Source organism: Pleurodeles waltl, chromosome 10 (genome assembly GCF_031143425.1).
Source record: "Pleurodeles waltl isolate 20211129_DDA chromosome 10, aPleWal1.hap1.20221129, whole genome shotgun sequence".
NCBI lineage: Eukaryota > Metazoa > Chordata > Amphibia > Caudata > Salamandridae > Pleurodeles > Pleurodeles waltl.
Window position 1 is genome coordinate 88,144,496 of NC_090449.1, and position 72,089 is coordinate 88,216,584.

Consider the following 72,089-nt stretch of genomic DNA (forward strand, 5'->3'; position numbering starts at 1 on the left):
TCACATTTTGCTTTAATTTTCTTTAAAAAAACATTTTATGTTACTTCAGTGCTCCTGTGGTCCCCACATCAAAACTTCACTTCCATGGTACTGTAGTACCATGTGAGCTTCCCCAGGTAAAGTTTTCCCAGTAACCCGGAAATATTTGTGGTAAAACGCTTGAGAATTAATACAGTAAACAAAACAGCAAAAACTACAATCTATGAGGATGATTCTTTAGCATCAGAATTTTGAATTACATTTTGATCTGGTTTCTAAATGATATTAGCATCCAATATTTTTTATCATATATTTTTGAAAAAGATAAAATATAATGTTTTTCTGTATTAATGAAACACATAATAGGGGCGTGGCCAAGCCACTAAACATGGCGGACGCAAGCCTTTAGAGCTCCGCGCCGCATCCGTCATATTCGCCTCAACCAGAGGGGAATGGGGGGGAACGCCGCTCCCCAGCGGGTCGGATCGGAGCCTAGAGGATTCGGAGGTTCGTAAGAGCCGCGAATGCGCTCCCAGTGGCCTGCGGCGGCTGTGCTGCACTGCGGGCGCGCGGCACGCGCCTGAGGTCTGGCCCGCAGAGCGGCAGGGAAGAAGAAGGCGGCCTACAGAGGAGGAGCAACGCTGCGGCCGCGGGACAGAGTGGCCGGGAAAAGAGAGGCGGCCTGCGGCGGTGGAGCTGCGTCGCGGCCGCGCAGGCCCCGCTTGAGGACTAGGCTGTGAGGCAGGGCGGCCAGGAAGGAGGAGGCGGCTGAAACGACCAGGACCGTGTGCCTGGCTTGGGGCCTTCCGGGTCCCCACCTGATTGCTGGCCGCGCCTGAGGACCGGGCTGCGGGGTGGGGCAGCCGGGAAGAAAGAGGCAGCCTAAGGCGATGGAACCGCGTCGCAGCTGTGCGAGCTGCGCCTGAAGACTGAGCCTCGAGGCAGAGCGGGCGGGAAGGAGGGGGTGGCCGGAGTGGCCTGAACTGAGTGCCTGACCTGAGGCCTACCGGGTCCCCCCGTTGCTGGTGAACACAATCTGGGGGGGCGGCGCCACCAACAGCGAGACAAAGAGGTGAGCGCGTGGCCCACGCGGGTCCCGCACTGGGACTGGGTGTGGGCCCGAGCGGTGCCTGCGAACCTTCTGGGGAACTAGAGGAGCCCGATGGCCTCTTCCTCCGCTTCTTGCCACAGCTGTGGAGTGGAGAGGGTCTCCCCCTCGATATCCAGGGATCTGGATTGGAAAGTGATAGAGGTGCTGTTGAGCGGAGAAGATCTGAGCCCCCGCTGAGCCCACAGGAGTCACTTGGCCCACACCTACGTTGGCACTAAATACTCCTGGTCTGTTGGGAACACGCGGCATCGTAAAGGACCTCAAGGGCGGAGAATTAGGTATCAGAGGACCGAGTGGAGAGAACCGTTTGGCAGGGCTGCTCGTGCTGTCACGGGGGGACTACCATCAACCGCCAGACAAGCGGGCCCGGCCTCCCTCCAGTCATCTTGGGCACCTAGGAAAGCAAAGACTGCACTGAAGATTGCAGAACAAGCTGGTGGCCAGAAACGCTACATAGGAGGCGACAATAGGTGCAGTCCTCTACTGGACTAGCTGCAAGGGGAGATCCACAACGCGGAACCGAGGGTGACTATTAGAGGTGTGACCTGGCACCGAGCTGCACGGATCTGGCAGTGGGCTACCTGCTTGCCCCCTCACTGCCCCAATTTAGACCAGATTGAAGCACGGAGCACGTGCTGCAACTGACAAAACGGTGGTCGACGATCCGGGACTGAACAGAGTCCCCCCAAGAACCGGAACATGGCCGGAACAGGGCGCTTACGCTCTGGAACTGGGGAACCACAGGACTCGTCAATTCAGGACAGCCAAAAACTAGACACAGTACTCGCTGCAATAGAGCGCATTGGAGACTCACTGGAACGTGCCTGCACGTTGTTGGAAGCCAAGATAGACAAGGTGGCGAGTGACCGTATTCTGGCATGGTCCAGACCACTGGGAAGTGCTCCGCGCCCATTCATCATTCGGCTTCTCCACTATAAAGATAGGGACATTATACTACAAACAGTGAGAGCCGGCCCGCCTCCCCGAGTGAACAACGTGCAGATCTTGCTGTTCCCAGACTATACCTTAGCGGTGCAAAGAGATAGAGCCTCCTACCTGCCTCTGAAGCGTAAGCTACGATCCCTAGGCTTAACTTACTCATTGCTATTCTCCGCCAGACAACGGGTTGTGGTGGAAGACAAAACACATTTCTTCCCCACTCCTGAGGCAGCAGGGGAATGGCTTGAATCATCAGGACTGTCCTCTGGAGGTGCACCTGAACGAACAGGACCGACGCCCCGGTCCAGGCACAGTCGAACCAGACGGGACCGAAGAAGAAACACAACTTACACTGGACCAACGAAATGCGCTCCAGACCTGGAACAGCAAATCCAGAAGAGAAGGGAGGCAATCCACACTGCCGCAACGATAAGTGCATCACCCTTACCCTCGGGATCAGACACAGAACTCTCTCAATCGGCCAGTGACCGCCCTCTCACACCGGATCACCTATAGGAGTCGGACCTCACTGGAGGCCCCCCTGTGATGCCGGCCACTGCAGACTTAACTTTTTTAAGGGAACCTCGAGCAATGTCGAGAGACCACACACAGAAGGAACAACCCAGCCAACGATATCTGCATAGATGTGACTTGAGAGATGAGCAGGCAACGGATCTGACTGCAGAATACATGCATCGGCCTATAAGCGACTATGTGCACACCAGATGGCCCGATGCCTTGCCCCGCATGCTGCACTTTCCAGCAACTGGGAGATGTGGGGCTCCCTCTATGTTCCCCTCTATTCTTTCTGTTATCTTCCACAACCGGATAAAATGGCTCGTGGCTGAATTACTCCCTCTTGTGAACTCGGCCTACCCCCAAGCTCCTATCAGCGGAGACATATAATGTATGGATGTGTGACAGCACGTTACTGTTTTTGTTGTTGTGTTTGGGCGGTGATCTGTTGTCTATCTGCTCTGATGGCATTAGTTATGTTTTGTTTCTGCCGGTCGACACTTACTGAATCCTTGGCCGTTAGTGGGGAATGGAAGAATAACGATGCGATGCTGCACAGAGGGGCGGGGCAGGAAGAAATGAAAGAGAACTCATTGCCTATAATATGGCCACATACACAGCAATTACTTGGAATGTAAGAGGCATTCACACCCCCAAGCGGCGATAAGCTATATACTACTACCTCAAACAACACTCAATCCACATGGCGTTCTTACAGGAGACGAGCCCCAAGATTCCCCGATTGTGCCAGCGCTGGAGAGGGCAATTATATGCGACGGGACACTCGGCATATGCCAAATGTGCACTAATTTGGATTAGAGCTGGTACTCCCTTTGCGGCTGAGGAGCAGGCCGTGGACCCACAAGGTAGATTTGTGCTTGTTAAGGGAAGACTGGTGGAACACACGGTTGTACTGGGCTCTATATATGCCCCAAACACAGAACAAACTGCCTTTCTACATAATCTGTACCACCACCTGGCGGGCTGGAATGGCCTTCCGTGGCTACCGGGGGGGGACTTCAACAGTGTGCTTGACGTGGAGTTAGACCGCTCCTTTCCCCCGCTGCCCACATCACCAGTGGTAACTGCCTCGCGGGGTCTGGTAAACTGGACCCAACAATGGCAACTGGTAGACGTGTGGCAGCAGTGACATAGAGTGGATAGGATCTACTCCTTCTACTCTGTCCCGCACTCCCTACACGTGCGTCTAGATGGAATACTTTGCACCGCGAGTTTCGCCCCGGTGGTGGTGAACTCGGAATATCTGGGGCGCACACACTCCGACCACAACCCCCTGATTGCGCGCCTTTGCTGGGGATCCCCCCCGTCCGGCTATCCCCACATGGATACTGAGACCGGAGCTACTTGAAGACGCTGCTTTCAGAGCGTCATTGAGCTCCATAATCCCTGAATTCTTTGAACAAAACGACGGCCCGGCCTCGTCGGGTTTGATAGAGTGGGATGCATTCAAGGTTTTCATCCGGGGCCACTGTCTGGGAGCTCAGTGTAACCTGCGCCGCTCTGTCGAACTCGAACTGACCCGAGTGGAGCAGGTCCTGTTACAGCCAGAGGGGGAAGCAATTAATAATCAAGCTGATGACTCAAGACTACCGGCAATACGCGCCGAACACCTGTCACTACTAGAGCGTCTGCGATGTCTAAATTACACTGCACACTCCACGAGAACCCATGCATCGGCCAACAAGGCAGGCAAGCTCCTAGCCTGGCTAATCCGACGGGACGGTGAGAGGAAACCAACAGTGGAAATTCGCTCACAGACGGGGGAACTGATTTACACGCCCAGGGAGATACAAGCCGAATTCACAAGACATTACGAAGCACTCTACGCCTCGAGGGTGCCTCCTGAAGGCGACTCCAGTGCAGAATTTCTTGCCAGAGTGGAGCTCCCACACTTAGAAGACGATCAGTCTGTGGCACTTGAAACACCTCTCAACCTCAAAGAGATTAGATCTAGTATCCGCGAACTCGCATCTGGCAAAACGCCAGGCCCAGACAGGCTCCCGGTTGACTTTTATAAGGCCTTTGCAATGCAACTGGCACCCAAGCTGCTCCGTGTATATGAGGCAGCTGAACAGGAGGGCCACTTATCGGCCACTCAAAGGGAGGCACTGCTGGTCTCCCTTCCTAAGCCTGGGAAGGATCCGGTGGACATGGGTTCGTATAGACCCTTGGCAATGCTGAACACCGATTATAAAATATTAGCCAAACTACTGGCGACGCGCCTTGCGCCGACCGTGCCGGGTCTAATACATCCGGACCAAAACGGGTTTGTTCCAGCTAGAGACACCTCCCACAATATCAGAAGGTTATTCCGGGTCATGCAATATGCGAGGCGTGACTGGCCGCGAGCGGGCTGCCTTGTTCTGGATCTGGAAAAGGCCTTTGACTCCTTGGAGTGGCCCTACTTGTTCAAAGTGTTACGGCAGTGCGGTATAGGACCATCCTTTACTCATCTTATTAAACTACTATACACCAGACCACTAGTCCGGGTGAGGCTGGGATCCAAGATATCGGAACCGATCCGGGTGCGTAGGGGTACGAGACAGGGTTGCCCTCTCTCACCGTTGTTATTCTCACTTGCTATGGAACCTTTAGCGGCGGCCTTGCGTAAAGAAGGGAGTAACTGGGGAATCCCACTATGGGATGGTCTCCACATAGTGTCGTTATACGCCGACGACCTTCTCCTATACTTTCGAGATGTCACGCAGATCCCTCCCGAGGCCGGCTCGCTTCTACAACAATTTGCGTCAATATCTGGCCTCAGGGTCAATTGGTCTAAGTCTTGCCTCTTTCCCTTTGACCCGGGACTCTCAGATCCGGGACTTATTCTGGCCAAGAACCCTGTTCCATGGCAACCACACACGTTTAGATACCTGGGTATCCGAGTCTACCACTGCGAGGAAGATATATTTGAGGGCAACCTTGCAAAAGCAGTGTCCTCGGTCAGGTCCCAAATGATGTTTTGGAGGACACTACCGCTGTCAGTAGCAGGCAGGATAGCACTCCTAAAAATGGTGGTTCAGCCTCGACTCTTGTACTTTTTCTATAACCTCCTGCACTATGTTCCTCCCGGTTTCTTCAGGGCACTGGAGACGGGACTGAGGGAATTCATTTGGAATGGCGGCCGTTGTAGAGTTGCTCTAAAAAAGCTGTACCTACCACCAGACAAGGGCGGACTAGCAGTCCCTAACCTGGAACACTACTACCTAGCGGCCCAGCTTCAGTGGATATCCAGATGGTTGGCAGACGCTCAGCTCGCAGACACAGCATCAGAGAGTGGACCATGGTTACTCCAACAGATACAACACTTATTCCACCGACTCACGCAGGCGCAGACCCCACGGCAACTCTTTCTTAGAGTAGCCCACAGATGTTTCCGCCGATCACTCCGCCTCACAGATATGGTAATCCCCTTTGCACCGGCCCTGGCAGTATTGGGCACACCAAGAGGCCCCAGAGTCACGTCAGAATTCGAATTACGCACATGGCACGAAATAGAATTGTACACATTGGGAGATCTCTATGAAGAAACCCAGCTGCTCCCTTTTGTCAGGCTTCAGGAGATGGGATTGCCACCTGGCCAGTTTCTATTACACTGCTCCTTGGTGAGGGCACTGAGATCAGGGTGGGGAGACATCTCAGTGGCTCCTCCTCCTCACTTACTGATTCAGTATCTACAAGTGGTGGGTCGGGGGCACCACTTGATTAGCTGGCTGGCAGATGCCCTAAGAGTCCAAACCGCCCTTGAGAACGAAACATTACGCGCGGCATGGGAAACAGACACTGGCGATTCGATTGCGATAGCACGAAGGAGGTCTGCTCTTTCATGCCACCTTAACGTGCCTTGCAATTCTCGATTTCGCTTAATCCAATACTACATAGTGCACAGAGTCTACCTTACACCAGCCTGCGTGAACAGATACTTCGCGCGCAGAGATGCAGCTTGTCCCCGATGTTGCGAGATCGGAGCAGACTTGTTGCACATGCTGTGGTCCTGTCCTGGCTTGAACTCCTACTGGAGGGTGGTAACTGACAATTTGTCTGACTGTATATCACAATGAATACTCTTCACATGGGAGGCACGCATTCTAGGACTATTCCCCAGAAGCAAGCAGCGCAGAGCGAGGTACGCTTCACAGACTTAGGACTCATTGTGGCAAAGCGATTAGTGACCCGCAGGTGGAAATCACCAGATCCGCCACCGGTACAGGCCTGGAGGCGCTCTCTCGAGGTGTGGGCGGGGCTGAGGGCACGGCGCTGGCGCGAGAGGAGGTCTTGGGGTTGAGACAGTTTCCGCTGTCCGCCAACTGGGAGGGAATGCTGCTGTGACTGCGTAACATGGGAGAATGCCCAGTAGAGGAGGGATTGGAATAACACAGGCGAATGTCTGCCGACGAGAAAATGCACTGCACGGGGAACTGAACGTGAAAGTTAGCGAGATACACTCTGACACTGGGAAGCAGAAGGACAGCATCCACTTGACTTGACACCCGGCCCAGCCCCTCCGTCAGCAAACCGATTCGTAGCGATGTGATCCCCACCCCGACAGGGAAATATTTACATGTGTAAAACTTGTACAAGTGTCCGTTACCGGCAAATGTTACTGTTAATTTCTTTTTTTTCTTTTATTTAAAAGTTAGTATATATAAAATTCATAATCTCCGCCTTCTTAACAAAACCGCCCCAGTTGAACATTTGTGTTGGAAATAACATTAAGCCGGCGAACACTGTTAAACAACGCGCTGGCTGATGGACACTAGATACACTACCGACTTCTCAAACTGTAACCATGCAACGAGCTGACAACGATAAAACTTACCAAACAATAAAAACAACATTGTAAGACAACCGCAGGTAACATAATGAACGAGATGAATAGTTGAATAACTACAAGTATATGCTGTACAATATGCTGTAGCAATGTGTTTCTTATATATCAACCAATATTTAACGGTATAAACAACGCACACCATACTATGTCAAAAGGAAACAAGTGTCAAAACATGAATCAATGTAATGATAAAATACCAATAAACAGATTTATGAAAAAAATTAATGAAACACATAATAATTTGTTTCGAATTAACCATCGTATTTTCAATGTTTACCTGTACCAGCAAATTTGGCTGAAAATTAGGCAGAAAATGGGCAAACAGGAAAGCCAGATACTCCAATGCTGGAAACCTTTGCAAGGGGCTTCTGAAAATCGTTCTCCATAATTTAAAGTTACAAGGGGTAAAACGGCATAGCAAAGAACTCACAAACCAACACAAACACCCAAACAACAGTAACACAAGCACAACAAAAGCAACAACATGCCAATAATAAGAAATGAAATAATTTCAAGACTACCAGGACATTTCGAAATTAATCTACGGACAACCAATGAATCTCTCTTTAAAATTGCCCAAATAATTTATATTTTGTCGAAGGTAATTGTTTTGTGCATTGGTAAATGTTTGATGTGAGTGGTATGTTTTAGAATGCTGGGTAGTTGTAATACTTCATAGAATTATTAATAGTTATAAGGAAAGGTTTGTGAGAGTATATTTTAGTCTATAGTTAATTTTAAGGCGGGTTCTTAAAATTACTTGTTATAAAGAATGTATTGTTGAAAATAGGTTTGTATGTGTATGTATTCCCATTTTTTGTTTGGTGATTTTGTATTACATGTTTTTGCAAAGTGTAATCTACAATTAATATTTAGATATAGTTAAATGTACACTATTGTTTCAAATGTATTTAATAATTAATATTAGTGTACACAAATAATTGAAAAGTTAATTCACTGGAAAATACATCATCCGTCATAAAAATACAAGCAATAATAATTTACCCAAATAAATATTTGAACTAACACTTAAAATAATTATTTAATTTACAGCTAAAGAACGTTTAACAAGTTGTACAAAAGTAAATATATATTCATGTATAATTTGTTGCACATTTTCTGCTGTTCGCCTTTTCACCCTCCTGCGTCAGAGTCAAAACATGGTAAATGTTATTTATTATCTTCTTCAGTCATAATTTAGCATTCTTCTTCAAGGTGCAATGAACCTCGAACAGCAGAACTGCACAGAGCATAAAGATACCTTTCACCAGATTGGCCCAAACAACTAAATCTAGACTTCCAAATTCCAAAGGGAATTTCAATGATACAGCTGCTTCTATTATATGATTAATTTTATTTTATTTCTGCAAAATTATCTGGCTTTTCAAATTGGAGTCATTAGCTATAAACAATCGGCATAGCCTGGATCACCCATGGTTTAAAAATAACCAAACAATATTCCAAATTTCTACTTTACTGGAAGAATTATTTTAGATAAAGTATAAGCATTCATTTTTTTAAATAATGCACTTGTCTTATGGACATATTTATACTGGTTAACAATCTTTAATTATGATATATAATACAATTTTTTCATTTGGTTTAAAAACAACTTATTCCCTCACATACTATTTAATAGTAATAATGTCTAAATGTTTACTTATATCTTTTGAAAAAAAAATCCTACTCTCAAACTGGTGATTGATCATGGAGTGCCATAAAATGCAGGAGTCATGTACACTGTTTATTAAGTATGTGTTTGCATTTGCAATACATGTGAGCATTGGCTGCTGGTGAAATTAAATTGATATGTATGCAGTGCATTGCACCAAGAACATTTGAAAAGGTTGCTGTTTGGTAGAATCTATGATTCACTTGTATCCGCTCTGAGTTCTGCTGAGGTATAATTTTTAAAATGCCACCCAGGACAGATGGTAAAAATAAATGAGAGGACACCTTGAAATAGCAGCCACTTTTGCAGATATACTCTGAAATGATCCTGAGCCAAGTAGATGTGGTACCGCCAACTGAGACAGTATGCCATGTGAGTGGGCAGTGTTGGCTCTAAAGTTGGTCCAATTTTCCCCAAAAGACCTCGAGGCTCTCTTAACACCAAACAGTTTTATGAAACCTTTATGTTGCTGGTCAAGGAAGGTGACCCTCTGCAGGAATATTATTTCCTTTATTAGTATTCCACTGGCAAGTTAATGTAGTTGCAGACTCTGTTGCTGAACATCTACCTTCATGGTTGCTGTGTTATGTGTAGTGGTAGAAGAACTTGCAAAGTTTCACTCTGACGAATTCCATATAGTTACATGAAAAATCAGTGGAGTTCCACCAGAGGGTCGAAATATGCAGCTCGCACTGCAATTTAGCACAGGTAGCACAAGCACCAGCAGCACTGAAAATTCAGCTCAAATTGCACCATGCTTTGCACAAGAGCGCACGGCCATTCAAGATGATTTTGCTGTCGTTTGAGTAGAAAATCTACTCAAGCAGAAGCAAATCTACTCGAGCGGCAGCCCTCTGACCCTGATCACTCGCGACTGCCCGCATTAGAAAATTGCACTGAGGGATGCCAAATCTTGTTCATGCTCACCTTTTCTGGAGCTGTGCGGGAGAATGATTCCACCACGTGGCGCCTGGCAGAATTTAGCCGGGACTCAGCGTTAAATAGTAACACAGGGTGACCAAAATTCCGATAATTCAGCAGGCGGAATGAAACATTCGACCCACCCCTAGTTATGTGTAGATCATTGTCTCATGCTGCTCTTTGATATACTGGTGATATTAGCACTTATTTCAGTGACCTCTCTGTCCTTGCATCATTTTTCTGAATAACTTATAACTCGTCTTGCCTTGCATGACTCTGTATTAAAGCAGTAGATCACTTTGTGTAGTTTATGAACTAGTATTGCAACGATTCCTTTTTTACACACTCATCTTTCAAACCTTAAAATATATACTCATGCAGCACTCCACAGCATAGGTTTTGAGTCACACAAGCATTACAAAAAAATCACAGTTCCTATAGTAAGATGACATAATGTCTTGGTAAATCAACTCTTCTGTTTTATGGACAGCGTATACTATCATTACGAATGTTTTTCTCATCCCAATCCAACCAGACGCCTCTTGCTCCACCTCTCAGTTCTTATTTACACTCCTGTTTTAACTGTTCCTGAAAAGGTGGTCTAGCTCACAAACTGCACAGGCCTTAACTTAGGAATAGTCTTTAAACACACAGAAAGAACACATAACCTCATTTTAATTAGATTTCAGAAAAGTCATTTTCTTCTAAGTGCTGCTTACTTGTAGTCTCAAATCTGTAGCGTCAAGATGTCTTTGTTGGTGTACGAACACTATAAAAAATATCAAACACAAGTTGGACAGCCAAAAACAAATAAAGCTAGCAAACAGAAAACAAGCAAATGTGAGTGACAAAAGGCAAAGGCAATGGTAAGCTGTGCGGGAGAATGATTCCACCACGTGGCGCCTGGCAGAATTTAGCCGGGACTCAGTGTTAAATAGTAACACAGGGTGACCAAAATTCCGATAATTCAGCAGGCGGAATGAAACATTCGACTCACCCCTAGTTATGTGTAGATCATTGTCTCATGCTGCTCTTTGATATACTGGTGATATTAGCACTTATTTCAGCGACCTCTCTGTCCTTGCATCATTTTTCTGAATAACTTATAACTCGTCTTGCCTTGCATGACTCTGTATTAAAGCAGTAGATCACTTTGTGTAGTTTATGAACTAGTATTGCAACGATTCCTTTTTTACACACTCATCTTTCAAACCTTAAAATATATACTCATGCAGCACTCCACAGCATAGGTTTTGAGTCACACAAGCATTACAAAAAAATCACAGTTCCTATAGTAAGATGACATAATGTCTTGGTAAATCAACTCTTCTGTTTTATGGACAGCGTATACTATCATTACGAATGTTTTTCTCATCCCAATCCAACCAGACGCCTCTTGCTCCACCTCTCAGTTCTTATTTACACTCCTGTTTTAACTGTTCCTGAAAAGGTGGTCTAGCTCACAAACTGCACAGGCCTTAACTTAGGAATAGTCTTTAAACACACAGAAAGAACACATAACCTCATTTTAATTAGATTTCAGAAAAGTCATTTTCTTCTAAGTGCTGCTTACTTGTAGTCTCAAATCTGTAGCGCCAAGATGTCTTTGTTGGTGTACGAACACAATAAAAAATATCAAACACAAGTTGGACAGCCAAAAACAAATAAAGCTAGCAAACAGAAAACAAGCAAATGTGAGTGACAAAAGGCAAAGGCAATGGTAAGCAATGGGGTTAATGTATTTTTAGGTAAGCTTTCATCACAACCCTAATATGTCTTGTCTAGCAGGCTGTGACCTAAAAGAAACAAAACGGACCCCTTCTAGTTTGTGTTTTCACTACCAAAGTTGGACATGCAGTGTTATAGGAGTCTGAATGTCTCTGCTGCACAATGCCTTTGTAGTGGCAAAATATATATACTATCAGCACAGAATGTTAGGGTAATCATTTGTGGTAAATACTACCTACATGTTTGACATATTAATTTCTATAGTATCATCCAATGGCTCTGGGCTTTACAGCCAGTTTGCAGCTTCTGCTACAAAACACGTGATCCCGGTTTTGGAAAAGAAGATCACTTACGCAGTACAAATGTAAGCAATATCTAGGTAATAAGCTAGTGAACAGAAAGTTGATATTTTCCTAACTGCACATGTTCATCATCAGGACAGTAGGATAAACGGAAGTTGTACTCAAACATTCATAAATGGATACCTCACTGAGTTACTAGCAATGAGCGCTGGAAAAATTAGTTGGCACAAAGAACTGGCTCAGTTTTACGGATTTAAATGCACAAATGTAATTTCAGCAATAACTTGATGTAATCATCGTGGGCACCTGGGGCTGTGTTCTCAAAAGTTCCCCCCTTTTGCATCCACGAGGCACTTTATTATTACAGATGAGGCCATAGAGGCTCGCAAGGCCCCTTCTGTAATACCGATTTTGTCAGCGCATGAAGTGCTGGTGTGATCCCTTTGTATGCGGACATGGTCCCTAGCACATGAGGAAACATTTTGTGCCCATCATGTATTGCAGGGGCAAAGGAGCTGTCAGGAGATGCTTCATCACAAAGAGGTGGCAGTCAGTGTGCCTGCATGGAGGTACCCAATAGGGTACTATGAATTATATTAAAATTCACCTGCAAGCAGGTGAAGTCACTTAGTGAACCTGGCTGCAGGGAAATGTTTGCTCCCTTTCAAATGCAGGCTGGATGTCACATGCACAGAGAAAGGTGGATCATTGTGGCTTCAAAGAGTCATATCACCTTTCACTCTGATGGCAGGGCAGGCGCAAGTTTGTGGCCACACTGCGTCAGCATATTCATTGTGATAGGGTGCACTGGCCCAGTCTACGTCTGACACAGTTAAAGATGTGCTGCGACACAAACAAGAGCAGTGTGTACTGTGTGTGGTATAGTCCCTGGTTCGAATTCTCTGTCAGACCATTTTTGTCGCCGCATTGGCTTACCAATGAAATTCAGTGACTACCTCTCAGTGCTTGATGTACAAGGCCATCATACTGTCACAATTCACCAAATCATACATTTTGAAACTACAAAACGTTTTTTCGATATAATAAGTGCAATATTTTTGTGAATCAGAAACATATTTCAAGTATTTACCAACCAATATTGAAATGTAAATAGAAAGAGGGTTGAATGAGACTTCACCCAAATTGTGATTAGCATTTGTATGTATCAATGGTTTGCACTCACCAACACTAAAAAGTTACTCACTCCTCAACGGTAGCGATAATCTATTAGTAACGATGAAACTTTCCCCGTCCCAGAGTTTCCCCTTTAAGAATCGTGTTTGGCAACATAGTGGGATGTGGTGGAGTGAGACCAGCCAGCAGTGCAGAGGACAATTGTCTGCTCCTCCAGAAGTGTTCCCAAAATGAATTTCATTTTAAAAAGTCCTACCATTTCCTTTAGGGATAAATGGTTGCTTTTAAAAATAAGGTTTTCTACTTGGGAATGCAAACGCAAGGATGGTGGTCTGCTGCTCCTTGCAGGCCACAATCCCTGTGTTTCTAGCCACAAATTGCAGCCTGCCTATGTAGTATTCATTAGGCTGGACATCGTGTGAAATTCTGTAACTGGACATTTTGGCCCATATTTATACTTTTTTAGCGCCGCATTTGCGTAATTTTTGGATGCAAAAGCGGCGCAAACTTGCAAAATAGTTTAGTTTAGTTTTAGTTTATACATTTTTATAAAGCGCATAGCTACCCTAGGGCATCCCAGCGCTAAAGGTACAGAGAAATCCAAGACACATGAAAAGACACAACTAATGACTTAAAAGAATGGTTTTCAGTTTCTTCCGAAATAAGGATTCAGAAGGTTCATGGCGAAGCTCAGAAGGTAAGGCATTCCAAAGATGGGCAGCCTGGATAGTAAAGGAGTTTCCACCCCATGCTCTATAGACACGGGGTATATGAATCTGCCGAGCTAAAGAAGATCTAAGGCGTCTTCGCGGGGCGTGAATATAAATGTGTTTTCTAAAAAAGGAAGGTCCTTTGTTATGTAAGGCTCTGTGAGTGATGCACATGGATTTAAAATGTATGCGATGTTTGACCGGCAGCCAGTGGAGAGCCACAAGAGCCGGCTTGGCAGATAAATGTCTCGGGCAGTCCATAAGGAGCCTAGCTGCAGCGTTCTGAACAATCTGCAGCTTCCTTAATACGTATTCCGGGGAGCTGAAGTAGAGGGAATTCCCATAGTCCAGGCGGGAAAGAATTAATGCCTGGACCAGGATCCTTCTGGACAGAGGAGGGAGAAGATTGAGAATCTTCCTAAGTGATCTGATAAGGCCAAAACAAACCGAGGAGATTTTCTTAGCTTGTGATTCCATCGTAAGACAGGAATCCAGTATAAAACCTAGGCTTTTTACCTGTCTTTTAGGGGACGGAAGACTGGCAAAGGTCTCTGAGTAACAAGATAAAGGGGAGGCAGGAGAGCCATTGCCTAAAATGAGTACTTCAGATTTGCCGTCGTTGAATTTAAGCTTGGATTGAATCATCCAGTCACTTATGTCCTTCATACAGCCGGATAGATTTGCAGAGGGAGACTTTGCAGTACTGGAGAGAGAGACGACTAATTGAGTATCGTCGGCGTAGGTGATCACTGAAAGATTGTAGGGGGCAACCACTTTGGCCAAGGAGGATAGATAGATATTAAAGAGGCTTGGACTTAAGGAGGATCCCTGAGGGACTCCACATACTGAAGAAGTGACATTAGACAGGAAAGAGCGGTCTAAAACTTGAAAGGATCCTCCAGTAAGAAAGGAGAACAGCCAAGAAAGCGCAAGGCCTCCCACGCCTATCTTACGGAGTCTATCACAAAGAAGAGAGTGGTCAACCGTAACAAAAGCTGAGCTGAGGTCCAGGAGAATATTTGCTACATGTCCTCCCTTATCTAAAAGATGATGGGTAGATTCGGTCACCGTCAGAAGCGCAGACTCAGTGCTGTGTTGTGCTCTAAAACCCATTTGGGAGGGGTGAAGGAGCATATTACTTTCAAGATAGTTCATAAGCTGTAGATTTATATGCTTCTCTAGTATCTCAGCTACAATGGGGAGAAGAGTAATGGGTCTGTAATTATCCAGAACCAAGGGGTCAAGTTTGGGCTTTATAAGGAGAGGTTTTACAATGGCGTGTTTGAGCGATTGGGGGAAGAGGCCCGCGGTGAGAGAAGCATTGAGAATTTTCGTCAAAGAAGGAAAACAACATCTGCGGCTTTTATAAGAATAGACCGGGAGCAGGATCCAAAGGGGGGCCAGATTCAATAGCACTGAGTAATTTAAAAGCTTGCCCATCTGTGAGCGGTAAGAAGGCAGTTAGTGAGGGTCCGGTCCGTAGGGAATTCCCTGCCAGCTCATCAGAAGACATCTGGTGGGAGGAGAATGAGAAATCCGTGTAGATCCTCTCAATCTTGTCCTGGAAATGGGCTGCTAGAGAGTTAAAATGAATAACAGAAGCTTCAATCGGGGAGGTCGGTGTAGGAATAATAGTAAGCTCTTTAAAGATCTGGAATATTTCTTTCTGAGAGTTAGCGGAGTCCTCTATTCTCCTGCTATAGTAGCTGGCTTGGGCTGTCTTAATGTTCTGATGATAATTTCTAATAGCTTGTTTGTACTTTTCTTTAGCTAAAGAGCCATAGTCCTTTCTCCAGATTCTTTCTAATTTTTTACAGCTTGTTCGAAGTTCTAATTGTAAGGGGGAGTACCATGGTCTAGATTTAAGGTGGGGTTTTTGTGATCTGAGTTTGATGGGCAGTGCTAGATCCAGGGTGGTGGAGATCCAGCTATCAAAGTGTTCAGGGGTAGTCAAAGGAGAGTCACCGCTGAACCTAGTGGAGGCACGAAGTGCAGCACACCAAAGATTATGCGATAATTTAGACCAAGTGCGGCTCGAGGTGGTTAGCTTAGGTTGAGGGTCTCTAGGGAGATCATAGGGAAATTTAAATGAAAGGAGAAAATGATCAGTCCACGGTAGAGGTACTGACAGAGAGATGGCAAAATCTGGAATATTGCTGAAAAGCAGATCCAGAGTATGGCCTTTCACGTGAGTACGACCCACGACCAATTGAGCCCTGTCTAGCGCATTAAAAGAGGCCAGCAGGGATTTTGCCGAAGGGCAATCCTGATTATCCACATGAATATTAAAATCCCCGAGTACCGTTAGATTGGGGGACTTACCTATGAGGCCGGCCACAGCATCGGGGAGCGCTTCTAAATAAGAGGTACACAGGCCAGGTGGACGGTAAAGAAGAATACCCGAAAAAGTAAAAGTAGCAGATAGTTGTAGGGAAAAGGTCATACCTTCACAGTCAGGGAGCTTAAGAGGCGATGTCCGACACTTAATGGTCGTTTTGTGAATAATTGCTATCCCACCACCTCTATTTTGAGACCTATCTATATGGGTAATGGAATAGGAAGGGGGCAGAGATTCACATATATCAGCTGATGAATCCTCATTGAGCCACGTTTCCATTAGGAACAAGGCATCAGGTGTAGATTGCTCCAAGAGTGTATATATGTGTAAGGCATGCGCTGGTAGAGAACGGCAGTTGAGAAGTAACATGTTACCCAACTGAGGCTGAGGGGGAATAAAAGGAGCAGTGGGGGGAGTCCAGAAACAATCAGGACATGAAAAGCCAGTGAGGGAGTGAGACATGTTTATCCTAGCGGGGCATGGCGGATGACTTCTAAAGGCAAGCAGTTGAGAGGAGGAATAGCACAGCCTATTAATAGGGATAGGGGCAGCATCCCCGGGCCCTGGGCGCGTCAGGGCGTGGATGGGCGCAGACGGGCTTGCCTTTCGCGCGCCTTTGGTGTGCCAGCGGTGCGCCCGCTGCGTGCGGCCGCTGCGCGGCCGGCGGCCACCCAAGCTTAAATGAATCATATGGGCGTGCCAACCAAGCTCCACACAAACAACCAGAGCGGAGACCAAGATGGCCGCCGCAAAACGTCCAGATAATGGCCGCCGGTTAGGGAAATGAAAATGCCTAAAAGCCTCAAATTGAAATAGTCCCAGTAAAAAAATCAATGGATTAAATAGATAAAAATGCTTTAAAATGAATTACAACCCCCCCCCTGCTTCCCCTATTGTAAAACTGCCCAAGGTAAAAGATAAAAACGGTATCACAGAAAAACGAGGCACAGCAACAAGTGCTGATTTAACAAAATAATATGCACCCCCGATATGATGTCAACCAAATTCTAAAAATTCTTAAGTAAATACGATAACATGCAGCAATAGGAGAGATAGATAGTGCAAGGAAGTTCGATACTTAGACCAAATACAATTGTATTTTGTAAGTTTGCGCCATTTTTGTGTCAAAATGCGGCGCTAAAAAAGTAGAAATACGGGCCTTTGAGTTGTCACTTGTGCAAAATGCAACCACTTTTTGCTGCCAGTCTTTCCATACGCAAGACCCTTGTTTCTGTCTGGAGAGGGTTGCGAGGTTTGCCAGGCTAACTGAGAACCATGTTTGAAGGGGGTGAATGAGGCACAATCTAGGCCACTGAAGTAGGAGGACATCCCAACAAAAAGTACTATTGAATGTGATAAGGCCAAGCATTGTATGAATTGTGGGAGCTCTGGATTTTGTTATGGCATCAGAGATTTGTATGCCCAGTTGATCACGTATTCCTTGAATGTATTTATGTGTTACATGTGTGTTACAGGCCATATGGACCTGAATTGTTTTAGGGCATAGATGCAACATTAGTAAGGTAACAACTCGACTGCCCCAATAGAATGACTTAAACTCGCAGAGTTAGGCTAGGAGCAAAAGGGTGCTGACTTTCTGAGTTTTTGCAATAGAAGAAGGCACCAAACGTGGCAAATCGCATAGCCAAATAGATATTAGAAAGGTCATCCATGGTTGAGCAGAGCTACAAACGTTGACTGCGGTCTAAGTTTAGAAAATGGAGTGTGACTTATGTAGAATGGGGTATTGTTTTGTAGCTTTTGATCCAGAACTGAGAATTCGTTGGAGTCGTTTTTTGGATTTAAATTGTGTGCTTTAATAATGATGATTAATATGCCTTTTTGCACTTGGTTTTGATACACAAACTTAATTAACATGACTGCAATTGAAACAAAATTCCTACGATGTGAAGACGTGTGTTTGTTAATGTCTTTTAGTTATGTCACATTTCCTTGTTAGAACACATTTTAGACAAAATGGTTTGGATCTGTGTCACTCATTCCTGCTCTCCCAACCCCCCCCCCCATGCATCCTCTACCCCACAAGATCCACAGCATGCAATTAAAATGAGGTCATATTTGTTTAGTTGTATTGCTGTATTGTTTTGCTAGTGATGTACTTTCTGTGATGTGGATGTAAGAATGCAGCAAGTATCTATCTCGTTTCTTCAGTGAGTTCATTCACTCAGAGAAAGTCTTATTCTTCAATGTTTCATATTTGTTTAAATATCTATGGATGACATTAGCATAGAGGATGTTGAATTTGTATAAGCACTTGAATGATGTTTGTGTGTTAATGTATTAATCTTGTGTTTTGATTTACTAAATAAATTATACTTTTGCTCACACCATGACGACTTTGCAAATTGCTAATGTTCTATGCAATAATTTTCTGCAAGAACCCTATTATTTTGGGGGTGAGTTAGAGATTTCCTGATCTTTTCTATGCTGCTAGGGTTGCTGCCTGATGTTCTTGTGCTTATGCTGTTCATTTGGGACTTAGAATATTTCTTGATTTTCACATACTCTGTATAACTTAAAATTTGAGAGTCTTCTTGTCATTAACTCTGTACCTCTAATTTTGAATGTTTGTTATAAACTTTTTTAACTTTTCAGTGATCTCAACCTCAATTATTGAGTTGCCCTCTTTACTTATTAAACTGTTGTATACTGCTAATTTGATGTTCTAGAAGGTGTGTTAATGTGGGACACATTGCCTCATGAAATTGAGGTTTAACACCTTCTCCGATTCAGTAAATTGTAGTAGAACCAAATGAGGTAAATTTTGGGGTGTCTAAATTTTGGGGTATGATTTTGGTCCTACAACTTCCCCCTATGCCCAGGTACATGGAGTGAGATGGACACTGCAGTAGGTAACACGGAGGTCTGATAAGGTATACGTTTCTGTAGATGTGGCAGGGGTATGAGTCAACCAGGCATTAATGTGTGAAAAAGAGTATTATGTGAACCACCTTGTTCTTAACAAATATCTGTCCATTATTTTTTATGTTGAATCAAATCCATGAACTTTGTTGTTAATCTGTTTATCACAATATAGTTCGAGGAACATCGCTTCTGGGAAACGATGAAGTGAATAATGGTGAACACTGAAGGTGTTTCTCTTTCACACAATCAAGACAATATCCTTGGTAAAAGTGAGCACTGAGGTGATTGTGGTCTGAATTCTAGGAACATGATTTGGATTTTGCACTGTTGAATTTTAGTTAATATTCTACAGATCAGATATTGTCTGGGCTTTCGCAGAAAGCTTGTCAATGCATTGTCAAAACATGTTTAATTGACGCATTGCTCAGAAATGGATGTATGACAAACCATTCAAATTACATTAAAGTTTCAAAGAAATCAGAAGAGTATTGTTTTTGACCGGTACTGTGCCAAAACCACCAGACTACTGCACTCCTTCTCCACTGCCATCTGCATAGATTTCACCTTAAGGAAAATCAAAACTGTAGCACTGGGCAGGAAAGTCAACAAGGGGACGGCTGGCACTTTAACGGTAATAAGATCTTGAAAGAACTGTCATACAAATATCTGAGGGTCACCATTGATGCAAGGTACACTTTTGCCCGACATATGGATGCAGCTGAAATTAAAGCTTTGGCCCTCCAGCTGTCTTTATCAAACGTATCATGAATGTTGTGGGGAGCAAGCCTTCTCCCACTCTTGAAGGTAGTGAGGCCAAAAATCATTCCATCAGTGACTTATGGTAGTGAAATTCTGTTGGGGAGCAATGGCAAGCTTCTGAGCAAGCTTGCCACCAGGATATATAAGTTTGCCCTTCCTCTGCTGAGATCTTCCTCAGCTGCCCAGATCAGACTCGAATTCGGCATTCTCAACCAGCGAGTGGTAAGGGCAGACGTTCCTAAACTTTTGCCACAAACTTCAGCTTGCCAGGAGAGGTAGCCCCAAGGCCATACTGGGGGAAGAAATTCAGTTGGTGGCCCCAGACATTCTCACCTTTTGTACCTTAATGGCATCAGTAGCATTTTAAATGTGGGGGAGCTCTGGGCCTCCCACACAAGTCAAAATGCTTTTAAGCAATGCATAAAAAATTGTGTGCACTCATTTTCATGTCAGACGACATGGATGTTCTAGCAAAGTGCAAGCACATGTAAGCTGTTATCAATTCATACAAAGGCAATTTTTACCAAACCTGGTCTGCACATACTCAAAACACAAAAAAGCAAGATTCATGGCCATTAGCCTTGGCGAATGGCCATTCCTAAAACATCTAGCCAGGTGGTGCCAGACCTCAGAATTAACAACATGCAGGAGGTGTGGAATGTTTGACTAATCTTTCTACCATGTCATCAGCAGTTGCCCAGCCTTCCTTGAGGAATGGAAATCTCTCCTTATTTTGGAATTGAACAAATAGGGCATATGGTCATGTCGGCAGGTAATCAACAACTCTCTTAACCCTGATAACATCACTCTGAACATCTCGCTGGTCAAGTTTGTGGTGCTAGCGGTCAAGAAGCTATGCTGCATAGGGGTACCATTGAGTTGTGTTAGCCTGAGCACCGTACAGTATTGTTTGCTGGTGTCTCCTCCATAAATGCAGTTCTTTTGTCTGAACTATCCAATGACTACCAAAGTGCTACACATGTCCTTGGTTACAGTGATGTTTGCTTTTTTACTTGTTCACATTCATGTTTCTCAGTGAAATTGTATTGTAATTTTGCTTTTATTTTAATAATTTGATTGTGCACTCAGACATTGCTGAATGCAAACTGCTATACAGGAGCTAGTGTTAGATGCGAGCATTAATGCTCTCCACCCATTCTTCGTGGAGTAAGTCTACTGTTGCTCTTAATACTGCACTTTGTGCTGTGCGACTCCAGCCACTGGTCAAGCACTTCAGAAGCTCCTCTGTTGCCATCCTTTATATGGCACTTTGCACTTTGTTTTATTACCTACGGGACCTCTTCTATTGGCTAAACGTGTAAGACCAATCCTAAAGACGGTTTTGATTGAGACGAGAAGTCTGAAGTTCATACCCAAGATTGCTGTGGGAGGAACTGCACGTCCCCTTCCCTAAAAGATCCTGCCTTAAAAGCTCACTTAAGGTGTTTTTCTGGGGAAAAGACCAACTGGTTAACCCATTTAGGCCCATATTTATACTTTTTGGTGCAAAACTGTGCTAACGCAGTTTTGCGTCAAAAAGTTTACCACTGGCTTGCGTCTTTCCCAAGCGCCAGACAGGTGCCAAATTTATGGAATGCCGCAAGCTGGCACTAAGCTTGGGCTAGCATAAAAAAAAAAGATGCTAGCCGGGTGGGAGTGGCGGTATGGGTGAAGGGTGTTTTGTGTCAAACAATGACGCTAGGCTGGTTAGAGGCAAACAAAAATGCCGCTAACCAGCCTTCCGTCATTTCCAGATGCACAACCATCAAAAACATGACTCCTATCTTAGCAAAGACAGGAGTCATGCCCACCACCCCAATGGCCAGCACAAGAGACCAGTGTCCCCTAGGCATGACCAATGCACCCAGTGCCATGCAGGGGGCCCCGTGTTAGAGCCCCCAATGGCACTGTAAAAACAATTTCTATTTACTTACCCATACTTACCCTACTTACCCAGGATGGGGTCCCACATCCTCTGGTGTCCCTCTGGTGTGGGTGGGGGTGTTCCTGTGGCTTGAGGTGGGCACCTGTGGGCCCATTCCATGGTGTTTGGCCACGGAAATGGGTCCACAGGTCCCCTAATGCCTGGTCTGACCCAGGTGTTAAATAGTGGCTCTAAGCAAGCTTAGCACCATTATTTGGGTCTGCATCCTACCCGTGCGTCATTTTAGCATGGGGAATAAATATGGTGCTAAGGGGATAGCGTCATTTTTTGGATTGGAACGCCTACCGTGCATTTCATTGACACAAGGTGGGATGCAACATCCAAAAAATGGCACTAACTCCAATATTTCTACGTTAGACGTGTCCAGCGTCAAAATATAAAGATGGAGTTAAGTTTGTGCCGCATTTGTGTAGAAAAAATGACACAAATATGGCGCAAACAAAGTATAAATATGCCCCTAATGCCAGTGCAAAGGCATTAGCTAATCCCATCTCTATACTGAAGGCATGTCTTTGAATAGAAGACTGCACCCTTTTCTTCTGATTTAAAGGACTAATTTGTTGCCCTGTTGGTTTGCCACTGTTACCTGACAGGGTGTGTAAGAAAAACCTGGGAGGGTAGTATAAATCTGCCACTACATAACAAGGCTCCCTCAAATGTCCTCAGCAACTATAGACAAACATCAATTTAAGATTCAGCAGGAAAGATTTTAGCCAAAAGATTCCTTGAGAGTCTTCAATATTGGGCAACTAAACACACCATTATCCTGCGAGAACAAGCAATCTTTAGCGCCATCTGCTGATTGTCGGATCATATAGCAGTGGTAAAGTATATCTTGGAAAGATATGCGGGAGTTCTAGAAACAACATGCATCTGCCTGATTCCTCCCTTGAGTGGCCCAACATCTAGACCATCTCTACCTCCTAGTGCCATTTACCATAGCCAGACTCTCAGAATAGTTTACAAACTCCCTTCGGTTGAACCTATTAATCTCTGACTAAGGCTATATTCTTCATCTTGAGGAGGCTGCAAATCCTTTTAAGCCATATATAATATACATTTAGTTGCTAAATTGTATTTATAATGCTATGTATGCCCTTCAAAACCGTGTAATACATCAATGTAACTTGATAATAATTTATACAAATATTTTCTTTTCTTATAGTTCAGTAAATCTTTACATGTTTTTTTACTACTACCTACCATGCGCAGTCAGTTACACTAAGGATGCAGCACAGGTGTTGCCATGTGACAACTCAAGGACTGGTGCGTTAGATGACTTGTGCTCTTTCTGATGTGAGCATCAAAATCGTGTTGATTTCCATTGATGAAGCAGAAAATGAAGGTTTTGATTTATTAACGCTTAAACGTAGTGCTGAAATAATCATGTGTGATATTAACCGAATTAATTAAGATTGTACGGGGACAAAATGTGCCCTCAGAGTAGTTTGCCATCATTTATACGCGTGCTTATATAACGTGGTGAATTAGAATTGCACTAATCCGACATAATCATAAACGTGTGCTACGATTTGCTTGTTTGAAATGTTTTAGCTTAGCATTACTTTAGCAGAGGCTTTGGCCTAGTTGCCTGGTCTCACGGTTTAGATGCTCGTATTTTTCCACTGTGCTATTAAACGTGTATTTTTGCTTGAAGCTGTACTTTTCCACAGAACCTGTTCACATGCTTATCTTAAAGTTGGTGCCAGCCTGGCATATTTTCCTTTAATTCAAGGTCGACTTGCAGGTGCGGACAATGGAGGCTCTGAGAGTAAGCTAATTGGGAAACAATGTTGCAAATTACGTACCCATCTCCAAGGATAATGTATGCTTAAGTAAAAGCTTGAGAACTGTCGTGTTTGATTGGTCAATTTGAAGCTAACCTATGAACCCACCAATGGAGACCTTACAGGACTTGAACTGTTGTCTATAAAACCCAGGTGCACGAGAAGAAGGTAGCCATTACCAGCTCGATACCCGCCATTTTGTAGTCTTCGTAGCTAGTATGGCCCACTTTGCTGCGATACCATTTTGAGAGACTTTGACGCTTTCTCTAATCGAGAGAAAGAGACTTTTAATGATTCTTGCCCTAGAGACTGTAACTTTGATTTGATCCCTTTGCATGAAGTATTAGTTTTACCTTGCCGCCGTGAGGCAATTGCCCCGTCCACCCCTGCCCCTTTGTCCCGTCCCATGCTGGTCGAGAAACGGTACCCATGATGACCGAAGAACGGTACCTGTGAGACGAAGACTTCCTTGTATGCTGATCGTAATTGGTAAATATGAAAGGAAATTGTAAAATTGCATTGTGTCTCTTTTAGGTAACCAACTGCTGATTTTGGTAAGAGCCCTAGCTAGGAGTTTTCTAAATTAATGTTGCTAAATTGTTTTTGCATGAAGTCCCACATGCCGATGCTAATTTGAGGTTAGACGAGGATTCCATATGTTGCACGATGCAATTGAGATCTTGTTATGCTGACTAAATGTACGCAATTAGTTCATTACAGATTATCGTATTAGTGCTTTGCATAGCCATTATCGAATGCCTTGTGATTCAAATGCTTCATAGACTACACTTGTTTCGACGTTATGGACAGCTATTAATGTTCATATATGTTTATCATTTGGTGTTGAGACACATTTATATTGTGCTAGCTTTGTTAATATAGGGAAATAAATCCACTAACTTTGCAATAAACTGGTGTGGTTATTCCTGACTGAAAGGTCAGGGTTCGCCGAAATGTATTCTGGATGAATTGTAAAGTGTTATGTTGTTCAAGGTGTTGCTTATGTTCGTTATTGATTATTGATTTGATGCGACTGATCGATATAATAGTGCAGAGAGTTCCCACTAAGTCAAAAGATTCATCGGCCTAAAGAGCGTCCAAACGTAGGTAAATTTGTTACCACGTTCCGCTCTATCAGTAGATGGTAGCAGAGGACGGTTTCGTCTTTTGGGACCCTGTACTATTAAAGTACATGGTGTCGAACTAACGGTTACGCATTTTGAGACCCCATTCGAAAGGTTGAATTAGATTTTCTGGGATAAAACGATTGACAAAATGATGATGGGCTAGGTCCACCGCGACTTTCCCGGGATCTCGGAGCTTGCGAATGGAGAGAACGGAGGTGTGGAAACAGCGTTGGCGGTACTAGTGATGGTATGAGTGAAGTTAGGGTTTTGCGCTTGCACAGCTTATTGCCGCAGGGTGTATGAAAAGGTTGCGAGGATTTTCTTTTAAGGATAGCGGAGGTGCGACTCCGAGTGTAGAAATAGAGAAGTCGTCGAACTTCATGGAGATAGCGGAGGTGCGGCTCCGAGTACGAGAGTAGGGAAGTCGTCGAACTTCAAGTGCGTCTGGCGCTTTGTGCATAAAAAGGTCCACGTGGTTGTTGTTGTTGAGACGGGCCCTGCGAGGTCAAGAGACTCCGGAGTATGTTGATCCATGTTGTGGTCTGGGCGGTTTAGTAGGTTGATCGGGCGTGGTCAACAAGTCGGGTACGTGTGTTAAGGAGTGAAAGAAACTTCGACTTCGGGCTTTGACAAGATTCTAAGTGCACTAGAACAGATCATTGACAAGTTGAGAGTAGGTCTGCGGGTCAGATTTGCTTGCGAATGTGGGGACTGAGAAAGACCGAATAGCGGCCGAGGCTGGTGAAAGAGATCGAATAGTGGCCACGGTTGGTTAAAAGTCCCTAAGGTCCTAAAGCGACTGTGTTACCTTTCCTGTAGTAAACCGACAGATCTGTTTTATTTTTTTGGTAGCTCGCAATCTATGCAAGAAGTTGTTACGAAGAGAGGTGAGTGAAGGAGGACTAGCCGCGAGGCTTTGTCAGCCGCAGTGTGTGTGAGTGTGACGTCACTAAGAGACGCGCTGGGATAGGTTGTTTGCAGAGAAGGGTCGCGCACGGATTGGACGCAGTCCGTGGGACTCGATTGGGAGGGGAAAGGCAGGTGAAGAGTATTCCGGGAATAAAAGTCACCTATTGATTACAAATTTTGTGCAATTAAAGTTACCTATTGATTAAAGTTTTGTGGAATTGAAGTCAAATATTGGTTATAAACTTGTGAAAATAGAAGACGAGAAAATGAAATTCCTTAAAGCATTTAGGAGCGCAATGAAGGGGGAGTCTTACATTAAAGCGAACGTAGGAGAGGAGACTCCGCCTGAGGGTACACCAGCTTACATTGTAATGGAAAAAAAGGGGGTAGCTCCGTGCCTTTGGCTAAAGCAATGGCATAAGTTGACAGAAAAACATGGGAGCGTAGCGTTCCCGATATACGGGACATTCAATATAAAGATTTTAGAAAATTTGAGATTCACGATGTACGACATGAAGGTGCCTCCAAGGCCAGCACAGTTTGAGGCTCTAGCAATTTGGGAACTAATGGCCAGACAGCAACAGCAAAAGAAGTTTGAGACCAGAATGAGGAAGGTAGAAAAGACACTAGCGGATGCTAGGTGGGATAATGCACAGAAGGTGTGGAGATCAGATGTGTTGCAGGGGATAAAATTGTTCCCAGCAATTACTAAGGAAGGAGAAGAGACAGGTAAGAAAGCTACCTGTAAGACAGACAGAAAGTGTTCTAAGGATAAAGAGGATGAGGAAAAGTTGAGAAGAGAAGAGGAGTTAGAAGATGAGGAGTTGATAATGCAATTGCTGAACGACCGTCCACCGCCTTATGCAGAGAATGGACAAGGTCCAAGTACCAGTTCTGCCCCTCCAGCACCGATACAGAGCAATGAAACCCAGAGTTCAGGAGCATCATCGGGATCTAAGGACCCGAGTCTGCTGCTCACCCCGCAGATACCGCAAGTTAGGAGAATATATCCAGATGTGCCCGAGTTGAAACCAGCGGAAAATTATCAGCCGCAGATGCCAGGGTACTACAGTAGTGACAACAGTGCAGGAATGATTCTAGATCCAACCGTAAGGGGAGTACAGAATGGTTGCAACCCAACAATGGCACAAGCTGAATTAACTCAGTTTATGATGCCTCAAAAGCAGATGCAGGGATGAAACGCTCATGCTCAAATGACGGGGAGTCAGATGGGCATGCCGGCAATGATGGCCCATAATATGGGGATGAACATGCCTCAGAATATGGGAAATGGACAAAATCCAGATGCGATATCACTGCCCATTACCGTAGGTCCAGTGGTACCTCTGTATAGTCAGCCTAATTCGGGTCTGAACAGTCAGGGATCAATGCTGCAAAATGGGACAGAGAGAAGGTGCATAGAAAACACTCTAGGGATAACTCCGATACCGGCTCAGCCAACTGGATCTGGATCCTTGATGGAGTTTAGTCCTATATGTGCGCAGTCAACACTGGTGAGGTCGAGCCCCCCACTGATAATACCTCTCACATCGAACACTGAAAAGCTGCCACAGCCATCGATGGCAGTTGATGTAAACGCTACCCTGCTGGGGGTGAATGCGCAACAGCTGACACAGTGGTTCAACAGTCTGAATTCCACACAAAGTCCAGCTAGTGGGAAAGGAGAAGATTACATGAAAAGGGTCAGGTTGAACATGGAAGCACAAGAATTGGTGGAAGGGACTATGGGTGTGAACAGGTTAGAGTCCTACACAGAAGAAGACCTGAGGTATCTATGTCCCAGGATCACGAAGGAAGTGAACAAGGTACATAAGAGCCTGCAGGAAGCAGCTGACAGAAACGGGGTTGACATAGACAAGACGAAACACTTGAGCAGGAGCTACAGGTTAGATTTTGGGACCACAGATTTTGAGCACATGAGGTCAGCAGGCATGAAGACACACCTTAGAGAATTGTTGCAGAGTGCACAAGTGTGGAGGTGCCTAGACAAATGGGAAAGCAGATGGGTAAAGAGAAAGGACAAGAGGAGGGACAGTGCTACAGAGCACAATGAGAAAAGACCACAGAGTAGTGATACAGTAACAATGCTACCAATGAGGGAGACAGCAGGAGGAAAATTAGTACATGTACCATGGCACAGAAGCGACATTCAGTCCTTTACGGACGATTTTCCCAAACTAAGAGAGAAGCCGATTGAATGGTATCAGCAGACTGATAGGTTTGTGAAGCTTGCAAAGTGCCTCTGGGAAGACCTGAATACTCTCTTTGAGATTGTGGTTCCGGCAGATTTGTGCGAGGATTGCAAAAGAGCTGTAGGTTGGCCGGCAAGTGAACCGGAGAGACACAGGGAAACGGGCGCACCATCACCTATGGTGATGAGCTTGTACTATAAGGTGATTGAGCATTTGAAAACGAAGGTACCCGCGAAGAATGTGGATTGGCAGAAGATCGACCGAACTGCCCAAGAGACTAAAGAGTCGATTCATAGTTACTATGAGAGGTTGTTGAAGGCGTTCAAGAATTACAGTGGCACGGAAACAATAGAGGCGAAGGACATGCTCCACTTTGTGTTCAGATTTGTGGAAGGGCTGAGGCCAGAAATAAGCCAAATGATAAAGTCGCATTGGATTTGTTGGCAGTCTAAACCGATCGATGAGGTCTTGACTTATGCGAAATACTGTAGCGACGAAATTGAAGTGAAACAGAAAAGGCTGAAAGAGAAGGTGATGATGATGCAGCTTAAGGCAGCTCAGACAGGTTTCCAAGGTTTGCAAGGTCTGCAAGGTTTGCAAGGGATGCAAGGGTTCCAACAGCAGATACCGCAACAGCAGTTGCAGTTGCAGGGAAACATGGCGTTTCAGCCACAGGCCAGAGGCAGAGGCAGAGGAGGTTTTGTGAATAATGGTCCGGATTTGAACACTGTTGTGACGGGTGTGCAGGCAATGAAGAAGGTGATGCCGTGTCACGTGTGCGGGATCGTCGGACATTGGAAACGCGAGTGCCCGATGGTGGTGCAGGAAGGTGTAGGTGTAGGTGCAGGTGCAGGTGCAGGTGTTGGTCAGCAAAACAATGATGTCAATGCATTTCAGACAATGAGAGGACCGAAAATGAGGGGTCCAAACGCAAATTTTCAGACTGTAAATCAATTGCAGGGATTACAACCTATGCAGCCACAGCAGATGCAGATGCCTCGTGTGCAGATGACGCAAATGCAGCCAATGCAACAGCAGTTACCTATGGTACCTAATCAGCAAATGCAAATACCATTGGCACCAATGAGTCAGCAGCAAGTGATGGTTCCTCCACAGGTAACGGGTCAGGTAATGAGTACAAATGGCACAGTACAACAGTTCCCCTTACACAGTGAGAGTGGAATAAACAACGTATGGGAAAGTGAGAGTTCGGGAGAAGAAGGAGATTGTGTGCTTGCGGCATCCTTGGAAGTTGATCAAAGGGGTCCGTACGTAGAGGGAAGAGTAATGGGTCATCGTGTCTCATTCTTGGTTGACACGGGAGCCACACGTTCAACCGTTAAGAGCAGTGAAGTTCCAAATTTGCCTCTCTCAGGGAGGACAGTTCAAGTGGTGGGAGTAGCAAACAGACATCTGACGAACCCGATAACAGATCCGGTTCCAGTCAGCATCGGTAATTATCAAGGGGTACATCAGTTTGTGGTGTGTGACTCAAGCCCGATAGCACTGTTAGGGAGAGACCTATTGTGTAAATTGGGTTGTTCGATAATGTGTTCAAACTAAGGAATAACAATTGAAACGAGCAATGATGGGGAAGAAGAGGACAGTGTAGAGGGGGATGAAATGGAGACAGTCGACGAAGAGTATCCTCTGATTTGTCTCTTCCCGATGATAACTGAAGAAGATATCCCAGCAGAATTACGGGAAACAGTCGGAAAGGAAGTGTGGGACATGACAGGGAAAGAGGTGGGATTGATGAAAGGAGTGGAACCAGTAAAAGTGATGGTAAAGCCCAATGCGATCTTTCCCCAGACCCCACAATACCACATGCCACAAGACACCCTCATGAAAGTTGCCCAACTCATTGACGAATTTGTAAAGCAGGGGGTACTGAAAGAAGTGCTAAGCAGTCCATGTAATTCACCAATAATGGGACTAATAAAGCCAAGTGGAAAGGTCCGACTCGTGCAGGATTTGAGGAAAATAAATGACATCATAATAAAGTGCTGCCCTGTTGTACCGAATCCAGCTGTGATAATGTTTCAAGTCCCTTGCGATGCTGAATGGTTCTCAGTCATCGATTTGTCACAAGCATTCTTTTCGGTGCCTCTTCATGAGGACAGCCAATTCCTCTTTTGTTTCAAATTCCTAGACAGGGTGTACAGTTGGTGTCGAATCCCTCCAGGGTTTTCTGAGTCACCGTCAATATTCAATCAGGTTCTAAAGAAAGATTTGGAAGAGTTAGAGTTGCCATTCGAGTCAACTCTAGTACAGTATATTGATGATCTACTGGTTGCATCAAAGACAGAAAATGGATGCACAGCCGATACCATTGCCTTGTTGAACCATTTGGGAAGGAATGGACATAAGGTGTCTCCTTCCAAATTACAGTTCTGTCAGAAGAAAGTGAAATATTTGGGTCACCAAATAGAGAAAGGGTCACGGAGAATAATGAAGGAAAGAGTCACAAGTATACTCCAGATGAGTCCACCAAAGACAAGGAAGGAGGTGAGGAAGTTTTTGGGAATGGTGGGATATTGTCGCCAGTGGATCCCCAACTTTTCGTCTCTAGCGAAGCCCCTACTGAAATTGACCCAGAAAGATGCCTTGGATGAAATTGAGCTGAAAGGAGACGAGATGGATGCTTTTGTTGAACTGAAGGAATGCATGTGCAGGGCTCCAGCTTTAGGTATGCCTGACTACACGAAGCCTTTCACATTGTTTTGCCATGAACGTGATGCATGTTCTTTGTCTGTCTTGACCCAAGCCCATGGTGGCGTAAACAGACCAGTAGCGTATTTTTCAGCTACTTTGGATCCGGTTGCAGCAGCACTCCCAGGGTGTTTGCGCGCCGTAGCAGCAGTTGGTATCAGCCTCACTCGGAGTGAAGGAATAGTGATGGGACACCCAGTAACAGTCATGGTCCCTCACTCAGTCGAGATACTTTTGACCCGCTCCCGAACGCAACACATGACTGGAGCAAGACTCACGAGGTATGAAACGATAATTCTGGGCTCACCGAATGTGCAGCTGAAAAGGTGCACTACGTTGAATCCAGCTACCTTGCTTCCTGGAGAAAATGCTGAAATTGAGAACGCTGAAGACGTCGAGCATGACTGCCTTCAGGTGACTGAATTTTGCACAAAACCCCGACCGGACATCAAGGATACCAAGCTTGATGTAAATGACCAAATTCTTTTTGTTGATGGTTCATGTCTAAGAGATGGGATGGGGATTTTGAAAGCAGGATATGCTGTATGTACTGTGACAGGTGTCTTGGAAGCGGGATGGCTTCAAGGAGTCTATTCTGCACAAGTAGCAGAACTTGTAGCCCTTACCAGAGCATGTCAACTATCTGCATTGATGAAGGTCACCATTTACACTGATAGTCAATACGGATTTGGGATTGTGCATGACTTTGGACAACTATGGTCACAGAGAGGTTTCCTGACTTCTTCAGGATCCCCAGTGAAGAACGGGGAGAGGATAAGGGAATTGTTACATGCCATTCAAGTGCCAGCTGAAGTTGCAGTGGTAAAGTGCAGTGCTCACACGAAAGGACAGGACTATGTGTCTCTGGGAAATGCATATGCAGATCAAGTCGCAAGATTTTGTGCCTTGAACTGTATATTACTAAGGGATGATTGGAATACGATAAATGAGCCAGAACTCGAACCAGCTGAAGCATTTGCCTTGAAGGTTGTAGATACAATAGAGGAACTGAAAGCACTACAGAACAATGTCAGGGATGATGAAAGAGATTCCTGGATTAAATCACAATGTATAAAGAGACAGGACGAGTTATGGGTTTCACATGAGGGGAAATGTGTTTTGCCAAATAGTCTCTTATCACAGCTTGCGCGGTTCTATCATGGGCAAGCTCACCTAGGGAGAGATGCCATGATAAGATTGTTCAAAACTGATTGGTTTAACCCCAGATTTCGCCAAGCTGCAGAAGCAGTTTGCCATCGATGTGTCACTTGCCAGCAGATGAACCCAGGAAAGGGAACAGTTGTGAGCGCGAGTCACATTGGTAGGGCAAGCGGTCCTTTTAGCCGCATGCAGATGGACTTCATTGAGATGCGTGTGCATGGGGGTCTGAAATATGTGTTGGTGATTGTGTGCATTTTTAGTCACTGGATTGAGGCATATCCTACACGTAGAAATGACAGCCTTACAGTTGCCAAACTATTGTTGAGGGAGTTGATACCACGTTTCGGATTCCCGATCTCTTTAGAATCAGATAGGGGAAGTCACTTCAATAACGAGGTGATGAAGTTACTTTGCGAAGCACTGAACATTGAGCAAAAGCTGCACTGTAGCTATCGCCCTGAAGCATCAGGACTGGTGGAGCAGATGAATGGTACGCTGAAATCGAGAATGGCAAAAATATGTGCATCGACAAATTTGAAATGGCCTGACGCATTGCCCTTAGTGTTAATGTCAATGAGAAACACTCCTGATAGAAAGACTGGATTGTCTACACACGAAATACTCATGGGCAGGGCTATGAGACTTCCTGCAGTTCCCGCAAACATGCTTTTGAATATTACAGATGATATGGTGTTAGACTACTGCAAAGGACTGGCTGACGTGGTTCGCTCTTTCTCTCACCAGGTGGAAGCGACCACCTTGCCACCGATCCAAGGTCCAGGACACGCACTGAAAGCAGGTGACTGGGTCGTGGTAAAGAAGCATGTGAGAAAATCGTGTCTGGAACCCCGTTGGAAAGGCCCTTTCCAAGTGATCCTGACGACAACTACCGCTGTGAAGTGTGCGGGGGTTCCCAACTGGATTCACGCCAGTCACACAAAGAAGGTGTTGTGTCCCACAGATGAGGAAGTTGAAGTGCTGAAAGTACCAGTGCCTGATAAAGCAGTGCCGAGTGCTGAGACAGAACAAAAGCGAACTGAAAGCGAACAGGCAGAAGCAGGGGAAAAGGAGATATTCTCCGACAACGAAGACACCAACTCACTTGGGGAAGACCAAGGAGAAAGTTCAGACAGCGACGAAGAAGCTGCAGGTGACAAAGAACCTGAAGCAGCTGAGGGTAGCAAAAAGCCTGAAGCAGCTGAAGGTGACAAGGAGCCTGAAGCAGCTGAAAGTGATACAGAGCCTGAAGAAAATAACGGTGACGAAGGGCTCGAGAAAAGTGAAAAGGCAGGAGAGCCTGATCAGAGGAGGGCTTTCCCAGAAGCAGACGATACAGAAAAAGGAAAAGAGAACGTGATTGATTCCCCAGAGGGAAAGAACGAGGTAGAACAGAACGAAAGAGTTCAAGCCTCTACAGAAAAGACTGCAGGTCCATCAAATGGACACGGTGCAAAAAGGAGATTAAGTATCTCACCAATAAAAGAAAAGGGTAAAGAAAGTTTGAACGAAGGAGGAAGGCCGAAAGTGAAAGAGAAAAGAAAAGAAGTGACTGTTGTGGATCAATCGTCAAGTGAGGAAAAAGACTTGACAAAAGAGGAAAGTACCAGCGAAGCAGAATCGAAAAGAGAAGCAAAATTGAAAAGGAAAAGAATACCAAACAGGAGGTATTCCGGTCCTGAATGGGCATATGCAGTCAATGATGATTGGACTGACGAGTTTGTATCTCTAAGCATCGAGAACGAAGAAGAAGAAGAGATACCAATAGAAAAGAAAAGTTTCATAGACTCTGTCGATTGAAAGAGTAAATGATATTGCTTGCTACAATATAACGTGAAAGAAACAACCAGCTGAGACATTGCAAAACCGGATGAGACTCGCTAAACTGATAAAGACTGAGTTATTGCCGAATTGAGACAAATGCTGCTAACCGATAAGTGACTGGCCTTTTGAAGAAGACAGTGTGAACATTGTGCTCGTTCAGCTTTGCAACTGATTTACTAAATAGTTTCATTTATAAGTGCTTCTAGCTCTCTGATTCTATACAGATCATGGCGCCAAACAATAGAAAGAGATTTTGTAAATATGCGTGTATAGGCTTGGTAATTACATGTGTAATAATAATAATGGCAATTGTGTTTGGAATGCATGGAAAGGGTGAGAATGAGACTATTACTGCTTCTACTATTGCTCCTGTTACTGTCACTGAACTAACCCCATTGAAAAGACTAGCAATGGATGAGAGACTCTTGCATGATAAGAAAGAGCTTTCGTATAACGTTTTCTATCGCTTGCTAACAGAGTATGTTGAGACTATGGATGCGAAGGATTGTTATGTGTGTACTCAGATACCGACATCAGTAAAGGAAGGGGTGACTTATCATCACATGCCCCTTACATATGGGATTACATGTAGTATAGTAATGTCTAGGTTTTATGGTCAAACTAACATACAGTATTTTTACTCGAATTATGATGTTACCTTTGCTTATGTTCCTATAATAGCGCAGCTAAGCGAAACTGCAAGATATTGGGATTACAAAATTATGAGGGACTTTTTCGAGCCAATGCAACCTTTTGAAACGGCTCATGCTCATAGGGAAAACCTTACCTGCTCAGTCTCTGCTGTAGAAATAAGCTTTTTAGATCGCACAGATGATAGAAGGGCTCAAATGAAAGCGAAATTAGAAAAAGAGTTACATAAGAGGACTTCAGTAGATAATTATGATTTTGCTGCTATAAAGACACAAGGGAAAATAGCTTTAGATGCTTGGCATGTAGGGAAGTTTTGTATATATCGAGGTGAATCATATTACGACAATATTTTTGTAGGAGCGAGTGAGTGCAAACATACGTTTATTTTTAAGGCCAAATGGACATTCATGATGGACGGACTTGACCCTGTCATTCCAGGTGTATATTACATTTGTGGGCATAATGCTTATTATCGTCTTCCCAAGGGATGGTGGGGGAGATGTTATTTGGGTATAGTGTTCCCAAAGGTTTATCAGCTGGATGACGTATCGATGATTCAAAAGACATCTGGATCTCATAATATCCAGAAAAGAGAGACCGCAGCTGCTGTGGTAGGTGATATATTTGGAGCCATGATTCCTTCATTGGGAGTTGTGCTGAATTCCATCAAGATACGAAAGTTGTCTACTATAGTGGATAACATGCTGACAAAGTTTTCAGGTGCTATAATCCTGATAGATGCTGAGCTTGCAGCGGAAAGAGCTATGACTCTTCAAAATAGGCTTGCTTTAGACATTCTTTTAGCAAAAGATGGAGGCGTTTGCAAAATGATTGGTGCACATCACTGCTGTACCTATATACCGGATACTAGTGTGAAGATTAAAACTATGCTTGCTAATTTAACAAAAGAATGTGCAGATTTGAAGGAATTGAAAGAACCAGGAGCGTGGGAGAAGGTTGGAAAGGGACTTGCTTCAGTGGGACATTGGCTTGGGGAAATTTGGAATGGAATATTATTGAAAATAATAGAAGGAATATTAATAGTAATAATTTGCGTATTTGGAATTTGGGGAATAAAAAGGGGAATAATAATGATTATGGAGAGAATTAAAAGAAGAAAAGAAGAGAAAATTATGAAAAGAATGGCAGAAGAATACAAAGCGCAAACTAGGGGAATTAAAAGGAAGAGGGAACTGACAGAATTTTAATGGAATAAAATTTGTGGGCGTGGTTTGGTGTGATGACTAGTAGTCATCAGAGGAGGGATTGATGAAGCAGAAAATGAAGGTTTTGATTTATTAACGCTTAAACGTAGTGCTGAAATAATCATGTGTGATATTAACCGAATTAATTAAGATTGTACGGGGACAAAATGTGCCCTCAGAGTAGTTTGCCATCATTTATACGCGTGCTTATATAACGTGGTGAATTAGAATTGCACTAATCCGACATAATCATAAACGTGTGCTACGATTTGCTTGTTTGAAATGTTTTAGCTTAGCATTACTTTAGCAGAGGCTTTGGCCTAGTTGCCTGGTCTCACGGTTTAGATGCTCGTATTTTTCCACTGTGCTATTAAACGTGTATTTTTGCTTGAAGCTGTACTTTTCCACAGAACCTGTTCACATGCTTATCTTAAAGTTGGTGCCAGCCTGGCATATTTTCCTTTAATTCAAGGTCGACTTGCAGGTGCGGACAATGGAGGCTCTGAGAGTAAGCTAATTGGGAAACAATGTTGCAAATTACGTACCCATCTCCAAGGATAATGTATGCTTAAGTAAAAGCTTGAGAACTGTCGTGTTTGATTGGTCAATTTGAAGCTAACCTATGAACCCACCAATGGAGACCTTACAGGACTTGAACTGTTGTCTATAAAACCCAGGTGCACGAGAAGAAGGTAGCCATTACCAGCTCGATACCCGCCATTTTGTAGTCTTCGTAGCTAGTATGGCCCACTTTGCTGCGATACCATTTTGAGAGACTTTGACGCTTTCTCTAATCGAGAGAAAGAGACTTTTAATGATTCTTGCCCTAGAGACTGTAACTTTGATTTGATCCCTTTGCATGAAGTATTAGTTTTACCTTGCCGCCGTGAGGCAATTGCCCCGTCCACCCCTGCCCCTTTGTCCCGTCCCATGCTGGTCGAGAAACGGTACCCATGATGACCGAAGAACGGTACCTGTGAGACGAAGACTTCCTTTTATGCTGATCGTAATTGGTAAATATGAAAGGAAATTGTAAAATTGCATTGTGTCTCTTTTAGGTAACCAACTGCTGATTTTGGTAAGAGCCCTAGCTAGGAGTTTTCTAAATTAATGTTGCTAAATTGTTTTTGCATGAAGTCCCACATGCCGATGCTAATTTGAGGTTAGACGAGGATTCCATATGTTGCACGATGCAATTGAGATCTTGTTATGCTGACTAAATGTACGCAATTAGTTCATTACAGATTATCGTATTAGTGCTTTGCATAGCCATTATCGAATGCCTTGTGATTCAAATGCTTCATAGACTACACTTGTTTCGACGTTATGGACAGCTATTAATGTTCATATATGTTTATCATTTGGTGTTGAGACACATTTATATTGTGCTAGCTTTGTTAATATAGGGAAATAAATTCACTAACTTTGCAATAAACTGGTGTGGTTATTCCTGACTGAAAGGTCAGGGTTCGCCGAAATGTATTCTGGATTAATTGTAAAGTGTTATGTTGTTCAAGGTGTTGCTTATGTTCGTTATTGATTATTGATTTGATGCGACTGATCGATATAATAGTGCAGAGAGTTCCCACTAAGTCAAAAGATTCATCGGCCTAAAGAGCGTCCAAACGTAGGTAAATTTGTTACCACGTTCCGCTCTATCACCATCCCTTGTAAAATGCTGACCTTAACAAATCCAAAAACAAATTGCTCTGTTAAACTAACCTTCACCGATCATTAGAATATAAAATAATTGAAAAGGAGTGAACAACGTGTTTTGTTTTAATTTCTCTGTGTATGCAATAATAAAAATATAGGGGCATATTTATGATGCCCTAGCGCCACCTTCCAGCACATTAACGTCATTATTTTTGTCAGAAATGTGGCCCACCAAGGCCGAAATCCCAGTGCCGTATTTACAGGGTGGCGCAATGCATGCTTTGAGCGACTCTGTAACCCTTTGTGCTACATTATGCCTGCGCCAGGCATAATGTATGCAGAGGGTACGTTCCCCCTTTAGGGGAGCTGTAAAAATGGCATAAGGAAATCTGTGATATTTCCTTGCACCATTTTGTACAGCACTTTTAATGCCTGCTCAAGAGCAGGCGTTAAATGGGGGCTTCCATTCTTTAGAATGGGGCCCTATGTACTCTGTAGGAGTAGCACCAATATTTTGGAGCTACTCCTGCAGAGAATTTCATGAGAAATGACGCTATTACCCCTACCCTGTGCCATGTGGAACCTTATTTTAAATACTGGCACACATGGTGGTGGTAGGGGGTGCTAAGGGGCGTAAGGAAAGTGGCATTGCACTCGGCAAACTCAAGCTCTCAAAGTCTTTTCTACATTGCTTAGGACCCAAATGTTAGCAGGGCATCGAGTCATTTGTCAGCTGCCCCGCCCCTCTTTCTCTTGCATCCTTTTGAGCTTGGAGTACTGCGAAAGCTGACTGCAGACCCTCTTTTCCATTCATAGTTGGTCAAGCTGCCCTGTTCCTCCACCTCCTGCATCCTTCTCTGGGAGATGGAATATAGTGTAGCTGATAGCTTGCTCAGTGTTATGTTTACAACTGAAATTGGGGAAAAGGATCAGCTACTAGTATGCCAGAGGCCGCGTAGCGGGCTGTATGTGAGAGACAGGCGGGTGCATGAGCAAACACAAACTTCAAAGAGCAAAGCCTGGGCAATGCAATTTAGTGAGTAGGAGCCAACATAAGACTTCATAGCCTTTGGGCAAGGCCAGCGGGCTGGGGAGGGAGTGAGGGGAATGTGGTCAACACAACCCTCTTTGGACATTGGATAGGCTGGGGCAGGGAATGGAATTTGATGGTTGAAGAGTGAGACAATCAAATACCCCCTTATCTTAAGCATATCTGAGGGTGATGCAAATAGGTTGCACAACTATCTCCAGCACTTTGCCAAGGCTGGAAGGTAAATAAAATGGGGTGTCAGGGATCAACATAACTCCCCGCAGACATGGGTCAAGGCTTGGTTAAACTGAGAAAAAGAACTCCCCAGTCACTGATCATTGCTGTGGTATATATTTGAATTTGGGTGGTGATGGGCCAGCAAACCTCCTCAGCTCTTGGTCAAGGCTAGGGATGGACCAACAAAACCCTCCCCTGCATGGACAATGGGAGGTGGGAATCAAAATCTCCCTTGGCTCTCCAACAATCATTGAGGGGATTGAGTCTGGGTGGGAGCATGTGCACTATTTTTTAAAGAATTGCACTGTCGGACCATGTATGCTACTGTAGGATCCCTGCAGCTATCGCAATAATTTACTGTAAGGAAATGCCTCTTTGTGCATGTTCACCCCCTCATTTGTGAACTCATGCTGCTGGTTTTTCGACTCTGCGAATAAACTGAGGACTGCTAACCAGACCTCAGGGCCAGTGATCTAACCCCATACAAACTGCATGTCAAATTGGATATCCCCAATTGGCAAGGTCTGACTTATAAGCCATGATTATATGGTACCCAGGGCATGTAAGACAGAGTGTCCACTCAGGGCTGCAGTACTGTTTATGCCACCCTTCATGCTGCCAGGTACAAAATAGCTTCCAGCCTGCCACTGCAGACAGTGTTTTCATTGCCAGCTCAACTTTGCCATTTAAAACAATGGCAAAGAAGCCCCATCTCCTAACATTATATGTAAGTCTCCCCTAAAGACCTAGAGAGTCCTATGGAAGAGAGCTATCTTTTTTGTTACATAAGACATATGTTTTACGATTTGTCTTAGCAGCAACAGTTCCGTGTTGTCGCTTTGCTGTGGGTAAAACTGGTAGCCCCATTGGCTAATGCAGGGTTTCCGGGGAGCATCCCAGCCTGGCTAGATTTTGACTCGGTCTACCAAACTATATTTAAGGTGGCAAATCAATTGTGGCAATGTATGCTACCAGATGCCAAGGTCGAAATTTATGTCACTATTAAAAATAGGCAACATTTCGAAATTCCTGGCTCCAGTCTGAAGCAGAGACTCCAAGGATTGGCTGACCTCCCAGAACAGGACAGCAGACATTAAAGCTGAAAGAGCCCAAATCATATCTCTGGTAGCCACCGCAGACGTTTTGCCACTATCAAAAGCCAAGCAACATAAGGAAAATTTCAGAGATAGCCAAAAGGCGCACCAAGTCTGCTGAACCCGTGGGTGTTGGTTATGACTGGATTCGTCGAACAAGAGGGACACTAGCCTCCAGCAAGAGATTGTAGCATGACCACAGTGTTGCAATGGAAAATGTCTCCATTGGCAGCCCTTTAATCCCTGCATAGAGGACTTTGTGGGACTCTGACATCAATGGACAGAGTAGCCTCAGTTACATGTGGACCGAGGACTCAACCTGTCCTCACTCCGGTCAACTGCACAGCCTCAGGAGCGTCCTTGAGCATCTTTAGCCTGCATCCCTCATCATCTGGACAACTTCATTGCCCTGTAAAGTCTGGATTTTGGCAGGCAGGTTACTCAGCAGATATCCCAGATTTAGGTTTTGGCTGACTATATACACACCAAAATCTAAATCAGGCCCTTAGTTGCCCAACCCAGTCCGGAGTTGCCGAATTAACTTTTACAAACTTTTCAAAAGTTTCCAAACTTTTTGTTGGCCAATGCTTGTTTGCGGTTGATTTAAAAGTTATTTGTTATTCTAAAATCTGTATCTCCAGTGGATTTTATGATTAAGCTCTCTAACAGTTTACAAAAATATGCTCTATTTTCATGGTTTGGTGTCTTGTTTCTTTACACATTGATCCTTTACTAACCCCTACTGCTCACAGCCACAGCTACCCAGGATTGGGTTTAAGATTAAGTAAATGTACCTGACTGGACCCAAAACAGCATTGACGACTATACACTGACTGGACCCAAAACAGCATTTACGATTTTACTGCATGGTAGGACGTCTCAGCTATACCATATAGTACACCCAAATCATCAGACTTACTTTGAAAACAATTGTGACATCTGCACATTTACACCTTACACACAAATGTCTGCAGCGGACATATTAATCTCTAAGATTTATGATGAGTCAAACCTGTGATAAGAGATTGTGCAAATATGTTTCTAGTACTTGTATTAACCACTTGAGGAAGCTTGCAAATTTATCATCTGAGACATGCTGGAGACACATACATCTGGTAGCTGGTACCTTAAACCCTAAGCTATCATGAAAAGCCATATCTCTCGAACAAATGAAGTAAGACAGAACAACTTTCTTATTACCTTTCCCTCCTTCTAAGTTTTAAGATGGGCAATGCTTCTGCACTGGAAGGCACTGGCTGACTTTCATTTATGCTGTTCCCGATAATGCTGCCTCTCATGCCACTGCTATTCATGACAACTAGGGGTGGCTTGAACTCATGGAGTTTCACTCCACGGAATTCTGCAGAGTAACATAAAACTCCATGAGATTCTCTAGAGTCCCACCAGTGGGTGAATATATGCACGTCGAGCTGCTAGTGCTGCAATTTATTGCTGGCAGCACAAGCAGCACTAATATATCAGCGTTAATGGGACCATGCAGTGCACAAGAGCATGCAGCTATTTGAGTTGATTTTTCTGCCACTGGAGTAGCACATCTACTCTAACGACTGATAGAGCGTTCCGTACTAATAATTTACCTGGGTTTTGGACGCTCTTGGGCCGATGAATCTTTTGACCAAGTGGGACTCTCTTCACCCGAGATCAGTCAATTTAATCCAATCAATAATCAATAACGAACATAAGCAATACCCTGATCAACATAACATTTCACAATTAATCCAGAATACATTTCGGCGAACCATGACCTTTCGGTCATGAATAACCACACCAATTTATTCAAAGTTATTGAATTTATTTCCCTATATTAACAAAGCTAGCACAATGTAGATGTGTCTCAACACCAAATGATATATGTAAATGAACATTAATAGCTGTCCATAACGGCGGAAAAGATGCAATCTATGCAGCATTTGAATAACAATGCCTTCGATAATGGCAACGCAAACTACTAAAACTATAATCTGTAATGAGCTAATTGCATACATTAGTCAGCATAACAAGGTCTCAAATTGCATCGTGCAACAAAAGGAATCCTCATCTAACCTCTAATTAGCATCGGCATGTGGGACTTCATGCAAAAACAATTTAGCAACATTAATTTGGAAAACTCCTAGCTAGGGCTCTTATCAAAAATCAGCAGTTGGTTACCTAAAAGAAACACAATGCAATTGTACAATTTCCTTTCATATTTACCAATTTCAATCAGCATTCAAGGAAGTCTTCGTCTCACAGGTATCGTTTTCGATCAGCATGGGACGGGGGCGAGGGGGCAGGGTGAACGGGGCAATTGCCTCACGGCGACAAGATGAACTACTACTTCATGCAAAAGGGACAGATCAAAGTTAAAGTCTCTAGGGCGAGAATTTCTTAAAGTCTCTTTCTCTCGATTAGAGAAAGCATCAGAGTCTCTTTCAAAATGGCGTCGCAGCAAGGTGGGCCATAATAGCTGCAAAGTCCTGCAATGGCGGGCAACGGCTGGTAATGGCAGGTAATGGCAATGATGTCCGGGTAATGGCTATGGTGTCCGGGTAATGGCTACTTTCTTCTCGTGCACCAGGTTTAAATAGACAACAGTTCAAATCCAGTAGGGTCTTCCATTGGAGGGTTCATAGGTTGGCTTCAAATTGTCCAATCAAAAACAACAGTTCTCAAGCTTCTACCTAGGCATACATTATCCTTGGAGACGGTTACGTAAGTTGCAACATTTTATACCAATTAACTCACTTTCAGAGCTTCCATTGTCCGCACCTGCAGATTGACCTTGGAGCAAAGAAGAAGATGCCAGGCTGGCACGAAACCTTAAAGATAAGCATGTGAACCGATCTCACTGGAAAAGTACAGCTTCAAGCAAGAATACACGTTTTATTAGCACATTAGAAAAACACGAGCATCTAAATTGTGAGACAAGGCAACGAGGCCGAAGCCTGCACTAAAGTTATGCTAAGCTAAAACGTTTCAAACAAGCAAATCGTAGCACACGTTTACGATTATGTCAGATTCGTACAATTCTAATACATCACGTTATATAAAGCACGCTTATAAATGTTGGCAAACTACTCTGAGGGCACACTTGTCCCCGTACAATCTTTATTTGTTCGATTAAAGTCACACTTGATTATTGCGGCACTACGTTTAAGCGCTAATAAATGTAAAACCTTCATTTCTGCGTCATCAATACCTCCTCTGATGACTACTTGTCATCACACAAAACTATTCCCACAAATTTTATTCCATTAAAATTCTGTCAGTTCTCTTTTCCTTTTAGTTCCCCTAGTTCTTGCTTTGTATTCTTCTGCCATTCTTTTCATCATTTTCTCTTCCTTCCTTCTCTTTATTCTTGCCATAATCATTATTATTCCCCTTTTTATTCCCCAAATCCCAAAGATGCAAATCAGTACTATTAATATTCCCTGTATTATTTTTAGTAATATTCCATTCCAAATGCCACCAAGCCAATTTCCTACTGAAGCAAGTCCCTTTCCAACCTTCTCCCACACTCCTGGTTCTTTCAATTCCTTCAAATCTGCACTCTCTTTTGTTAGATTAGCAAGCATTGTTTTAATCTTTGCACTGTTGTCTGGAATATACGTGCAACAGTGGCGCGCACCAAGCATTTTGCAAACGCCGCCATCCTTTGCTAAAAGAATGTCTAAGGCAAGCCTGTTTTGAAGAGTCATAGCTCTTTCTGCTGCAAGTTCAGCATCCATCAGGATCATAGCACCTGAAAACTTTGTCAACATGTTATCCACTATAGTAGACAACTTTCTTATTTTGATGGAATTCAACACAACTCCCAATGAAGGAATCATGGCTCCAAATATATCTCCTACCACAGCAGCTGCGGTCTCTCTTTTCTGGATACGATGGGATCCAGACGTCTTTGGAATCATCGATAGGTCATCCATTTGATAAACCTTTGGGAACACTATACCCAAATAACATCTCCCCCACCACCCTTTTGGAAGACGATAATAGGCATTATGCCCACAAATGTAATATACACCAGGTATGACAGGGTCAAGTCGTTCATCATGAATGTCCATTTGGATTTAAAGATAAACGTATGTTTACATTCACTCGCTCCTACGAAAATGTTGTCATAATAAGATTCACCTCGATATATACAAAATTTCCCTACATGCCAAGCATCTAAAGCTATTCTCCCTTGTGTTTGTATTGCGGCAAAAGCATAATTATCTACTGAAGTCCTCTTATGTAGCTCCTTTTCTAATTTCGCATTCATTTGTGCCCTTCTATCATCTGTGCGATCTAAAAAGCTTATTTCTACTGCAGATAGCGAGCAGGTAAGATTTTCCCTGTGAGCGTGAGCTGTTTCAAAAGGTTGCATTGGCTCGAAAAATTCCCTCATTATTTTTGCATCCCAATCTTTAGCGATCTGGCTTAGCTGCGTGATTATAGGAACATATGCAAAGGTAACATCATAATTTGAGTAAAAATACTGTATGTTGGTTTGACCATAAAATCTAGAAGTTACTATACTACATGTAATCCCATATGTAAGAGGCATGTGGTGATAAGTCACCCCTTCGGTTACCGATGTCGGTATCTGTGTACACACATAACAATCTTTCGCATCCATAGTCTCAACATATTCTGTTAGCAAGCGATAGAAAACATTATACGAAAGTTCTTTCTTATCATGCAAGTGTCTCTCATCTAATTCTAGTCTTTTCAATGCGGTTAGTTCAGTGACAGTAACAGGAGCAAAAGTAGAAGCATCAATTTTCTCGTTCTCACCCTTTCCACGTGTAGCAAGCACTATTGCCATTATTATTAGTACACATGCAGTTATCAAGCCTATACACGCATATTTACAATATTTCACTCTACTGTTTTGTGTAGCCATGATCTGTATAGAATCAGAGAGCTAGAAGCACTTATAAAGAAACTATTTAGCAATTTAGTTACAAAGCTGAACGAGCGCAATGTTCACACAGTTTTCTTCAGGAGCCCAGTCACTTATCGGTTAGCAGCATTTGTCTCAATTCGGCAATAACTCAGTCCTTTATCAGTTCAGCAAATGTCTCATCCAGTTTAGCAATGTCTCAGCTGGTTGTATCACGTTAGATTGTAGCAAGCAATGTCATTTATCACCCTTTCAATCAACATTGTCCATAAAACTTTTCTTTTCTATTGGTATCTCTTCTTCTTCGTTCTCGAGGCTTAGAGATACAAATTCATCAGTCCAATCGTCATTGACTGCATATGCCCATTCTGGACCAGAATATCTCCTGTTTGGTATTCTTTTCCTTTTCAATTTTGCTTCTCTTTTCGATTCTGCCTCACTGGTACTTTCCTCTTTTGCCAAGTCTTTTCCTTCACTTGAGGTTGGTACCACGACAGACACTTCCTTTCTTTTCTCTTTCACTTTTGGCCTTTCTCTGTCGTTCAATTTTTCTCTAGTTCTTAGTTTTATTGGTGATATACTTAGTCTCCTCTTTGCACCGTGTCCACTTGATGGACCTGCGATCTCTTCTGTGGAAGCTTGAACAGTTTCGTTCTGTTCCGCCTTGTCCCCTCCTTCTGGGGAATCAATCAGGTTCTCTTTTCCCTTTTCTGTATCGTCTGCTTCTGGGAAAGCCCTCCTCTGATCAGGCTCTCCTGCTTCTTCACCTCTTTCGAGCCCTTCGTCACCGTTACTTTCGTCAGGCTCTTTATCACTTTCAGCTGCTTCAGGCTCTTTGTCACCTTCAGCTGCTTCAGGCTCTTTGCTACCCTCAGCTGCTTCAGGCTCTTTGCCACCTTCAGCTGCTTCGTCGCTGTCTGATGTTTCTCCTTGGTCTTCCCCAAGTGAGTCAGTTGTTTCGTCCTCAGAGAATATTTCTCTCTCTCCTGTTCCTGCCTGTTCGCTTTCAGTTCGGTTTTGCTCTGTCTCAGCACTCAGCACTGTTTTATCAGGCACTGGCAGTTTCAGTGCTTCAACTTCCTCATCTGTGGGACACAACACTTTCTTTGTGTGACTGGCGTGAATCCAGTTGGGAACTCCCGCACACTTCACGGCAGTAGTGGTCGTCAGAATCACTTGGAAAGGGCCTTTCCAACGGGGTTCCAGACACGACTTCCTCACGTGCTTCTTTATCACGACCCAGTCACCTGCTTTCAGTGTGTGTCCTGGACCTTGGATCGGTGGCAAGGTGGTTGCTTCCACCTGGTGAGAGAAAGAGCGAACCACGTCAGCCAGACCTTTGCAGTAGTCTAACACCATATCATCTGTAATATTCAAAAGTGCATTTGCAGGAACTGCAGGAAGTCTCATGGCCCTGCCCATGAGAATTTCGTGCGGGGACAATCCAGTCTTTCTGTCAGGGGTGTTTCTCATTGACATTAACACGAAAGGCAATGCGTCAGGCCATTTCAAATTTGTCGATGCACATATTTTCGCCATTCTTGATTTCAGTGTACCATTCATTTGCTCCACCAGTCCTGAGGCTTCTGGGCGATAGCTACAATGCAGTTTTTGCTCAATGTTCAGCGCTGCGCAAAGTAACTTTATCACCTCGTTATTGAAGTGACTTCCTCTATCTGATTCTAAAGAGATCGGGAATCCGAAACGTGGTATCAACTCCCTCAACAATAGTTTTGCAACTGTAAGGCTGTCATTTCTACGTGTGGGGTATGCTTCAATCCAGTGACTAAAAATGCACACAATCACCAACACATACTTCAGACCTCCATGCACAGGCATCTCAATAAAGTCCATCTGCATTCTGCTGAACGGGCCACTCGCCCTACCAATGTGGCTCGCGTTCACAACCGTTCCCTTCCCTGGGTTCATCTGCTGACAAATGACACATCGATGGCAAACTGCTTCTGCAGCTTGACGGAATCTGGGGTTAAACCAATCAGTTTTGAACAATCTTATCATGGCATCTCTCCCTAGGTGAGCCTGCCCATGATAGAACCGCGCTAGCTGCGATAAGAGACTATTTGTCAAAACAAATTTTCCCTCATTTGAAACCCATAACTCATCTGGTCTCTTTGTGCATTGTGACTTAATCCAGGAATCTCTTTCATCCTCCCTGACGCTATTCTGTAATGCTTTTAGTTCATCCATTGTATCCACGACCTTCAAGGCAAATGCTTCAGCTGGTTCGAGTTCTGGTTCACTTATCGAATTCATTCGTCCCTGAGTAATATACAGTTCAAGGCACAAAATCTTGCGACTTGATCCGCATATGCATTTCCCAGAGAAACATAGTCCTGTCCTTTTGTATGAGCACTACACTTTACCACTGCAACTTCGGCTGGCATCTGAATGGCGTGTAACAATTCCCTTATTCTCTCCCCGTTTTTCACTGGGGACCCTGAAGAAGTCAGGAAACCTCTCTGTGACCATAGTTGCCCAAAGTCGTGCACAATTCCAAACCCGTACTGACTATCAGTGTAAATGGTAACTTTCATCAATGTAGACAATTGGCATGCTCTTGTAAGGGCTACAAGCTCTGCTACTTGTGCGGAATAGACTCCTTGGAGCCAGGATGCTTCCAAGACACCTGTTACAGTACATACAGCATAGCCTGCTTTCAAAATTCCCATCCCATCTCTTAGACATGAACCATCAACAAAAACAATTTGGTCATTTTCATCAAGCTTAGTATCCTTAATGTCAGGTCGAGGTTTTGTGCAAAATTCAGTCACCTGAAGGCAGTCATGCTCGACGTCTTCAGCGTTCTCAATTTCAGCATTTTCGCCAGGAAGCAAGGTTGCTGGATTCAACGTAGTGCACCTTTTCAGCTGCACATTCGGTGAGCCCAGAATTATCGTCTCATATCTTGTGAGTCTTGCTCCAGTCATGTGTTGCGTTCGGGAGCGGGTCAAAAGTATCTCAACTGAGTGAGGGACCATGACTGTTACTGGGTGTCCCATCACTATTCCTTCCCTCTGAGTGAGGCTGATACCAACTGCTGCTACGGCGCGCAAACACCCTGGAAGTGCTGCTGCGACCGGATCCAAAGTAGCTGAAAAATACGCTACTGGTCTGTTTATGCCACCATGGGCTTGGGTCAAGACAGACAAAGAACATGCATCACGTTCATGACAAAACAATGTGAAAGGCTTTGTGTAGTCAGGCATACCTAAAGCTGGAGCCCTGCACATGCATTCTTTCAATTCAATAAAAGCATCCATCTCATCTCCTTTCAGCTCAATTTGATCCAAGGCATCCTTCTGGGTCAGTTTCAGTAAAGGCTTGGCTAGAGTTGAGAAGTTGGGAATCCACTGGCGACAGTAGCTCACCATTCCCAAAAACTTTCTCACCTCCCTCCTTGTCTTTGGTGGACTCATTTGAAGTACACTTGTTATTCTTTCCTTCATTATTCTCCGTGACCCTTTCTCTATTTGATGACCCAAGTATTTTACTTTCTTCTGACAGAACTGCAACTTTGAAGGAGACACCTTGTGTCCATTCCTTCCCAAATGGTTCAGTAGAACAATGGTATCGGCTGTGCAGCCACTTTCGGTCTTAGATGCAATCAGTAAGTCATCAATGTACTGTACTAGGGTTGACTCGAATGACAATTCTAATGCTTCCAAGTCTTTCTTTAGAATCTGATTGAATATTGACGGTGACTCAGAAAACCCTTGAGGAATTCGACACCAACTGTAAACTCTGTCTAAGAATTTGAAACAGAAGAGAAATTGGCTGTCCTCATGAAGAGGCACCGAAAAGAATGCTTGTGACAAGTCGATGACTGAGAACCACTCGGCATCACAAGGGACTTGAAACATTATCACAGCTGGATTCGGTACGACAGGGCAACATTTAACTATAATGTCATTTATTTATCTCAAGTCCTGCACTATTCGGACCTTTCCACTTGGCTTTATTAGTCCCATGATTGGTGAATTACATGGACTGCTTAACACTTCTTTCAGTACTCCCTGTTTTACAAACTCGTCAATGAGTTGGGCTACTTTCATGAGGGTGTCTTGTGCCATGTGGTATTGTGGGGTCTGAGGAAAGGTTACATTTGGTTTTACAGTCACTTTCACTGGTTCCACTCCTTTCATCAATCCCACCTCTTTTCCTGTCATATCCCACACTTCCTTTCCGACTGTTTCCTGTAATTCAGCTGGAATATCTTCTTCAGTTATCATCGGGAAAAGGTTAATCAGAGGATACTCTTCATCGACAGTTTCCATCTCATCCCCTTCTACACTGTCCTCTTCTTCCCCATCACTGCTCGTCTGAATTCTAATTCCATCGTTCGAACACATAATCGAACATCCCAATTTGCACAATAGGTCTCTCCCTAACAGTGCTATCGGGCTTGAGTCACATACCACAAATTTATGTAACCCTTGATAGTTACCAATGCTGACTGGTACTGGATCTGTTATTGGGTTCGTCAGGTGCCTGTTTGCTACTCCCACCACTTGAACTGTCCTCCCTGAGAGTGGCAATTTTGGTACTTCAATGCTCCTAACAGTTGAACATGTGGCTCCTGTGTCAACCAAGAATGAAACACTATGACCCATAACTCTTCCCTCCACATATGGACCCTTTTGATCAACTTCCAAGGATGCTGCAAGCACACAATTTCCCTCCTCATCTGAACTTTCACTCTCCCATACATTGTTTATTCCATTCTCACTATGTAATGGGAACTGTTGTACTGTGCCATTTGTACTCATCACCTGACCCGAGACCTGTGGAGGAACCATCACTTGCTGCTGACTCATTGGTGCCAAAGGTATTTGCATTTGCTGATTAGGTACCATGGGAAACTGCTGTTGCATTGGCTGCATTTGCGTCATCTGCATACGGGGCATCTGCATCTGCTGCGGCTGCATGGGCTGTAATCCCTGCAGCTGATTTATGGTCTGAAAATTTGGGTTTGGACCTCTCATTTTGGGTCCCCTCATTGTCTGAAATGCATTGACATCATTGTTTTGCTGACCAACACCTGCACCTTCCTGCACCACCATCGGGCACTCGCGTTTCCAATGTCCGACAATTCCGCACACGTGACACGGCATCACCTTTTTCAATGCCTGCACACCATTCTGAGTCACAACAGCGTTCAAATCCGGACCATTATTCCCAAAACCTCCTCTGCCTCTGCCTCTCGCCTGTGGCTGAAACATCATATTTCCCTGCAGCTGCGGCTGCGGTACCTGCTGTTGGAACCCTTGCAACCCTTGCAAACCTTGCAGACCTGTCTGAGCTGCTTTAAGTTGCATCATCATCACTTTCTCTTTCAACCTTTTCTGTTTCACTTCAATTTCGTCGCTACAGTATTTCGCATAATTCAACACCTCATCAATCGGTTTCGACTGCCAACAAATCAAATGCGTCTTTATCATCTGACTTACCTCTGGTCTCAGCCCTTCCACAAATCTAAACACGAAATGAAGCATGTCCTTCACCTCTATTGTTTCCGTGCCACTGTAGTTCTTGAACGCCTTCAACAACCTCTCATAGTAACCATGAATCGACTCTTTAGCCTCTTGGGCAGTTCGATCAATCTTCTGCCAATCCACATTTTTCGCGGCAACCTTCGTCTTCAAATGCTCAATCACCTTATAGTACAAGCTCATTACCATAGGTGATGGTGCACCCGTATCCCTGTCTCTCTCTGGTTCACTTGTCGGCCAACCTACAGCTCTTTTGCAATCCTCCCACAAATCTGCCGGAACCACAATCTCAAAGAGGGTGTTCAGGTCTTCCCAAAGACATTTCGCAAGCTTCACAAACCTATCAGTCTGTTGATACCATTCAATCGGTTTCTCTCTCAGTTTGGGAAAATCATCCGTAAAAGACTGAATGTCGCTTCTCTGCCACGGTACATGTATTAATTTTCCCCCTGCTGTCTCCCTCATTGGTAACATGGCTATTGCATCACTACTCTGTGGTCTTTTCTCCTTATGCTCTGGGACACTGTCTTTCTTCTTTTCCTTTTTCTTCGCCCATCTGCTCTCCCATTTGTCTAAGCACCCCCACACTTGTGCACTCTGCAGCAATTCTCTAAGGTGCGTTTTCATGCCTGCTGACCTCATGTGTTCAAAGTCTGTGGTCCCGAAATCCAATCTATAGCTCCTGCTCAAGTGTTTTGTCTTATCTATCTCAATCCCGTTTTTGTCAGCTATTTCTTGCAACCTTCTGTGTACCTTGTTCACTTCTCTCGTAATCCTGGGACATAGATACCTCAGCTCTTCTTCCGAGTAGGACTCTAACCTATTCAAACCCATAGTCCCTTCCACCAATTCTTGTGCTTCCATGTTCAACCTGACCCTATTCAGATAGTCTTCTCCCTTCCCACTGGTTGAGCTTTGTGTGGAGTTCAGACTGTTGAACCACTGTGTCAGTTGTTGCGCATTCAACCCCATCAGTGTAGCATTCGCATCGACTGCCATTGATGGTTGCGGCAACTTTTCAGTGTTCGACGATAGCGGTATCATCAGTGGGGGACTCGACCTCACCACTGTTGACTGAGCACATATGGGACTAAACTCCATCAAGGACCCAGATCCAGTTGGCAGAGCCGCTATCGGAGTTGTCTCTGGAGTGTTTTGAATGCACCTCCTTTCCATCCCACTCTGCACCATTGATCCTTGACTGCTCATACCTGAGTTAGGCTGAATGTACAAAGGTACCGGTGGACCTACAGTAATGGGTAGGGATATCGCATCTGCGTTTTGTCCATTCCCCATGTTCTGAGACATGTTCATTCCCACACTATGGGTCATCATTGCCGGCATGCCCATCTGACTCCCCGTCATCTGAGCATGTGCGGTTCCCCCCTGCATCTGCTTTTGAGGCATCAAAAACTGGGTTGATTCAGCTTGTGCCAATGTTGGGTTGCGACCATTCTGTACTCCCATTACGGTTGGATCTAGGGTCATTCCCGTACTGTTGTCACTGCTGTAGTACCTTGGGACCTGCGGCTGATACTTTTCTGCTGTTTTCAATATCGGCACATCTGGATATATTCTCCTAACCTGCGGTATCTGCGGGGTGAACAGTAAACTCGGGTCCTTAGATCCCGATGGCGTTTCTGAATTCGGAGTTTCATTATTCTGTACCGGTGCCGGAGGGGCAGAACTGGTACTTGGACCTTGTCCATTCTCTGCATAAGGTGGTGGACGGTCGTTCAGCAATTGCATGATTAACTCCTCATCCTCTAACTCCTCTTCTCTTCTCAACTTTTCCTCGTCCTCTCTATCTTTGGAACACCTCCTGCTTGTCTTACAGGTAACTTTCTTGCCTGTCGCCTCTTCTTCCTTAGCAATTGCGGGAAACAATTTTATCCCCTGCAATACATCTGACCTCCACACCTTCTGTGCATTATCCCACCTAGCGTCCGCTAGTGTCTTCTCTACCTTTCTTATCCTGGTCTCGAACTTATTTTGCTGTTGCTGTCTAGCCATCAGTTCCCAAATCGCTAGAGCCTCAAACTGTGCTGGCCTTGGAGGTACCTTCATGTCGTACATCGCAAATCTCAAATTCTCTAGGATCCTTATATTGAATGTCCCATGGATCGGGAACGCTACGCTCCCATGTTTCTCTGTCAGCTTGTGCCATTGCTTTAGCCAAAGGCACGGAGCTACCCCTTTTTCCTCCATTACAATGTAAGCTGGTGTACCTTCGGGTGGCGTCTCCTCTCCTACGCTCGCTTTAATGTAAGACTCCCCCTTCATCGCACTCTTTAATGCTTTAAAAAATTTCATTTTCTCGTCTTTTATTTCACAAAGTTTGTAATCAATAAGTGACTTTAATTCCCGGAATACTCTTCGCTTGCCTTTCCCCTTCCAATCGAGCCCCACGGACTGCGTCCAATCCGTGCGCGACCCTTCTCTGCTACCAACCTATCCCAGCGCGGCTCCTAGTGACGTCACACTCACACACTGCGGCTGACAAAGCCTCGCGGCTTGTCCTCCTTCACTCAGCTCCTCTCGTAACAACTTCTAGCATATATCGCGAGCAACCAAAAATATAAAACAGATCTGTCGGTTTACTACAGGAAGGGTAACACAATCGCTTCAGGACCTTAGGGATTTTTCACTAGCCTCAGCAGTTATTCCATCTTTCTCGGTCCCCACTTTCGCAAGCAAATCTGACCCGCAGACTCTGCTCTCAACTTGTCAATGATCTATTCTAATGCACTTAGAATTTTGTCAAAGCCCGAAGTCGAAGTTTTCTTTCACTCCCTCAACACACGTACCGACTCGTTGACCACGCCCGGTCAACCTATTAAACCGACCAGACCACAACATAAAACAAGTGTCTCATACACTTTTCAACTTACTCCGGAGTCTCTTGACCTCGCAGGGCCCGTCTCAACAACAACAACCACGTGGACCTTTTTCTGCACAAAGCGCCACATACACGTGAAGTTCGACGACTTCCCTACTCTCACACTCGGAGTCGCACCTCCGCTATTTTCTATGAAGTTCGACGACTTCCCTACTCCTACACTCGGAGTCGCACCTCCGCTATTCTCTAAAATCCTCGCAACCTTTTCAAACAACCTGCGGCAATAAGCTGTGCAAGCGCAAAATCCTAACTTCACTCATACCGTCACTAGTACCGCCAACGCCTATTTCACACCTCCATTCTCTCCATTCGCAAGCTCCGAGATCCCGGGAAAGTCGCGGGGGACCTAGCCCATCATCATTTTCTCAATCTGTTTTACCCAAGAAAAATCTAATTCAACACCATATACCTCTCGAGCGGGGTCCCAAAAGTCTAAACCGTTAATTCAACACCATGTATGTCTCGAGTGGGGTCCCAAAAGTCGAAACCGTCCTCTGCTACCATCTACTGATAGAGCGTTCCGTACTAATAATTTACCTGGGTTTTGGACGCTCTTGGGCCGATGAATCTTTTGACCAAGTGGGACTCTCTTCACCCGAGATCAGTCAATTTAATCCAATCAATAATCAATAACGAACATAAGCAATACCCTGATCAACATAACATTTCACAATTAATCCAGAATACATTTCGGCGAACCATGACCTTTCGGTCATGAATAACCACACCAATTTATTCAAAGTTAATGAATTTATTTCCCTATATTAACAAAGCTAGCACAATGTAGATGTGTCTCAACACCAAATGATATATGTAAATGAACATTAATAGCTGTCCATAACGGCGGAAAAGATGCAATCTATGCAGCATTTGATTAACAATGCCTTCGATAATGGCAACGCAAACTACTAAAACTATAATCTGTAATGAGCTAATTGCATACATTAGTCAGCATAACAAGGTCTCAAATTGCATCGTGCAACAAAAGGAATCCTCATCTAACCTCTAATTAGCATCGGCATGTGGGACTTCATGCAAAAACAATTTAGCAACATTAATTTGGAAAACTCCTAGCTAGGGCTCTTATCAAAAATCAGCAGTTGGTTACCTAAAAGAAACACAATGCAATTGTACAATTTCCTTTCATATTTACCAATTTCAATCAGCATTCAAGGAAGTCTTCGTCTCACAGGTATCGTTTTCGATCAGCATGGGACGGGGGCGAGGGGGCAGGGTGAACGGGGCAATTGCCTCACGGCGACAAGATGAACTACTACTTCATGCAAAAGGGACAGATCAAAGTTAAACTCTCTAGGGCGAGAATTTCTTAAAGTCTCTTTCTCTCGATTAGAGAAAGCATCAGAGTCTCTTTCAAAATGGCGTCGCAGCAAGGTGGGCCATAATAGCTGCAAAGTCCTGCAATGGCGAGCAACGGCTGGTAATGGCAGGTAATGGCAATGATGTCCGGGTAATGGCTATGGTGTCCGGGTAATGGCTACTTTCTTCTCGTGCACCAGGTTTAAATAGACAACAGTTCAAATCCAGTAGGGTCTTCCATTGGAGGGTTCATAGGTTGGCTTCAAATTGTCCAATCAAAAACAACAAGTTCTCAAGCTTCTACCTAGGCATACATTATCCTTGGAGACGGTTACGTAAGTTGCAACATTTTATACCAATTAACTCACTTTCAGAGCTTCCATTGTCCACACCTGCAGATTGACCTTGGAGCAAAGAAGAAGATGCCAGGCTGGCACGAAACCTTAAAGATAAGCATGTGAACCGATCTCACTGGAAAAGTACAGCTTCAAGCAAGAATACACGTTTTATTAGCACATTTGAAAAACACGAGCATCTAAATTGTGAGACAAGGCAACTAGGCCGAAGCCTGCACTAAAGTTATGCTAAGCTAAAACGTTTCAAACAAGCAAATCGTAGCACACGTTTACGATTATGTCAGATTCGTACAATTCTAATACATCACGTTATATAAAGCACGCTTATAAATGTTGGCAAACTACTCTGAGGGCACACTTGTCCCCGTACAATCTTTATTCGTTCGATTAAAGTCACACTTGATTATTGCGGCACTACGTTTAAGCGCTAATAAATGTAAAACCTTCATTTCTGCGTCATCACGACCACAAACCTACTTGAGAAACAGCCCTCTGACTGCAACTGATTGCACTAGAAAATCATGCTAAAGGATGTCAAATCTTGCTCACATTTCTGGAGCCTTGCGGGTAAAAAATTCTATTGTGTGGCAGTTTGCCAAATTTGGCCAAAACTCTGTGTTACAAGAGTAATGCAGAGTTGCCAAGTTTTGCCAATTCTGCAGGTGGGATGAAACACTCTCCCCAGACCTGATGACAACACTCTTCATTACTCCACACTATCTTTTACGCTGCACCCAACTCCTCCCAACCACAAACCTATTACAACAGGTTAAATTTAATTAGAATAGAAACTAATGAGATTGAAATTAGTCTCAAGCCTATGGGATGGGAATATCATCATAAAGTGGAACTGACAAAGACATCAGTTCATATTTAATTAAGGTTGACTGTGAGCAACCATGGCTCCAACAGAAAACCTAAAAAGTTCAGAAATTCACTAGGTGAGGCACTGAGCATATGGTTTCATGCTGTAGATGCTGCGAGGCTATTTGGGCAAGGATTTTGGATTCTAGTCTAGTGTAAATGACTGAGGTAATGCTATCCGTATCCAGTTTCTCAAACAGCAGCCCTTTTCTCAAAGTGACTTCACTTCTCTGGTATTTATTGCCACTTATCGCCTCTACAAAGCTGTAATTGTTGCAGTGTGCTCTCAGTTTTATTTCCTTTGTAACACATTCTCATCTTTCTAACATTGAATAAACAATGAATAGGGCAGCACTGCTTACAAGTAATAAATTAATTAGTGATTCAATGACAATGAAGTTCTAAGTGTACCATTTAAATTGTAAACATACTGCCCTGGCCTGTAGCCATTAGCCTGAGAAAGGGGTCTGGATGAAGAAGAGGGAAACATATATACCAAGAACCCAATTCTGATTTGGGTGATGAATTAGAATATAATCGTATTAGTGTTTATTATAATGTTTGACAATATATTGGTTTGGTTCTAAACCGCAGGTAGAGGGCAACCTACACTACAATTCTAAAGGTATGTGTGAAATCACCTAAGTTTTGGCAAATGTTCACCCAAATTCTGAAGATTTAGACTACATTATGTGAATGACTCAAATGTGGTTTGCCAGTATCTCTTTTTTTTTCAACGAAGGCATGCCTTGCATGAACAAACAAACACGAGATACAATGAAGAGACTCATTTGAGCAGAAAATGCATCTCTACAAGACATGGGGCCTGATTTAGAGATGGGCGGACGCGTTACTCTGTCACAGTGGTGACAGATATCCCGTCCACTGAAATCTAAATTCCATGGGACATAATGAGATTTAGATTTCGGGTGACGCCAATATCTAAATCCGGACCATAATCTGGCAAACTCAACTCTCTTGAGCAACAAAAGATTCCAAAGTACATAGGCCCTCATTCTGACCCTGGCGGTCCTAAACCGCCAGCGCCGCGGGCAACGGAAGCACCGCCAACAGGCTGGCGGTGCTTCATTGCCCATTCTGACCGCAGCGCTAAAGCCGCGGTCAGAAAAGGGGATCCGGCGGTTTCCCACCGGAATACCCCTGGCAGGGCTGAACCTCCATGGCGGCTCTGCAAGCAGCGCCGCCATGGGGATTCCGACCCCCTTCCCGCCAGCCTGTTTCTGGCGGTTTTGACCGCCAGGAACAGGATGGCGGGAACGGGTGTCGTGGGGCCCCTGGGGGCCCCTGCACTGCCCATGCCACTGGCATGGGCAATGCAGGGGCCCCCTAACAGGGCCCCAGCATGATTTTCACTTTCTGCATAGCAGACAGTGAAAATCGCGACGGGTGCAACTGCACCCGTCGCACCCCTGCAACACCGCCGGCTCCATTCGGAGCCGGCCTCTGTGTTGCAGGGCCTTTCCCGCTGGGCCGGCGGGCGCTCCTTTGGCGGGCGCCCGCCGGCCCAGCGGGTAAGCCAGAATGGCCTCCGCAGTCTTTTGACCGCGGAGCGGCCAAATGGCGGTGACCGCATGGCGGGCGGCTACCGCCGCCCGCCGCGGTCAGAATGACCGCCATAATGCCCAATTTTGAAGATTTCTCGTAACGCGAAGTTTGCACATTGCACACATTTTTCAAGCATAACTCAATGTTTGCACAGATCTAATCCTGCACAGCGCCATCTTCTGACCAGCAACAGGGTATCAGAGGTCTTTGCAACCTCTGTGTTATAATGCAGAACTAAGTCAATCAATGTGTATCCCTTTGGTGATCAACTATGAATTAAAGGCGATGCTGGAATGATTCATAGGTACAGGACCTTCCTAGTCCTCATAGTTTAAGAAGGTTTTATCCATTGTTGCATGTTCACAAATTGCTGTGTTTTCTTAATCTTCTGTTAGCCTATACCTTTTGATTTTACTAAGATATTTAACAAAGGCTTTCATCCAGCCATGGGCACCCATTGCTTTGTTATTGTGATGTTCAAATTTTTCTTCCCATCACCACAGCATGCAGCATTGGAAAAATGGGTCAATCCACTTCAGCAAAGGGCGGTGATTAACCATATTTTTTCCTTTACAAAGAGCACATCCACATACAAATCACTTCCTTTAAGTGGCAGGAAGGACAATGGCATTGTTTGATTTTAGAGATCAGAAATATTTTTGCCTGTAATCAATGTTTTTATTACGATTGATGAAGACCAGGCATCTTTTCCAATGATAAAGTTTTGTAAAAACCATGACACAACAAAACAAGTACTGACCATACCGAAAGTATGACAACCAAAATCAGACCTTTTTTTCTTTTTTTTTGTAATTATGGGCACCCTGAAAAGACAGCCCATTGTAAGGCATAACAAAGCCAAGTTCTGTTTGTTGAGTGGACTCACTTTTGTGATAAATTGCAGGTGTATATGGTACTGCTCATTTGCTATCTGAAACCAAGGGCCAGATGTACGTATTTACTGAATTGCGACTCGCAAATTGCAATTCAGAGAGACTCGCAATTTGCGAGTCGCAATTCAGTATGCAGGATTGTGTCCCTGACACAATCTGCGACTCTCAAGGGGGTCGCAAAGGCCCACCTCATTAATACTAATGAGGTGGGTCGCAAAGGCCCACCTCATTAATATTAATGAGGTGGGTCGCAATTTGCGACCCCCTTGCGACTCGCAGCACTCACAGGAATGGTGGCCTGCTGGAGACAGCAGACCACCATGTCTGTGACTGCTTTTAAATAAAGCAGTTTTTGTTTTTTGTAATGCAGCCCGTTTTCCTTAAAGGAAAACGAGATGCATTACAAAATAAAAAAATGAAAAACGTTTCAGTTTCATTTTTTCAGAGCAGTCAGTGGTCCATGGGACCACTGACTGCTCTGAAAAAATGTTTTCCAGGCCATTTACAAAGGGGAAGGGGTCGGGACCCCTTCCCTTTTGCGAATAGGTTACCACCAGTGTGACACTGGTGGTAACTGCGATTGCATTGCGACCGCGTTCGCGGTCACAAAGCAATGCAGCATCGCGCTGCGACTCGCAAATAGGAAGGGGAACACCCCTTCCTATTTGTGACTCGCATTCCCGTTTTGCAAGTCGGTTACCAGGTTACCGACTCGCAAAACAGGAATAGGGCATCGCAAAGTGGGTTTTGCACGTCACAAACAGCGAAATTCGCTGTTTGCGATGTGAAAAACCTTTGCTACATCTGGCCCCTAATGCATATATAAAAGCACTCTCATTTGTCCTAATGACTGATTTTTAAACAATAGTTTTAAATATTTTTCCTCTCAGATAATAGCAGAAAATGTGGTCATCCGGTGCCATTCTACTGTATTACAGGCACACTTTTTAAATACCAATCAGATTTTGTTCCCTCTGCTTTCGATAATTGTTGTAACTGCATAAAAACTCCTGCCCTCTACAAATCTGGGCAAAATAATGCAAACCATGTTCAATTAAATATAAAAGCAAATAAATGTAAATTGAGGCTTTATTTTTTTTTAAAACTCTAAGCCTTTACCATATAAACCATGATGTATGTTTAGGGGCAAATGATGCTGTCGGGATTGTTTCATTATTTTTTCCTTGTACCCAGTTGTGATCACTATGCAACAGATCATTTAAACGCAATGCTGCAACTGTTGGCCAGTATTTCTTAGCTAAGCCTCTTCACTGTTATATTTTTGTCTCATACTCAAGGAAGGGCAGCCAGCCCCAAGTGCAGTGTTTCTTTTTTACCAATGCAAGGCAAAGAAAATGCTATATTAAGGTTTGACTTTCAAACTCAATGGAGCTGATCACAAAATCATTTATGAACGGAGTAAGAAAAGCTCCAAGAGTCATTTTTACCTACTCTTACATGCCTTTGTGAATCTGCCCTGTAACCTCAAATCTCTATTAGTGAAAATGTAAAAAGGGCTCAGTCCTTTATATTTGTATTAATTTAACACTAATATTTCCTGAATATGTCCATTTTAGTCCCATTCTAGATGTTTTGGGCTAATTCACAAAAGGCATTTAATATAAGCAAACTAGTATATGAGGAGTACTACTTCACATAGTACAGAATACCTGTAGGCCTGATAGACCTCTTTGCATCAAAACCCTTTTTCTAATAAAGGTGGATTTATCCTACATATATGGGGACATTTTTTTAACTTAAACTTTCAGAGGCGGTCCCTTTGCTGTGGCAGAGGAGCGTTGCCCCACTTGGTGAAAGCAGAAAAATAAAGGGATAATAAAACTATTTTATTATCCCTTTATTTTTTCACTTTTGTAGAGTGGGGCCAGCATCTTCTATGTAAACAAGTGGAGGAGGAGTGGTGGTGTACTTCTAAGTGCGCATGTCAGTTTGGCCAGCTGTCTGAAGCCGACCAAACTGGCATGAGAACTAAGAACTTTCCACCAAGCGGTATTGCACAGCCAGGTGGCAACGCTCAGGCCAATCCTGGCACTTCTTTCATGCCGTGTAACAGCAAGAGAAGCTTTGGGATTGGTTGGTGAGGGACGTAGAAGATGAGAGGCTGGAGCGGCGGAACAGGGAGGCGGCAGGTTAGTGTATTTATGTTTTCTTTATTGCCTTCCACACCCTATGCTCCATGAGCTGCCCCCCACACTCCAGGCTCTGCGTGCTGCCCACTGCCCCCTTCCTGTCACCAGCTGCTACTGTATACTTTAAATGTAGGACTTATAGCCAATCCAATGTATTATCACTTGAAACGCCATAGTCAGTGTACACCTGGAAGGTCTTTTGCAACTATAATATGCTGATGTTATTTCCAGTTAAAATTTTTACTGAGCCCTACGTCGAAACACTTATAATTATTCATGCTTACAAACTCAGCTAAACCCAGCCAACATGTATACGTGATCTTACTATTACTAAAGTGCATTGTTTGGGTTTTGCTAGTACTTAACTTTTGCATAAGCAATATATCTGCTTGCACAATCTTAACCTAATCTAAGCTGAAAATTATGTTTCCTTGTGAACACTACAGAGAGATGAATTAAAGAGATAAAGTACCTATTTAGGGGCATATTTACCAAATAATGACGCAGCCCGGCGCCGTAAGTCATCTTGCGTTGCTGAGTTGCGCATTAGGAAAGTGCAGGGATGGGTCATATTTACAGTAATATGACACATCCCTGTACTTTCCTCAGTGCTGGCGCACAACTGGCAGGCTAGTGCCAACGCAGGCACCCTTGCACCATGGTGAAAAGGTGCCTGCATTGCAGAGATGATTGTTTATGTGCAGGAAGGGACTCCTTCCCTCACACAAACAATAATTATTGGTGTTTTCCTCCTTCCATGGGTGCTGGAGATATTTATCCTCTTTGCGCCACTATTACGGCACCCCTGGGGTAGCATAGGAATCTGATGCATTCCTTGCCTTATAAATCAGGGAATACATCAGATTTCATGGGTGTTGCATGGGAACACCCACAGCAACACCAGTGGATCGTCCCTTTCACGCAGAGTAATGTGTGAAAGGCGGCCATATTTATAAGGCCATGAAAAGCCACGCAAGGTGGCTTTGCATGGCCTTGTAAATATGGTCCAGCACACTGCACCACCGAAGTGTCAAAACAAGTGACACTACAGTAGCACTAGGGGCATGTAAATATGCCCGAAGTTTGAAGAAATGCATGTAGGCCCTGACCATTGATGGAAAAGAGAGCGATTCAGTAAGCACGGTCTCAAGACCCTTTCCACAATGCTCTCTGAAAGGGTAATTGTGTTTTTGCTTGGGCATAGTCAAAAGAGAAGAGACATTCTAGGATGAAGTTCTTTGTTAAATACATCACTATTGGAATCACTGTGCAGATTAGGATGAATTGTGGCCTTTTATTACTAACAAAAAACAAATCTACCAAGTGATATATCTGAGATATGTGAGCAACCTTTGCATCTATATTTTCTCAGTGGCTATACAGAAAACAATCATTCTTCTTGTAGGTCAGCAGGCAACTAAACATTTCACACCATGATCCATCAACTGCATTAAATGTTCTAACATTACCTGCAATGGCTTCTGGATCTTTGCAAATCTGAAGATATTATTTTGAGATAAATCTGCATGCAGTGGCTCTAAATGAGAATCTTTGACATAGTATGAAGATATTTGATGAATTAACTTTATGTAAGCAGCATGCTTGGACAATGATTTAGAATGTGATATGATATCTGACAGCTCATATGGACTGTTGGGGGGAGAGACCGGAAGGAGAGAGAAAGAGCTGGAAGGTGAGGGGCTCTTCTAGAGATGTTATGTATATTGAACGTATATGAAATAAAGAAGTGAAGAAGAACTGTGTACCTTCATCTTTAAACTGGCAACAAGCATGGGATTTACTGGGATGGCGTCATCAGAGAGACTAGGGCATAATAGTAAATCCTAATGCAAAGGAGCCATTGATGTTAACAGAGAAGGAAAAAATAGGAGAAGTTGGTATGGAATTTCAACATAGTTTGGTTGAAAGGTATCCTAAGGTATTTTCGACAGAATTAGGTTTATTAAAGGGCTTTTCTCATAAAATAATATTTTAAAAGAATGCTAGACTAGTGTTTCATAAGGTACGAAACATTCCTCACATGATGAGAGATCCTCTAAAACAGGAGCTGGACAAATTATTGAAGGAACATATTATTGAACGTATTGAAGCTTCTGAGTGGCTAGCATCAATTGTGGTGGCAACAAAGTAGGGAGGAAAAATTTGCTTATGCTTAGATCTCAGAGATTTAAATAAGAATATATGGGTTGACAGGCAACAGCTTCCTAACATTTATGAGATGTTGACAATGGAAGGGAAAGGAGAGGTGTTTACTGTTCTTGACATGTCATCTGTGTATCATCAAGTCAATCTACATGAAGAATCCAGACACTTGACGTCTTTTGTTACACCATTGGGAGTGTTTCATTATAAAAGAATGCCTTTTGTCCTGGCCTCGGTGTCTGGTGTTTTTCAAAGAGTGATGACAAATATTCTTGGGGATTTGAAGCATGTGCCATGTTTTCAGGATGATATACGTATTGTAGGGAAGGATGAGGTGGAGCATGACCTGTTATTCGAAGAAGTAATGAGAAGAATGGAAAACATGGTTTAACTATAAAAAAGAGAAATGTCAAATTAAGAGACATGAAGTAACGTATTTGGGGCATGTTGCAAATGGTAGTGGGATAAGACCGAAGAAGAGTATAGTGACGGCAATAGAGAGCGCTCCTGTGCCTCGTAACAAGGAGGAACTGAAATCGTTCCTTGGTCTTGCCGAATATTGCTCGAAATTTGTAAAGAATTTGACAGAAGTCGTTGAGCCTTTGAGAAAATTATTGAACATTTTTTAAATATATATGGGATGAACACTGTGGGAGTGTTTTTGAGAAAATAAAAATATTTATTACGCAGGCACCCACACTAAGACACTTTGATGTAATGCCAAAAACATACATCACTGCTGATGCTAGTAAGGTGGGCATTGGAGCAATTTTGACACAGATTAAAGACGAGGAAGAGTATGCGGTAGGATTTGCGTCTAGAAGATTGCAAGGTGCAGAGATGTCATATTCAGTCATTCAGAGGGAGGCTTTGGCGTGTTGCTGGGGAATCAATTGTGTCAGGTTTTATGTGTGGGGTATACCTTTTAGGTTAAGAACAGATCATAAACCCCTGACATACATTTTTAAGGGTGGAAGTGGTTTGGAAGGGAGTGTTACACCACGTATTTCGAGATGGTTGCTAACAGTGATGGATTACAATCTTCAGGTAAAATTTCTACAGGGTAAAAAAAATGTAGTAGTAGATTATTTGTCAAGGATGCCAGTTGAAGTGGAGGAGGTGGAGAAAAATACAACTGTAGGAGAAATAGAAAGTGTTTTGGAAAGTGTAGCAATAAATGTAAGGGAGTGGGAGCTTGCCAAAAGAGAAGACTTGATCATGAAAGAGGTTAAGAAAAAGGTTGTGTGTGGATGGAAGAATGAAGATGGGTTGAATGATGATGTATCTAATTATTTTAGGGTTAGAGATCAGTTGAGTCTACAAGATGGCAAATTGATGAGGAGTTAACAATTAATTCCTTCAAAAGGAGTTTGTAAGCCATGGAAAGAGCCCACAGGTGCCCTTCCCTGGCTCTTGGGACACCCCCACCCACCCACGCCAGAGGGACACCACACCCGGAGGCCCTGACTTGGGGCCCTCTGCATGGCACTGACCCCTGGGCATGGCCATTTGGGTGGTGGGCATAGTTCCTGTCTTTACTAAGACAGGAGCCATGTCCATGGGGGTTGTCAGCCAGAAAATGGGGCTACGCTGCTTAGAGGCATTTTTTTGCCTCTAAACAGTGTAGCTCCATAATTTGGCACACAAGCGCCTGTTTCCCCTACTCCTCCCCCACCATGTTTGCATCCTTTTTCAGGGCATTAGTGCCGGCTAGCACCATTCCATAAATATGGCGCCCGGCCGGCGACTTGGAATGGCGCTAGCCGGCGCTATACTTTTTCACGCAAAACTGCACTAACTCAGTTTTGCGTGAAAAAGTTTAAATTTGGGCCTTGGTTCAAGGAGAAAGTATATAATAGTATTGGTGGATTATCATACTAAGTGGTTTAGGATTAAAGCGGTAGAACAGGTGAGTATATTGAATGTTGTTGAATTCTTGGAAGAGGGCTTTATGGAGGAAGGAATTCCTAAGACAATTGTGTCAGACAATGGGGTGCAATTTGTATCTAAGGAGATGACTAGTTACTTAGCTAGGATGGGTATAACTCATGAAAGGGTCGCTCGGTTCTGACCACAGACTAATGGTTTGGCAGAAAGAGGGAATTGGGTTGTGATGGAAAATATTCAATTTTCATTGGCTATTCATCTTCCATGGATGCGAGAGTTAAGGAGAATGATGTGGGCACAGAGGACGACTCCTCGTTCTGTAACAGGGGTATCGCCATTTGTATCTCTGAAGGGAAGAACGCCTAGAGTGAAGGAGTGTTGAGGGAAAAGGAAATGGTGACAATGGATCGGAGACTTGTAAAAGAGAGAGTTGAGCAGAAGCAAGAGAAAGTTACTCAACATTATAACAGAAGAATAGGTGTGAAACAGTGCTACATTCGAGCAGGTGATTGGATAGTTATAAAAAAAGGAGGTATTGTTCAGAAGGGGGATAGTAAGTACTCGATTCCACATAAGGTAAAAGAAACCAGACGCAATTTGGTCGGTTTGGAGAATGGGGTCGACGTGGAGTATGGGAAACATATGTAAGATAAATCGCTAATACCAATAGTCAAGGTCTGGTATCATCAGAGTATAATGAGATTTTTTTTTTTTTAAACACACCTGGAAGCGATTTATGGGGATTTTTTATGTGATGTATATCATGTATATTATTGGTTATCTTCTTCTTGGATGCTGTTAGACATTGTGAGATGTATACTTCTTGTAAAAGAAAAACTGTCTGAACAATATAAGGGGCAGATGTGTGAATATATCTAATGAATTAACTTTATGTAAGCAGCATGCTTGGACTGTGATTTAGAATGTGATAAGATATCTGTGAGGTCATATGGAATGTTGCGGGGAGAGACCGGAGGGAGAGAGAGAGAGATGGAAGGTGAGGGGCTCTGCTGGAGATGTCATGTATTTTGAACTTATATAAAATAAAGAAGAAAAGAAGAACTGCGTGCCTTCATCTTTACACATAGACAGTGATTATCCTTAAAATTCAGCATTGGCTCAGCTTTTCATGGACCAACATTGTTCACCCATGCAAAATTTCTTTGCCAATGGAATTCACTTCCCTTACTAAAACCTAATCACAAGAGCTAGGCATCCATGTTTGTACTGAAGAATAGCTTCCTTCTCACATAAATGAGTTCAGACAAATAACCAACAGTATCAGATGTGTGGGTGCATTAAAGTTAGTTACTAAAGCATATAAAAAGTGATCAGTGGAATGCTTGAATTACTCTCAGAAACTGGTAATTACTCAGGCTACATCCCAATCCATCTTTATTGTACAACAAGCCACCACAGTTTGGACCCACACATATGCAAATCAGTTGTGACCCTGCTCAAATGGCAACAGTCAAGCCTGAACTGAAGGCCAGGTCATCTCTGTACCAGAGCACAAGCAACCTATGCCAGTTTCACCCTGATTCAGGCTCACCAGCCAGGTATAGCTTAGGTCAGGGTTCTGCAAAGTCGGTCCTAGAGAGCCAGGTCCATGCCAGATTTTTAGCATATCCACATTTAGAAAAATGTAGATTTCTGAAAAAAAAAAATTTAAATTGGATATACTAAAAATCTGGCATGGACCCGACTCTCCAGGACAGACTTTGCAGAACCCTGGCTTGGGTCCAGTAGCACAATGCGCAGAGGACCCAGATCTGGGCATTCCCATCCCTTTCTGGATGACACAGAGAGGTATACAGAATAGTGATGGACAGAAGGCTTGAATTAATCTTAGCCACTAGTAATTACTCAGACTGCTTCCCAGTCCACACTTACTTTACATACCACCTCACTTTGAACCCAGCCAAATGCAAATCAGTCTTGACCCCTTTTCCAATGGGAACAGTCCAGCCTGAACCGCTATGCAAGGTCCCTCTTGAACTGGAACACAAGCAACCCACAACTGGTTTTGCCCTGATTAGGGTTCATCAGGCAGGTAAGGCTTGATTCCATTGGCACATTAGACGAGACCCATGTGTGGGTATACCCATCCCACTAAGGGCGGCACACTGAAGCATACAAAAGAAGTGATAGATGGAACACTTGAAATAATCTCAGCCACTGGTAATTACTTGGGCTCCCATCCCAGTCCATTGTTAAATTGCACACCAAGCCATCCCACTTTGGACCCAGACAAATGCAAATCAGTCTTGACCTTGCTCCAATGGGAACAGTCCCGTCTGAACTGCCAGACCACTTTTTCCCTGAGTTGGAACATGAGAAACCCAGGACTGGTTTTGCTCTGATTAGGGCTCACCAGCCAGGTATAGTTTGGTTCCAGTGCAACAGTGTGCACTCATTTGCTTCCTAAATAATTATCTAGAGATGGCCCTTCTATAATGTTATTGGTAGTTGCTCTTTCTGGGCTCAGATGTGTTATAGTGATCTTTCAACCAGTAAAACTACATGAATATGCAGATGCTTTACATCTCTTTATTGGGGAAAGTCCAAATCTAAAGATAACTTTTTTGTGGAGGAAATAAGCGTGTTAACAAGTGCAGATTAATTTTTTTAATTTCCTGCAGATTTTGGAAATTAACAGCAGATTTCGAAATGTAAGAAATTATGAGCAGATTCCCTTACTCAGTTTCAGGGGTGGCTCCTCCATTAGGCCAGAGGAGCATCGCCCCCCTCCAGCAGCAGAAGCTGAAATACCTTTAACAAACAAAACCATAATATTATTGTTTTGTTAGCTAAAGGGGCAGGGCAACGAGGGTGACGAGAAGTGAGGGGGAGTGCATAGTGCACTCCCCCTCACTGCACATGTATGTCTGGCCAGCTGTCTCGGGCCGGCCAAACTCACATGCATAGTAGGCTCTCTCCAGCCCAGCAACACAGTTGCTTGGCTGGAGAGAGCCTGCAGAGGCTCCCAGTTTACTTGGGAACGCCCTGGCTGGGTGCTCCCAGACAATCCTCATCCTGCTTTGAGCAGCATCAGGATTGGGCGCAGGGTAGGCTGGGAACCTGTGCCTGCCTACAGCCTGCAGAGAGGAGACGGAGGAGCGGCGCGCGGCGGTAAGGGTAAGTGTTTATTTTGTTTTATATATTTTAAAATACATTTTAACCCCTCCCACCCTCCCTCAGCCCTGCGCGCCGCACCCGCCCCACCCTGCGTGACCCAAGGAAGCGCTACTGCTCAGTTCCACCATCTACAGGTCTAGGCATAGAAAAGTGTGCTCAAGAATTGGGACTTAACAAGGAATGACTATAGCATTTGTTGACTGGACAGCATGGGTAGGTATTGACAAACACTGGGTTGCAGTACCTATACAAGTGACTCTGGTGATTCTTTGTAATATCAGCACAGCTGAATAACAGGCTGAGCTGAGCAGAGTACACTTGTACAGAGAGTAATTGCAGGGAAGTTGTTTAGTCTGAGTCAGTCACTAGTCCTTCAGATGCGCCCTCTCCTTCAGTAGAGGGGTAGAAATTATTGGGCTTGGTGAAAAGTCCAGACACATTTTCAAAGAGGCGAATTTCACCTGTGTGTTTTGTCACCTGCAAAGTAGAAATACGCAGGCCTAAAAAAATCATTAAAATGTTCCTAGACATGCAGGTCTAGTGACTTAAACAATCTACTCAACCTAATTGTAATGCTCTTGACCCATAAACTGGTTTCAAATTATGAAAAACTAAGCAAATATTTTAATTCATCGAGCTGCCATTTTCTTCATTATCACATATGATAGCACTTCCAATATGTTAGTGCAGCATGCCTGCTGTACATAAAATTCTTGTTTAACAGACTAAGGGGGTCATTATGTCCCCGGCGGTCAGAGATAATGTGGCGGTAGTACCGTCAACAGGCTGGCGGTACTTACCGCCATTGGCAGGTTGGCCGAAGCCAACCCACCAATGTACCACTCCGATGGCCATGGCAGTAGCAGCTGCTGGGATGGAGATAAGAATCTCCAGCCCGGAGGCTGCTATTGTACCGCCAGTGGTATCATGACCCTGCCTACCGCCATGGTTTCCGTGTCATTTGTAACGCCACGAAAACCATGGCGGTAGGCCCTATCACTGACAGGGAATTCCTTCCCTGTCACTGATAGGAGGCCCCCTCCCCATCAACACTCCCCAGACATCCCCCACACCCTCTTCATCCACACTCTCCCTCCCTTCCAACCTCCCCCCTACACACACACACACACACACACACACACATACAGACACACTCATTTGCACAAACGTACATGCATACATACAGGTATGCATCCATTCATTCACGCACACATCCGTACACACATTCACACTGACATGCAGACACGCATTCACATTTCCATTCATACACGCACTCACACACATGCATACACGCACGCAAACAATACTACATACACACTTGCATTCACGCACACACAAATACATGCACACACCCACACACACAACACCCCCCCTCCCCTGTCGGAAGCCCAACTTACCTGCATCCAGGGGTCTTCATGCAGAGGATGGGACAGGGTGCTGCTACAGCCAGCAGCGCCCGCCAGCAGAACACCGCTAGGCCATATTATTTTTCATAATACGTCTGGTGGCGGTCTACTGGCATGGCACTGCTGGTGGTAGCAGTGCCACCATCCGCCAGTATGGCCACAGCCGGATTTCCACCCTACTTGTGGTGGAATTCTGGCTGTGGTCATAATTTGGTGAACAGATGGCAGCCACAGCAAAGGTATTTTGGTGGCCGCCGCCGTAGCGGTAGACGGTTTGTGCTGCCAAAGACATAATGAGGGCCTAAATGTTGCTCCATATATAATACAAATTTAGCCACATATGCACAGCACCCCCTTACTTGCCTCTTTGTCCGGGCCATTGGAATTATGTGATTGTACGGTCATGGCAATTTTTGCATAATTATAGATTTACCACATTTGCACTATAATCCATCATCTGCTGCATAATCTGTAGATTTTAACAAAAAATTTGCTTCTCGTTCAAACAGTTCAAATGTTACTGAATATGTGATGACACGTGTTGCTGTGCAGTGAAAGGCCCTTTTACAAAGCTGGACTGGTCACCTTTCTGTAGCTTGTTGCTATATTTGGGGGATAAACTGATACTAATGAGGTGCACCCAATGCCCAGAGAGAGTTACCAAGTACATAAATGACAAAATACTGAAGTAATATTATTGCAAAATGCGCTACCTTATGCCGCACAATCTGCCTTTTCGTGCTGGATAATTTACTCAACCCTGCTGCATAATCAGGACTTCTCCTGCAGCATAATTCTAGTGGCTGTGCTCTTAGTTCATTAACACCATTGCCATCAGGCGGGGCATGAATGTTTCTCTAATCATGGTTCTAAACTAGCACATTTAATAAATATGTAACTAAAGCATGAAGTCATAGCATACTGTCATTTCCAGTCAGCATAGTTTACATTGAAATAGCTACAAACTTTCCAAGTGACATGCGGTTTTACTGATAAAACCATATAGTGTGCAAACAGTAATGTTTGGAAATCTAGTTTTTGCAAATATTTGTCATTTGGACATCAGCAAGTAAAGTGTTCTGATTTGTTTTGCTTCTTTTTTAAATCTTTGCATCACACTTCTGAATTACATTAAAAAGTGTATTTGTAATTCCTAATACATTTTGAAATATCTGTACTATTTATTTAGAAGCTATTTAAATGTTGTGTGTTAGAAATATAGCTTACATCCTGCAGCCCTTTGTTTCACAATGATTGTCAGACACTACACTTTACAAAATCATTGTGTAGTAAAAGAAAAAAAGTTAACACCATTTTTTAGGATAAGATAAGCACCACATAGTAAAAAGACAAACTGACATTTGACCTCTGTCCTGGAACAGACAGCAAATGTGTCAAAATAAAACAAGATTTAAAAGCATCTTAATTACTCATTAATTTTCTGAATGAACAGAAGACCTGTTCCTTCCCAGCTCAAGTTCACTAGCCAGAATGGGCCAGTAGGTCCTAAAAATAACTCGATCTGATAAAATCTCACTAGTCATAGCGAGTGGGTGATTTTGAGGCCAGATAGGGTTATCCTGCTGACAAAAAAACTCTGAGCCTGACACAGTTGCATTTAGGAGCTATGTCGGTGGGGGCAATTTACTTACCTTAATGAGAATTACATTAAAGTAATTACATTTCCAGGAGTTCTGGCATTGTTCTTTAAAACAACTTCCCCAGCAGGAAGCCCTTTGTGCAGCACCAGCCAGAAGGATCTACGTGGCACTCTAGTAGAAAGACGCGACACACAGTCTCCCCAGGGATCTTGCATTCAAGCATTGTCAATATAATTAACTTAATGCAATTGTCATTAAAGTAATTACATTGCACAGCACATGACAGTGCTGGGCCGAACAAGTATTCCTCATTATATGTGTGCCACCATTCCTTCTTTTAAATGTTAGATTGGAGGACGTGAAACCAGTGAAAATGGGTAGGATTGCCAGCGCTTTCACACCTCCGATCACGTATTACAAAAAGCAACCACCCAACCTAGCTTGAATGTTGTGCAACAAATGCCTTTGATTTGACTAAATCTGTCTCACACATCTATGCTACAATAGTCACAAACATTGAGAGGTGCATGAAGTGATGTGGGTGGAGGGGAGACTGGGCATTGACTACACAGAGAGGCTAAGGTGAGATCGGCAGGTGCATTTAATGGGCCATGGTGGACTTCACTTCAGGATGGGGAGGGGCACTGTTAGACCTGACAGCCTTAGAGTGGTCATCCCTCAACGTTTTGCCTGCCTCTTTCCATTTTTCTGACATTGCTTTTGCTGGTTTTAGGACTCTGTGTACTTTACAACTGCTGTCCAGTGCCAAAGTGCATATGCTCTCTCCCATTAACATGGTAACATTGGTTCCTACCCAATTGGCACATTTAATTTACCTGTAACTCACTCTTAAAGTGCACTTCATGTACCCAGGGCCTGTAAATTAAATGCCTAGTGAGCCTGCAGCACTGAATGTGCCACCCACATAAGTATCCCTTTAACCATGCCTCAGGCCTACCACTGCTGTAGTGTGGTCCGTTTTATGTATCCGTTGCGCGTTAGCTTCAGGCTTTTAGGCCTTTGTGCACTTTGCCCTGGATGTATTTTATTCCTTTGCTCGCAGCTTAGAGCCTCTGTGCACTTTGCTCTAAATGCTTTTTATTCGGCTTCGTACTGTTATTTTTCAAATAACCAGTTCTACGGTCCTGTTTTATTTTTTATATCACACTGTTTAGCCTACTTCAGCACTGGAGTCCTCAATAACACATTCTTGTTCACACTGTGCTTTAGTCAAGGATACAGTCTGGTACATTGCCGATAGACGTGGTAGGAGTTTAGTCTTGGGCATTCTTGCGTAGGGACATTTTGTGATCACACTGACATGTTATAAAAACACTTCCTTGTCCCAATACACGCGAGAGGGAGATTCCGACCAGGGAACCACAACTAGACGCTGACTGCCTCGTTGCAGATGCTGAACCAGATCACAGGCCTTTGCTCAGGTATGAGGGTTGATGGCTTCCCAGGGAATCTGAAAGGCAAGTTAGAAGCTTAACATGCTGTGCTCGAAATAGAACTAGCTGAGAGAGAGTAAAAATTATTAACACCATGATAGCGTTATTCTTATGTTTCACTCTCCTCGTGACTATTTCAATCCTACTGTGTTGTATGGTTCTGGTTATTGCGGCTCACGCCTTAATATCTAAAATGCAGTTGTTTCATTAAAACAATCTATAAAACTCAAACTGCCTTTGTCATTTGTATATGAGATCGTACTGTAAATGAGAGAGCTGGTTTGGATCTGAGTGACCACGACTTCCCTGAGAAGTTCCAAAGATGTCATGCGCTCGGCTGCCCAATCATCCCTTCCCCTTGGGAGAGATGAGGCACTGCTAGTTAGCCGGAGCAAAACCGGATTTAGGGTGACAGAGGTCCTTCCAAGTAGGTCAGACTCAGTCCCCCACACCGTGAACGATCCTGCTACCTAGAAATCCAGTAGTCTCATTTAGGATAATGAGAGCCCACGCAACACTGCAAGGCTTGTGTGTGCAGTTTCACTGCCACTTTGACTCTGCATTTAAAACTACTTGCCAAACCTTAAACTCACCTTTTTCTA